We start from the raw sequence: 67,715 nt of genomic DNA on the forward strand, positions 1-67,715 counted from the left end.
CAACCAATCAGAAGCCAGTATTGTAGAGAGTTCATATTTCTTTTCATGCAATTGAATAATTTTGAATGTTTAGGTGAATATTTATATTTAGAGTATTTTCTCGATCAGTGTCTTCAGTCCTGACCCTGAGTGCGTACATTTAAAAATAAAGTGATATAACTTCTTTTACATTACTGTGAACTTCTTGTACAGTTTGACAGCTGATTGTTGTCGTGTTTGTCGTCATATGAAGATCGTTTCCTGAAGAGGACTGAACGCTCCACACCACCATCTCTCACCTGGAAGTGCAGGGCCGTTACGCCAGGCTGCTCTTTGTTGACTTTAGCTCTGCTTTCAATACGATACTCCCGGACAGACTAATAGATAAACTGCTGGAAATTGGACTTCCTTCCACCACCTGCCGCTGGATCAGAGACTTCCTCTCAGACCGTGTACAGAGAGTTAGAGTGGGGCCTCATCTTTCCTCAGCCCTCAGCCTCAACACCGGCTCTCCACAAGGCTGTGTACTGAGTCCCCTACTGTACACTCTGTACACACATGACTATGTTAGTTCCCACCCAGACAACACAGTCATCAAGTTTGCAGATGATACCACTGTGGTGGGGCTCATCTCAGGGGGAGATGAGACTGCATACAGAGCTGAAGTTCAGAGGCTGTCAGATTGGTGTGCAGACAACAACCTGGACCTCAATACCACCAAAACAAAAGAACTGGTAGTTGACTTCAGAAGGAGGAAGTCTGAGCTGCAGCCTGTCAGCATCAACGGGGAGTGCGTGGAAAGGGTCTCCAGTTTCAAGTTTCTGGGTGTGCACATAGACACAGACCTCCAATGGAGCTCTAACACCTCTGCGGTCTTAAAGAAGGCCCAACAGCGTCTCCACTTTCTGAGAATCCTCAGAAAAATGGACCTGAAGAAGGAGCTGCTGACCGTCTTCTACCGCTGCTCCATTGAAAGTGTGCTGACATATTGCATCGGTGTGTGGTTCTCCAGCTGCACCACAGCACACAGAAAGGCACTCCAGAGGGTCATCAACATGGCCCAAAAAATCATTGGACATCCTCTTCCCTCCCTGAAGCACCTGTACAGCACTCGCTGTCTCAAGAGGGCACGCAGCATCCTACGGGACTGCACACACCCAGGACACCGGGTGTTTAAGCTGCTGCCGTCTGGCAGGAGGTTCAGGCTGCTGAGGTCCCGAACAAATAGACTCAAGGACAGCTTTTACAACAGGGCAATAGCCCTGATCAATGTAAATAGCTGACCTGACTGGATACCTCCCTGGACTTTTTAGGGGGAGGTAACAATGTTTAAAACGATAACAATAATATTTATATTTATAACAAGGTGCAATAATAATTAATGTGCAATAATAACAGTGTGCAATACACATACACTTATTCTTCTTTTTTATACTAAGTTAATATACTGTGTTGTGTTGTTTGTTACGTTGTGATGTGTCATATCGTGTCGTGTTGTGTTATATGTAGTGCCGACGTAGGACAGTTTTTCCAATTTCATTGTACTACTGTACTATGTATGACTGTGCAATGACAATAAAGAGTTATCTTATCTTATCTTATCTTAACAGTCATTTAGCCTCTGGCTCCATCCATGAATCTGATGTTTGCTGTATAATCTGTGCTGTTAATAGTGTAATGGAACATATAATTTGTACATATAATTTCATATGTAATTATGATGATCTTTACCCATTAAGATTTCAAATGAAACGATAAACAAAGGCCAAGAAAACTGAGTTAAACTCCTGAGTCTACTATATATTTGCACCATGAAGAAATGAATTCTTTGCACCAGTAATAAATAATCAAATATATCAAATTATCATCAATTATTTAAATAAAAAGAACCATCGCTCCAAACAAAACAACAATTAAACAGAGAGTCCTATAAAACTTCAATTTCAAACATCCACGTAAAGTTAAACTATTAAACTTTAACTGGGTCAGACTTGTTACTGCATGTTGTAACCAAACATACCACACCCTGCATCATGTGATTGGCTCTTGGTCGCTCTGTAAGAATATTTCTTTAGTGCCTCCCTTCACAGATGTGTCTGTATCAGGATGGGTCTAAACAACATGGTGTAAATGCAGTTGCTGGTGAGCCTCATTTCCTGTAGGAGGTGGAAGTGAAACTGTCTGACAGTCACTGAGAGACGGTGAAACGGCACAGCACATGAATCAAATGGATCAAACAAAATTCTGCTGTTCAGTCTGTTTGGATCCACTGAAGGATCCGGTGACTATTCCCTGTGGACACAGCTACTGCATGAACTGTATTAAAAGCTTCTGGGATGAAGAGGAAAAGAAGAAAATCTACAGCTGCCCTCAGTGCCGGAGGACTTTCACACCGAGGCCTGCCCTGGAGAAAAACTTATTAGTGGAAGATTTAGTGGAGGAGCTGAAGAAGACTGGACTCCAAGCTGCTCCTGCTGATCACTGCTATGCTGGACCTGAAGATGTGGCCTGTGATTTCTGCACTGGAAGAAAAATGAAAGCATTCAAGTCCTGTTTATTCTGTCTGGCATCTTACTGTGAGAAACACCTTCAGACTCATTATGATTCACCTACATTCAAGAAACACAAGCTGGTGGAGCCCTCCAAGAAGCTCCAGGAGAACATCTGCTCTCGTCATGATGAGGTGATGAAGATGTTCTGCCGTACTGATCAGCAGAGTATCTGTTATCTCTGCTCTGTGGATGAACATAAAGGCCACGACACAGTCTCAGCTGCAGCAGAAAGGACTGAGAGGCAGAGAGAGCTGGAGGTGAGTCGACAAAACATCCAGCAGAGAATCCAGGACAGAGAGAAAGATGTGAAGCTGCTTCAACAGGAGGTGGAGGCCATCAATCAGTCTGCTGATCAAACAGTGGAGCACAGTGAGAAGATCTTCACTGAGCTGATCCATCTCATCCAGAAAAGAAGCTCTGATGTGAAGCAGCAGATCAGATCCCAGCAGGAAACTGAAGTGAGTCGAGTCAAAGAGCTTGAGGAGAAGCTGGAGCAGGAGATCACTGAGCTGAAGAGGAAAGATGCTGAGCTGAAGCAGCTCTCACACACAGAGGATCACATCCAGTTTCTACACAACTACCCCTCACTGTCAGCACTCAGTGAGTCTACAGACTCATCCAGCATCAATATCCGTCCTCTGAGCTACTTTGAGGATGTGACAGCAGCTGTGTCAGAGGTCAGAGATAAACTACAGGACATTCTGAGAGAGGAATGGACAAACATCTCACTGACAGTCACTGAAGTGGATGTTTTACTGTCAGATCCACCAGAGCCAAAGACCAGAGCTGAATTCTTAAAATATTCATGTGAAATCACACTGGATCCAAACACATCACACACATGGCTGTTATTATCAGAGGGGAACAGAAAAGTAACAGTAGAGTATCAACAACAGTCTTATTCTGATCATCCAGACAGATTCACTGAATCGTGGCAGGTCCTGAGTAGAGAGAGTCTGACTGGACGTTGTTACTGGGAGGTGGAGTGGAGAGGGGGAGTTGATGTAGCAGTCGCTTACAAGAATATCAGCAGAGCAGGGAGTGGATTTGGACGTAATGACAAATCTTGGTCATTAGATTGTAACAACAACAGTTATACATTTTGGTACAACAACATCCAAACTCGTGTCTCAGGTCCTCGTTCCTCCAGAGTAGGAGTGTACCTGGATCACAGAGCAGGTATTTTGTCCTTCTACAGCGTCTCTGAAACCATGACTCTCCTCCACAGAGTCCAGACCGCATTCACTCAGCCGCTCTATGCTGGACTGTTGTTTTACTATAATTATGATTATGGAGCCACTGCTGAGTTGATTAAAGTGAAATAGACTGAAGTCTTTCATATTGTGGGTTTAAATCTGTATTTTAGTTTCATTTTATTTTCTCTCCATCATTTCTGCACAGAGATCAGCTGTCAGTCAAACATTATGGGTGGTACCTCCACATCTTCTAGTTGTTCTCTTGATGTTTCTGAGTTTTTAAAGGAGATCTTTCCTGTGACTGTTTATGGAGGCTATCACTGCTCATCATCATTTTGATTTACTAAAATATTTCTGCACATGAAAATGTAAACTTCTCTATCCTCTAAATGTTTCTGGAATATTTGTATTGAACAATGTCGACATTTCTCTTTATGAGTATGGCAGACCATGTGTGTTTGTGTTTGTTTTTGTTTTTGTCAAAATCATCAAACAAATGAGGAAAAACTGTGATTTTAATGAATGAATTCATATATTGTGTTGATGTTTTATTGTGTGAATAAACTGGAAGGTTTGACTATAAATCAAACTTTGAACAAAGTCTTTTCTTCTGTCTTCATTCCAGGATCTCACTCAAATCTGATGCAGAAAATATGAAACTAATCTGAGAGAATAACTGAAGCAGTTTTCCTCCTGAAGCATCACAAAGTTCAGAGTTCATGTTTCGAGCAGAAGATTCAGCAGTCGCTCTGTGACCTTTCAACTTTCTTCACTAAAACAGCTTCATTACAGAGAAACAAGTCACATTTTCTTCATGTTCTTAAGTCCTTTCAGATGTTTTTAATGGTCCTTGAATGCAGCATCAGTGTCGCAGGTTTAAAAGGTCACTTTCTGTTGTGTTCAAAGATTTCCTTCAGATATGTTCTTTAATCAGTAAAGCCAGTGATACAGCAGTGTCATTAGCTGTGTTATTGGCACCAGGCTGTGTTTATGTATGTGTTTAAATCTGTCTGAGGACGTCTTCAGCATGAAATGATCATTTGCTCAGCTGCTGTGTCTCAAATGACTCCTACAGTCTTTGCTTATGTGACCAACTTTTAAACAACCAAAACAAATTCCCCTTTCCTTGATAAAAGTCAACTTATCCCGATGAATTTTAGCTTTAAACTGCTTACAATTCTCTAGTAAATGATTGCTGTGTGAACAAAACAAACAACTATGCAGAACAGTGGAATTTGTTCTGCTTCCAGTTGATTGAGTTTTGAGGTACGATTACTTGTGATTCAGATGTAGAATTTGTACCAGAGTAATCTCTTTCTGCCGGAACAAATGTATCAGCACAAGGCGCTTCTTGTACGTGCCCTCTTTCAAAATAAGAGTTCATTCCATCAGAACGCTCAGAGCTACAAACTGAGTTTATTTTTAAGACACGAAGCTTTGCCTTAGTTGCTGCCAACTCTGTTTCCAAGGATAATTTCTCCTTTTCTTTTCTCAGTTTTTCCTCTTGCGCTTCAATAGAATGTTTTTCTTTAATGCAGCGAGTCGCTCCATGAGCGCTGCCTTGTCAGCCGCAGCTTTAATGCGTGCGGAAGATGTTGATGAAATTCGACTTTGCTGTGACAATGTTTTCGAAGGTGGCTTTACACTTGAGATATTAGAGACACTGTCTTCAGGATTTATTTCATCCAAACTTTCAACAGCTTGATCATTAAGAGCAGTATTGCTTTGTTCAGTATACGGCTCGCCTGCTTCCTGCAACCAAACATTTACTTTGTCCATAAAAACACAGAATGCTGTCACCTTAGACTGAAAATGTGCGCTTTGCCTTTTCACTTCATCTTCTGGCAGTGGCAAACTTAAAAAGGATTCTTGCAAAGCGTTTGCATCTTGATAGCATTTAATAAACTTCCCAAATTCAGAAGACACTTCCTTAACGTTCTCATGTGAGGTCATTAAAGCAGAAATTTTCCCCATGTACTTAGATGCTTGCTTACACATTGAACTCCGCTTTTCTTGGCATGTCTTTATATACAAATCCAAACCTTTTGGCGTAAATTTGATGCTTCTTTTCTCTGCTTGCATCTGAGTGTCATCCTCTTGTTTACTCTCTTGTTTACTCTTAATATCCAACATTTTTATTGTCCTCTTGGATTATTTCAAACATTATAAAGATGCACAGCACACTGAGAATCCATAGCATAAAGCGCAAACATGATTGCACCGAACAAACATTTCCACGGAGGGCGTTGGCATGTTTCAATTAGTGATCCTATTATGCACAAATTTAGTACATCAAAACTCAGTTCATCAGTCTTTGTAGTGAAATAATGTCTTTAAACTCCAATAGCTTCACCGTTTTCCTTTACGGCTTAAACAATATTGTCACTCACCAGCTTTGATGAACGAGTGACATGTTGATCCAGGCTTCAACATCAAATCCGTCTGGAGTACTTACAGACGATCCAGTAACTTTTATTCGAGTTCGACGGTGATCCTTGAAATCCATATATCCAACATATCCATTAATGAAGGATTATTCCTTTGTCCACGGGCAGGTTTTTTACTTTTTGTAGTGGCAATTCCTTTTGTTTGACAAACCAAACATCCCACAATTAAAAGTCCACAAGCCACTGCTGCACTGAGATAATATTTCGTACGCAGGCAAAAGAAGTCCACTGTCCAAACTTTAAAGTTGCGTTCTTATGGTTTATTTTATCCAGTTTGGCAAGCAATAACAAGATCCATTTTTAGTTACGTCCTGCTGCTTCTCCTGCTCTAGTAAAAAACCATAGGCTCACCCCAGTGCATGCTGGTCCTATACCAGTCTCTTTATTTATAGAAACAAAATGGCCCTACAGCTTTTACTGACTAATTTAACAAGGTAACATCAAACAAACAAAACATTGAAACAAATATTAACCTACAAATAAACTTGTAAATAAACCCCAAAATATAAGTAAACTAACAACAAACTTTAACTAATTTCAAAATAATAAAAAAAATAAGAACAAATAGCTCCAACAGAAGTTATTGCTGCAGACTGAAGGTTCTGTAAACTACTCAGTCATAGAATGATTACGATATTGAACTAAAACAAATGCCTGAATCCTAAATTATGGATATCCTATTGTGGTGATCTAAAATGTAACACTAAATGTGATTAAAACACTAAAACTCTGGACTCCGGGGCTGAACGACCGCGGGGATCACCAGCCCGAGGAAAACACAAAATACACATGACTCCGTGAGAAAGACAATTCATTCTTGAATGAAGACGTTGATCAGACACATTTAAAATGTAGCCAATTGTGTTTATTATTAAATTATTAAGGAAATAGAAAAGCGGGGGAATAGAAAAGGGGGAGGGGTGGGGGTTAAAGAAGAGGGTAAAGGAAAGGGATAGAAAGGAGGAAAGAGAGGAGAGAGAACCCCAACTATGCCCTCTGAGCAAGCACTGGGTGCGACAGTGGATAGGAACAACTCCCTTTAAAGGAAGAAACCTATGACAGAACCAGGCTCTAGAGGGGCCAGTCAACTGTCGGGACTGGTTGGGGGGTGAGGGTGAAAGAGAGAGGGGGGGGGGGGAGATGGGGCAGGTGTTAGGAGTTAAGGTGAAAATTACGATGCAACGGTGGAGGAGGAAGACGGGGTGACATCAGCAGAAGGAAAAGTAGAAAAAGTAGAAAAAGCAGGAGTGCTCTTTCTCCAGAAGAAGCGGAAGCGTTTTTTCTTCTTTTCCGTGATCTTTTCCACGAGCACTCTTTTCTCTAGGATGAGGGTTCGTAACTCATCAATTGTTTGTGTGTTTTCCTTCTCAAGTTTCCTGCATGTTGTCTCCACTTCTTCTAATTTGCCTTGTTTTTCTTCCAGCCTTTCTTTCAGTTCTTTACATTTGGCCTCCTGCATAAGCTTTGCCTCGTGCATCTCTGTATAACTGTGTTGTAATTTGTTGTGTGCGTCTTGTAGCTGCTGACTTCTCTCGAGTTCTTGAAGTGTACACTGCAGGTCTTTGTTTGTTTTCTCTACTTGCTGCTTTAACATCTGCACCTCAGTGTTTTTGCACTTCAAATTGTTGGAAAGTTTCTCCAGTTCTGTGTTTTTTCTCAGCATGTCACTGAGCTTACTCTGCATCTCTGAGCATTGTTTTTGCACTTTTTTCTTTTCCCCCTCCAGCTCAGTTGTTTTGGAGTTCAGTTGGTTATAACAGTCTTGCAGTTGTTGGTTTTTCCTCTCAAAGTCCTGGAGAATTTGTTTATCTTCTTTCTGCTTTATTTCCCATTGTTCTTTGTCTTGTAGGAAATCCTTATTTCTTTGCACTGTTTTATCAAGCTTTATTTTCAGCGCGGTGTATTTTTCCTCCACGCCTTCAAGCTTGGAGTCCGTTTCTTTCTGTTTAATTTCTAGTTGCTTTTTTTCTTGAAGCAACTCTTTATTTTTGTTCAGTGTTTTATCAAGCTTCGCCTGCAGTGCTTTGTACTTTCCCTCCATGCTTTGCAGTTTGCGCTGCTTTATGTCCATTTGTTCTTTTTCTTGGAGGAGTTCTTGATTTTTTTGCAGAGCTTCATCAAGCTTTATTTGCAAGGCTTCCTTGTGTTTCTCGCTGTCCTGAAGCTTGCAATCCATATCTTCCTTTTTCATGGTCTGTTGCGCTTTCTTTCGAAGAAACTCAACCCTTCCTTTCAGCACTTTTTCATTTATCTCAGTGCCTTGGAGTTTTATGACCAGTTGTTTCTTCTCTTGGAGGAGTTCTTGATTTTTTTGCAGAGCTTCATCCAGCTTTACTTGCAGCTCCTGAATCTTTTTTTCCCTCTCTTTCTCGTTTTTCTTCTGTTGGAGGATTTCTTCTGTTGGTTTTTCTTGTACTTTATTAAGCTTTGCTTGGAGCTCAAAGATCCTTCCCCGCATGTCTAGGAGTTCCATTTCTTTCTCCTTTATAATATCTTCCTTATCGAGAAGCTGTCTGAACAGTTTATCTGCTTCAGCGGTCCTTCTCTCACAGTGCTCTCTCAGTAAGATAATCTCCGTTCGTTGTTTAAAAAAACTTTCCCAGATGTAATTGGTGTACTCTGGCAGGGGCGGGTGTCGCGTATTGTGATTGTTCATGAGATTTTCCTCATGCATTTCTTCCAAGCACATCTTCTGCAGTTGCGTATCGTCTTCTCGATTGCAAAGAGGAGCGCTGGGCTTTACGTTTTCTCTTTTTTTCTGCTTTCTTGGAGACATGTTGGAATCTGTTAACAGTGACTCTGAAAAGGATCCAAAAAGGGCTTCTCTGGCGAACGTTCGTTTGAATGCTGCAAACATAAATGCTGCGAATAACGGACTAAAAGTTCTTGCGTCTCACCCCTATTTATAGGTTTTAGGATCAAAGGATCGAAGGATCACAGTGGTGGTAAGATTCTAAATGTGTGTGACATCACAGTTCCGTAAGCCAATGAGGTTGTCACATGACATTTGTGAGAGGGCATTCCTTACTTGGACAAATTATCAATAAGCTTTCAATACCAGTAACAATGGTGACAGTATAATTGACAATTATGTGTCCAGTATGTTGGCTGATTTGCTTTTACTTTTTGCATATGAAAATAAAAGCTGGGCTGATTTTAACACCATTACAAGAAGTGTTGTTAATTATTCTTTTTGAATCCTAATCAGGTTACCACAAATTGTCTTTTAATTTAGTAGAACTTGAAATGTTTGTCAGTGGATAAACAATTCATAATGCAAAGTCAGAAACATCAAGTTATTCTTAGTACTGCATACTTGCAATACATAAGTTGTCCTAACAGTCATGTAGGGCATCTGTAGTTCAGGGGGTCGGGAAGCTCATCTTGTAACTGGATGTAATATTAGCAGACAGAGGGTTTGATGTTGCAGAATCTTTGGAGTTGTACCATGCTGAATTGAAGAGCCCAACTTTCACCAAAGGAAAGAACTAACTGGCCCCTAGATTGCCCAATCAAATCTCTTAATGCCACCAGCCCTCCCCTACCTTCACTGTGTGCTCAGCTTGTAGAAAAGAGTTGAGTGTGGAAGAAATGGCAAAAATGTGGAGCTGAAAAGCTAAGAGAGAAAAAGAAATTATATATAAATCAACGTGTCAAATTAATGGACATGTTAGTTATTGGAGTTCTGGCTGCATTTTATATATCTATATTGTGTCCTTTTTATAATAAATAATAAAAAAAACATTATTTATCCTCACTGTATGAACATTGTTGGAGTCCTTGAAGTCTCGTCATGTTGAAGTTACTCATGTGATGTGATGTTGTTATAATGATCCAGCTGGTGTGCAGCCATCATATTAGAGTTCTCTTTCTTCTTCTGATTTTATTATACCATTTTTCTGTGATGGTGTCACATTTACAGTGGTCGCAACAATTGCACCTATAGGACCCTGAAAAACTGGTGCACAGACTTCAGAGTCTAATAAGTGTCACCACTGTAACCACTGCATAATGCAAACCATGACACGAGTTTAGTCTTGGTGTGAAACTCATTTTGGTTCATAGACACCAATCTGACCTTAAGTGGAACAGACCCATAAAACTAATGCGTAATAAATAAATCGAAATTCTCCCATCATCATTCTTTGGTAGGAAGTCATAAATAGGAGTTAAATTCAGACTCTGCACGGCTGGCTTCTCCTGTAACCCTGCATGTTTCTAAGGTTTGTTTTCTTTCTTTTTTTGTTGTTGTTCTTGTGCTTTTTGTCCTCGGGTGAGGTTTGAAGTGTCTGTGTGGTGCAGCTGGTCTGGTCTGTCCAGGCTGCACCACACAGACACTTCCAATCACCACACATCAAAGTACAAAGCGTATGACGTCATCACATTCTGTGTTAGGAAGTCACATTTAGGAGTTAAATTCATTGTTCATCATACTCAAGAAATCTTTCTGTTATCTTGATTAACTTATCCCAACATTGTCAATCAGACTAAGTGATCACATGACGCTAGTTATCAACTCTATAAGGTAAATCAGGGTTTCCCATTTTAGCTACTAGCCTGTTTACATGAAAGGGGTGGCGTTGGGGGCATTTGACCAATCACATAGAGAGCAGCAGAACAGCTGACTTTACAAAGAAAGATAAAACTATAAACATGAAAAGGTTAAACACTTGTATTAATAAAGTTCAAATAGGAACTAAAAGTTCTTTTGCTGAGCTCTGTTGATGTTTACCAGTCTGGGAGAAAATACAAGCATAAATACAAAAATGGCCGTGGATATACTGGGAAAAGCATGTCGAATGATGAGCAGTGATACAGGAGACCAAGAGGAATTGCTCAGATAAGATTAAATGCTGTCATGGACGAGGACATGCTAGGGACAAGCGTTGCAGACAAAAGAAAAAACGAGATTAATGTTTATAGAGGAATTCAAAATGTTGTGAAATTGTTCTGCAGACAAATGGGAAAAGTCAAAGAATGAAGTCGAATTTAAGAATCTAAACTGATTAGACTACTGATGCTCATCAACAGAGATGGGCAGTGTTGGGGGAAAACTCTGTAAAAGACCCAGGAGAAATAAAGACACAATGAGACAAAGTTACTTTCTTTATCAAACGTGTACACGGGTGAGCTGCGAAGAACAACTCACACCATGCACAGTGGCTTGGTAATTTTTATAGGAAAGACAGTGAGAACAGGATAAGAAAATACAAAACAAATGAAATAAACAACTCCATATGTGGCGCTAGTCTCGTCAGCAGAGAGCTGGGAGAAGGCTGTGAGAGATAAAACAATCTAAAACAATATGTCCCAAAACAGTATGTCTTTGCTGAGAAAGTCTAAAAAGATTATTCTAAACTAATCTAACCATAGGCAAAGGGCAGACAAAAGGCATCTTTGTACATTTAAAAGAAGGTAAAGAAACATAGAATCATTTTTCCTGTAACATTCCCCCCTGTTTAACTTATTTTAAATGTATACAACAATTGTCTATGAAAATTATTTATTAAGTATCTTAGGCAATTTTTAATTTCCAAAAATCTTCAAAATGTCAGCATAGCAGAAATGGCAGTCAGTTGGTCTAAAGAATAAAACAAAAGAAAATAATAAAAAGAAAAACATAATAAAACAAAAGAAAATAAAAAGAAAAACATAGTAAATGAAAATCATAGTAAATGAAAGAACAAGTGGAAAAAACAAGAAAAAAAATAATAAAACTACAAAAAATAAAGGATAAAAACCTTATATTTTAAAACGAAAACTTACAAAAAATAAAAGGATGAAAAGTAAAATGAAAACTTTATATGATGAAAACCTAATATGTAAAATGAGAACTTCAAAAAATACAAGGATGAAAACCTTATATGTAAAATGATGCAAACCTTAAATTGAAAACTTTATATGTAAAATAATGAAAACTTCATGTTTAAAATGAAAACTTCAAAGAAAATAAAAGCATGAAAACGTCATATTTAAAATGAAAAACGTTATGTTTAAAAGTCAAGACTTCAAAAAAATAAAAGCATGAAAACTTGCATAACCTACTAATGTTTTAATCAGTGCATGATCACTTGACAAGTCATTTTTAATCACCACGTCATTTATTAGCAGCTAGTACAAGTTCTCTTCTAACAGAATTGCAACCGGATGTTGCTCTTCTTGAGGCACGGCAATATAAGCAGTCATTGTAGTTGTTATCATCTTTGAAATCATTACTCTTAGGCATGGCAACACACACAACACTAATATGAGCAGTGCTATCATGATGAGACCTAGAAGAAAAAATGGCTTTGCTACAGTAGCCAGCCATGAACCGCTGAACAGCCAGTCAAACCAGCCTTGTGCTGTAGCTGCTCCAGGTGTGTGTTCAGTGACATATTTTTGCAGAGCGGTCAAATTCTGCAAAGCTTCATAAATGTCTCCTCCAGTTTCGTATCCATCAGGGATAAAAGTGCAACATGTTTCCCCGATCAGCTTGCAAACTCCTCCTTGTGATGCTGTTAGCAGGTCTAGTGTCAGTCTGTTCTGCAGCACCATCGTTCTGATGGCCTGCTGTTCTCCTGCTAAGGCAGTTCCCAGGGTCTTAGTCAAGTTGATGTGTCGTAGCAGAGCATATCGGTTGATCTCCACGTGATCCCGCACCTCGGCAACTCCAATGCCGGGGATCAAGCTCTGTAAGAATTTCACTCCTCCTCCCCAGATGCGAAACTCTCCCGGCACTCCAGTGTCCACGGTAATGCCGAAAGAATTGGGGGAGGCGATGTCCACTTCACGTCTCTGCCGGCTGCTTGGGTGATGTGCAACACTTTGCATGAAGAAAACGTGATCTGATAATTCCACCAGGGCGCACAGACCTCCCCAACCTTCAGGGAGTGACAGATAAGCCTTGTTGCCACATAGGAAGTACCAGTCAGCCAAAACTCTGGTTCCTCTGCTGCTGGGTGCCGTCCGTGCACATCCTGTCTGGTACTGAGTCTTTGTTTGTAGTGGCATTCGGTAGCTGTAGTCGGAGCGACAGTTTAGGCCCATCAGCGTCGTGTCACTGGCACAGGTGGCGTTGATTGAACAGGCCATACACTTCCTCTCGTTCCTTGGTGGGCAGAAAGTGTATATGGACTTACATAGGTGAGTAGGCAGCTCCCCCACTGCCCGCGATCCATTGTTCATCACACATACTGGCAGTTGTGATGCGTTCAGTTTGTTCAGTAGAATTACATCAGGCAGTGGGTCTGAGACTTGGGGCCAGGTAAGTAGGTAGGTCTGTCCGGAACAGTTCACATTTGTGAGTGATGATGACCTCCAGGTTGCTTTTGCTGGGATGCTGTAGTTGGCTTTGGACCAAAGAGTACCGTAGCCTGGATGTGTTGCCAGGCCCAACAGACACCAACTGCGATCTTCAGGTATGCTGTACGGCCACAGGCCAGACGTCTGTGAGGATAGGGGCATATGGGTACATGCATAGCAGTCAGTTTTGTTATTCAAGTGAGCTGTAGTGTTCATAAACTGCCACCAGAAGTTAGTGGCGTATCCATGGGGAAACTTGGTGTACTTTCCTTTGTCATACAGTGTCTGCCTTTTTTCCATGTAGCGTGACTTGTTGTCCCTCACGGAAGCAAAGGTGAGGAGCCCGGCCATGGTCAGGGCCGCTGCAGTTGATAAGAGCCACCACCTCATGACGACGGAACACACCCTCCTGTCGCGAGTAGACCCCCCGGCCAGGAAAGCTGACCCCTCCACCGGGCGAGATCACAACAAGCGGGCAAGCCTGCCGTCAGCTGTGTTTAGATGGCTTCACTGACTCGCCTGCAGTGACTCTGATGGACCCAGGATGGTCGTTCCGCAATTTTGCAAGCGGTCGGTGTAGTGAGGAGGACTTGGTATGGCCCCTCCCACCTGGGTGTGCTCCAGTTTTTCCTTTGGAGCACCTTGATCAGAACCCAGTCACCGGGCTTTAGTCTGCAAGACACTGGAGAAACATCATCAGGTTGTTGATTATGTACAACGATCTCTTTGTTTTCTAACAGCTTAGACATCCACTCTGCTAATGTGTGTTCTCTGATTGCTTTGTCTATTGGTTGACTGGTAATGGGCAGTGGAAACGGCCTGCCATGAATGATTTCAAATGGAGTTAGTTTATGGGAGCCTTGCGTTAAGCGCATCCACATTTTCACTAAACCCAAACATTCAGGCCACGGCCTTCCTGTTTCTGCCATGCATTTCCTGAGCCTTTGTTTTATAGTGCCGTTAGTTCTCTCTACAAGGCCTGCGCTCTGAGGGTGATAAGCACAGTGGTGTTTTATGCTGAAACCGAGTGCTTCAGAGACCTTAGTGATGACATCATTTACAAAATGAGTGCCGTTGTCTGACCGTATCAAAGCTGGGATGCCATATGTGGGTATGAAGTGATTGCACAGGCACTTTGCTACTGAAATTGCATCTGCCTTTTTCACTGGATAGATTTCCGGCCACTTTGAGAACACGTCTATAACCACTAAGGCGTATTTTGACCCTTGACATTCGCTTAGTTCAATAAAATCCATATGAATTGTGTGAAAAGGATGAGGCGGAGTTGGAAAACGGCCTCTTTGTGGTCGCAGGTTACCCTGAGCATTATATTTTTGACACGTCATGCACGTTCTGACAAATTGTTTTGCCGAAGTTTCAAAATTTACAGTGTAAAAATGAGTGTTGACAATACAGGTCATTCCCCCCGATGACAAATGCGTACAGCCATGAGTCACTAATGCCGCCATTTTGTGGAGCGATTTTGGCAACACTGGCTTGCCATAACACATCATTAAATCGTTTGTCAGAACTGCACCGTGTTTTAGCCATTTTGCCTGCTCTGCTGTGCTTGCTGCTTTTTGTTCACTTTGCAACACATCCAGTGGAATCTGATGTGTGTTTACTGCCATCAATGTCATGTTTGTTTTTTGTGCCGCCTGTTTTGCGGCTCTGTCAGCAAAATTGTTGCCTGTAGTAATAAAAGAGCCATCAGTTTTGTGTGCTGCACATTTACACAATGCGAGTTGTTGTGGTAAATGTATTACAGTCAGCAGGCGTTGTAAGAGGCTTGCATGCTGGACTGGTTTACCGGTTGATGTAATCATTCCTCTGTTTTGCCAGAGCTTTGCGAAATGATGCACAGCAGAGAAAACATACTGGCTGTCTGTATAAATGTTTATTGGTTTATCTTTGTGGATTTCACATGCACGAATAACAGCTATCAGCTCAGCGCTCTGTGCAGAATATGAAGAAGAAAGTGGTTTTGCTTCTATTATTCTACTGTCTGTGGTTACTGCGTAACCTACACAATTACGGCCTGTGTTGTCTTTAGAGGCCGATCCGTCCACAAAGACATCAGTAAAACCAGCTTGTGGCTCAGCATGAATGTCAGGGCGGGGTTTGGTGTCTTTGTCTAATTCTGCATGGCAGTTGTGCACATCTCCATCAGCTGGTGTGCTCACTAGAGTCCCTGGATTCAGTGTGCCACATTTTTCCAGTGTGATGTGAGACTGTGATAGTAAAATGCCTACATACGATAGCTGTCTGGCATGAGTCAGGTAAGAGAGATTGGCTTGCAGCAGTATAGATGTGACAGCATGCGGGACCTTGACAACTAGTTTGTGGCCTAAGACAATGTCTGCTGACTTCTTTACTGCCTCTGTGGCCGCTGCACAGCTTTGGACGCAAGTCGGCAGGCCCGAAACTACAGCGTCTAACTTACACGAGTAGAATGCTAAAGGGCGCTGTTTGTCACCAAAAGCCTGTGTCAGAACTGCCTTCATGTAGCCTGCCCCCCCATCAACATGCAGCACGAAAGGCTTGTCATAATCAGGCAGGGCCAGGACTACATTTGTTTGTAAAGCCACCTTTAGGTTAGTAAATGCTGTGTCTGCCTCTACCGTCCACGTTATTGTGTCGCGCAAAGCGAGGTTTTTGCCATAAATCATGTCTTGGAGTGGCTGAACTGTTAGTGCATACTCTGGAATCCAAGCTCTACAGAAATTACACAAACCTAAAAAACTCATCATCTGTTGTTTTGTTTTAGGTTTGGGTGTGTTTTGCACTGCCAGCTTTCTGGTTCCCAGCAGTGTTTTGCCCTGGCCTGTGAGTGTGTGTCCGAGATATGTAACGTTATCACTCCACAGCTGCAGTTTGTGTTTTGAGACTTTGTGGCCCTGTTCAGCCAAATGCTGTAGCACAGCAAGTGTGTTGTCTTTGCACGCCTGCTGTGTGTGTCCGGTTATTAGAATGTCATCTACATACAGCAAGTATTGACCTAGCTGTGGGAGCTTACAGCTAGACATTGACTTCTTCAGTGCTTCTGCATAGAGGGTTGGGCTATTCTGGAAACCCTGGGGCAAACGAGTGTATGTGTACCTCTGACCCTCATAGGTGAAGCCAAACAATGGCTGTGAGTCTGGATGTAGTGGAACTGAGAAAAAGGCGTTTGAAAGGTCGATTACTGAGAACCACTGTTCGTTCGGTGTGACCTGATTCAAAATAGTGTGTGGATTAGCAACCACAGGTGAGATTTGTTCAGTCACTTCGTTTATAGCTCTCAGGTCATGTACTAGACGGTATGCACCCGCGGTCGCTTTTTTAACAGGAAAGATAGGAGTGTTACAGGTGGCTGTCTTTGTTTTTATTAAAATTCCTGCCTTCTCCATGTCTGCTATCACTGGGCGAATGCCATGTCTAGCCTCAGCAGTGAGTGGGTATTGAGATATCAGTGGTCTGTGTTTTGAGAGAGGTTTTACTCTTACTTCATCAGCATTTTTTATAAGGCCTACATCAGCAGGGCCGGCAGACCAGAGAGTTTCAGGCAGCTGAGCTAGTGCTGCCTGGTGTCATTCAGTCAGTTGTGCGTGTGTTTCAGCGGCATCGGCTAGGTGTACAGCGGGCCTGACTGTGACCACCCAACCCAGTGTGTATCGGAAACACCCTGTCCGGCGGCCTTGCAGCCAGCCTTCATGAGTGTCTTCCGTTTTTTCATAAGTGTCTGCTTCAACCCTGGCTAACACATTTCCTAAATCTTTCCAGTCTGAATGATAGTCATGCGCTACAGACACGTGTGGCTTAGGCATGCGGTTCAAAGCCTTCACGGCTGCTGATTGGATTACTGAGCACACTGCATTTCCCGACTTTGTGACATACAGGTGTTGTAAAGTCAAACTCTGTGGTCCTAGCTTCCACACTTGCTTATCGTAAAGTGGGTCTGGACCTGGAGTTTGTTTAAATCTCAACGTGTTGTGATAGTCAGTGGGTTTCTGGAAATAGGATGTTGGGGGTGTATATTTGCGGGCCACATCGTGTAGTTTTGTGAGCTCGGGCAACTCAAGAGTCCAGTAGTAATGTGGGACACCGTAGCCTTGAGAGAGACACACATTGCTGCTGTGTGCCGTGTTAATGCTATCTGGCTCTGGTGTGTTGTCATTTAGCATGCATTCAGCAATCATGCCATTCTCTTCCGGTATCACGCCTATCTTGAGTGCTGTCAGAGCGTCTCTTCCTAGTAGGTTTACTGGGCATGACGGGTCATATATGCATTTAATGAAGCACCTGCGGCCACTTTCGGTATGCATTAATTCTAACGGGGCAGTTAGTAGTTGTACGGTGGTGTGGCCTGTGGCTGACTTCACAAGTAATGCATCTCTTGAGTACTGTAAGTTTTTAGGCGGCTGCCTTAGAACCGTTTTACATGCTCCGGTGTCACACAACATTTGGATTGGTTGCCCGTTCACATGAATTAGCAGCATTGGTTTGTATTCTGACCCTAATAGCAATTGTTCTATGTTAAAAACTTCCCCTCCCTCATCAATGTTCATGTCTTGTGTGTTTTCTAGTCACATGTCGCTGTTCTCCATAGATTCGCCACTGTTTTGCCTGTCATTGTTTCTCCTATTATTTTGTGTCTGTGGCTTGCTCCTGCAATCTCGTGCAAAATGACCTTCTCTCCCACAGTTAAAACAGGCATTGTCTTTGAAATATCTGCTGTTTCTGTTAGGGTGTTTGCGGCCTTGCTGCCGATTGCCTTGCTTCCCTCTCTGCCTCTGATAGCCTCCCGAAAATGCAAGGAAACCTGTCTCTGAATCTATGGTGAAGACGTCAGCCTTATTTTTCTGTTTGTGCACTTTTGTGGCGTGTTCAGCATGTAACAGGGCATCCGGCAGGTTGCCAGTGGTCATTGTGACCCAATGTTTCTCTACATGTGCTCTTATTGGTGGGAGTAGGCCATTTAGAAATGCATTTTTTAGCTGCTGCTGGAATGGCGTTGCATCGCCATCGGCATAATCTAAACCTGAATGCTGCCTAAAAACTGGGCGCAGGCGGTCTAAAAAGTCTGATGCAGTTTCATTTTCTTTCTGTTTCACTTCTCCTATTTTATTGTAGTTTGGCTTGGGGGCCAGCTGTAATTTCACACGTTCATAGAAGTTATGTAGTTGGCCTTCTAAATCAGGGTCACCTGCACGCAGGGGTTGTGGTCCGTTGCCGACCACTAAAGAATCTAAAGGATTATTGATTGCCCCCCCAGTGAAAGAGCCTTTCACTGAGCCAAACTTCAAACCTAAAAGATCTTGAAGTACCTGGTACATTTCATGACCGTTTAAATACCACTGAGTCCTAATTGCTTCAACTGCTCTCTTCCATATGTCAAAACCGTCATGCAGGGGCGGGACATCTTTAAGAACATTTTTGCGATCCTCATGTGACCATGGTCTAAACACAAGAATTGTGGGGTGTGCGTCTTGATGCCCCATAGGTCCAATTGGCTGACCATATCTGGGGTTAGGTGAACTTATTAATGGAAATACTCCTGGGGGGCTTGGGGGGTCAGGCCATATTTCCCTGCCTATATGATCTTCCCCTATATCTGCTTCAGGTGCATGTGTTAATGACATTTTAGCTAAATCTGCCTGCACTGAACCGTAAGGGTTATTCACAGCTGCATCTTTGTCTGTTTGCTTGGGAGTTGATGCAGAGGCAGTAACATAGGGGGGAGGGGCTGCAGCCGTTGCTTCAGGCACCTCACAGCTTTGCTTTTGTTTTTTATTCTGTCGCTTTTCTCTATTCTCAGCACGTCTCTGTTGCTCTTTTTTCCATGCATCTAGGAAAGTTAATTCATGTGTGCGTTTTCCTTTCTTTCTAAGATTTGTGGTTGCACTTATTTCCTTTAATAAGCTATCTTTGAGCTGTGTTAAAGCTGCGGGGCTGCACGTACCCTCCCACCCAGGACATGACGTCTTTTTAGGATTACGCCATCTCCTTGCGCTGATTTTTCCTGCACCTGGATATTTATTTTCTATCCACTGTTCGTCATTAATGAACTTTTGTGTATACTGCCCATTATTGGCAACAGGTTTAGAGGTTTTATTCCCCATTTTTCAATTTTTATTATTTAGTGTATCTTACTTATGTATTTATTTATTTAGTTTTATTTATTTATTTATTTATACACTGGCAATACAGCTGCTATCCACCTTCGCTGGTATGAGGAATGAGAGTGGTTGTTCACACGCCCTTCTACTTTCGGACTATTTCCAAAAGCGGTGTGAACTTTACGAGGCGGAACTCGACCGTTCTCCCAAACCACCAGCACTTCAGCGAACAGCAGTGAAAGAAAAACACAGTAGGAGCGGCTCAGTCTCTTATTGGACCGTGAAAATTCAGCTTGCTCCGTTAATTAAAACAATACACACACACACATTCACAGCTTTGACGCGCGCGACCGGAACCCTTATAATAAGGGGAGCTCCCAGAGCTACTTACTCCCTAGACCCAGTCTAGACCCAGCTGGGGGAGCTACCCAGAGCTCCAAAGCTACCAGTCGACGAGCTCCCAGAGCTACCAGCCGACGAGCTACGCTACCAGTCGACGAGCTTCCAAAGCTACCAGTCGACGAGCTACTTCCGCTATTTTAAATTCCCTGAATTCAAAATGCGATTTTACGCAAGATTGTGTCAGTGTGTCTGTATCTACCTGGTCAGTGTCGCCGGGTCTGGTCCACCTCGATCGGGCCCCACCACCGTGGGTCGCTTTCTAAGAACGTTGGCCAAGACTCGAATTTAACGCCCTTGGTCTTTGACCACACACCTAGTATGTGGGCTGTCGACAGACGAGCAACGTGGACTGGTCACGGAGATGGGACACGATGGAGGCGATCCGGCTCGAAGGACCAAGAAATGTTGGGGGAAAACTCTGTAAAAGACCCAGGAGAAATAAAGACACAATGAGACAAAGTTACTTTCTTTATCAAACGTGTACACGGGTGAGCTGCGAAGAACAACTCACACCATGCACAGTGGCTTGGTAATTTTTATAGGAAAGACAGTGAGAACAGGATAAGAAAATACAAAACAAATGAAATAAACAACTCCATATGTGGCGCTAGTCTCGTCAGCAGAGAGCTGGGAGAAGGCTGTGAGAGATAAAACAATCTAAAACAATATGTCCCAAAACAGTATGTCTTTGCTGAGAAAGTCTAAAAAGATTATTCTAAACTAATCTAACCATAGGCAAAGGGCAGACAAAAGGCATCTTTGTACATTTAAAAGAAGGTAAAGAAACATAGAATCATTTTTCCTGTAACAGGCAGTAACGCGTTACTTGTAACGCGTTACTTTAATCTGATTACTTTTTTCAAGTAACGAGTAAAGTAAGGGATTACTATTGCAAAATCGGTAATTAGATTACCGTTACTTTCCCGTAGGAACGCTGCGTTACTGCGTTACTAAAACCGTGATTTTTTTTGCGAGAATGTCTCATGACAGTGACGTAAGCAAGTGCGACGTTGGTGACAGCAGCTGTGTGCAGATCAACAATGGATCATATATCGAGTGCGGAGAGAGTATGAGCGTGCAGCGTTTAAAGTGTGGAAGTACTGACCTTACTTTGAGTTTGATTCCATAAAAAGTGACAAAAACATTAGCGTCCATCGTGCGTGGGAAGAAAACTTCTTTTTACAGCGAAAAAAACCCCTAAACTTCCAACAAGCACCGAGTAGCTACGACGTGATGGGAAACTCACAGAGACACTTGCGCGGATTCTTCAACTGACCGCAGCACACCTGCACCAGGGTAACCCTCCGCCTACCCTGCTCCTGCTTTACAGGTGAAAATAGAGCAAAAGGACCGCTGAGTCTTTGACTTTATTTATTTTCTGCTGTGTTTTACTTGCATCTGTTTGAAAGAGTGAGTGAAAACACAAAAAATATTTTATTTTATGTGCTGGAATGTGTAGAAAATAGGTTTAAATGTTAAACTAATTTATTCAAGTCAGAGAATGTTGCATATAATTAAATGTTTTGCTTGATGCATAAAGTTAAAAGATTAAAACTGATAAAACAAGTTTTAAAAAGAGACTTTTCCATTTGATTACATTTTGTATGATGGATTATGTAGAAAAAGTAGAATTGGGCTGAAAGATCTATCACTTTATCACCTCTTCAGGTTGTAAATCGTGTTTTTAAAAAGTAACTAAGTAACTAAGTAATTAATTACTTTTGAAAATAAGTAATCAGTAAAGTAACGGGATTACTTTTTTGGGGGAGTAATCAGTAATTAGTTACTGATTACTTTTTTCAAGTAACTTGACCAACACTGCTCATCAATGGAAAGATCCTCCCACTATCCATGGCACAGCAGTCCAAAGGGATCTTTCAGGTACTTGTTGTAAAGCAGTTTTCCAGAGAACTGATTGGTAGCTAAGTGGTGATTTCATACTTGTTGATCCGTAATCTCAAACACAACCTGCTCTGAAGCAGGTTTGCTCTACAGTTTAAGTCACTATGGTGATATACTCCAGTAAGAAGTGAGCTACCTTCATAGTACCTCTGTACTCATACCTGTGTGTTTCTTTGGCATTGCTTGTAGATATGTTTTAAAATGCAGCTGCAGTGCATTTTAAAACCTTAAGGAAGCTGTTATTGATATGGTGTAGATTAGCCAACAGATTTCTTTTCTTTTTTTACCTGATGGACACAATGCAGTGTAGTAGCCCTGCCCCTCGTTATGGTTTGTTCTTCATCATTCACTCACTGTGCGTCGATATGCTGGATGTCTCCACAAACAGTTCTCTGCATGCAGATGCAGTTTTTCTTCATTTGGAGCTTTGTGGGAGCTGAGTTCTGTTTACAGAGATGTTAATGGTCCTGTATGTGACCTGTCACATTTTATTTATTAAACAGACCACCTTGCAGTGTAGCTTCCACGTTAGCTGAGGTTTGTTTTATTATTTGTTTTTGCTTGTTTTTTATTATTCTTGCTGATGATTTGTATTATCTAAATGTAAGGTTCATTCATATCAGTTTGCTTATTTAATTTAATACAGGTTTTTTTTGCCTTTATCTTTGTCTCCATAACTGATAGTCTCTTATATCAGTTTCTGCTCATAAGGTTACTTTAACATTTGAGGCCACGTTATGATTGGTTTAGGTGGCAGCACAAGCAGCTTTACTTCCATAAAATATATATTTTTTTTAAATAACATCTGAAGTAATTTAATGAGGAATGAGTCATCCAGTTCAGCTCTGGTATTATGATGATATAATATGTGCTTCAGTCTTAAACAAGCACAGAATTTAATGAGCTGCTTCTTCCCGACTCCCTGATTTCTGCACAGCTGGATTATTGTACCAAAGAAACTGTTTCTGTAATATTTCTGTGAAATATAGTAATCCACTAAAACCCAGTGAGTGTTGGTTAGCTAAGATTTGTTTTTGTTCTTGATGGAATCGAAACACTCAGAAACGTCATTAATATTCGCTTGTCCTGCTGCAGACTTTTCTATCCAATCTAACAGTGAGAGCGAGCATGTGGTGCCCCACCCACTGGCTACAGGCCACATATTTCTGCAGATAAAGGCACCACCGTATTTGCCTTTATTCCGATGAAATGTCCTCTAAAGGACGCCCACACAATTGATGAGAAGTCAGAGACCAGATGCCGATATTGTAATTCCATTAGAAAAAAGGCTGCACTTAAGTAGGGAAGATATGTGTAGGGTTTTTAAGGCCATTGCAGTCCCAAATGGAGGCAGATGGGGTATGTGAAGTTCAATATCTGTGGGCTGAGCACCCTGATACCACAACTCAAGAGTTCTGTTTCTGCGTTATCAAAGGTAGCCGGTCAGAATATTCTGGATAATCCTTCATAATTGATCAGAATTTGCCAAATAGACTTAACATGGTGTTAAGTCTGTCACATCATTTATGAAAGTCAAAGGTTAAAGTGTGATTTTCATCAAGAAGAACTTGAAAAGAGAAACTACATGACTATGACTTGACATTAGGCACAGACAGGAATGCTCAAGCGGTATTAGCTGTTTGAAGGTACATTAGGAAAATGTTGAACGTAATGCACAACAAGCACCTTATTTCCTCCACAGAAGGTTGATAATTAACCTTTAACCTCCGTCACTGTGATGTGTGAATACTTCTGCTACTTTACGAACTATTGTAATCATAAAACACTTTTAAAATCTGTATACTCCAATGATTTAAAAACAATAATACAGCAAACATTTAAAACCAATCTCATGACCAAGGGCGCTGCTGGCTTCAGGACCATGCAATAATCCATGTGTGGTTTGTATTTGTATTATAATACAGTCTGTAAGAAAGCCTTTTGTTATATTATTGAGAATATTGATCAACTAATTGTGATGGTGATGGTGCTCATCCGTCTTTTATCAGTCACTGCATTTTAACACAGTTTGCTCACCGTACATTCCAGTTTCTGGTCACTGAAACCAGTCAGACCTGAGCTCCTGGGGGCCTCCCTCAGGTGAATGGTGGTTTTTAAACTTCGTACCGCTTACGAAACTTCCCCAGCAGAACAATTGGTTTCAGGTTTATTCCTGTTAAGAGTTTGTACATGATAGATAGTTGTTGTTTTTTAAATATCGGACACATAATCGGGAAAACACAAAAGGGAAACATTTGTCTTCTTTCTTTTTCATTTTCCCAGCACTAGTTTATTACATCACAGCTTAAAACACCGATTCCAGTATTCAACTAGTTATACATCATTTCCATCCCTTCTTCTTACTGTGTTGAGCCATCAGAGATGCTTCATATTTGCATGTTTTACAGGATTGTCTGCCTGGAGTCTGTCGTCATTGTGCTTAAATAGTAGTTTTGACTTTTCATATAAATGTCAGGATAGGCAGCATCTTCTTTAACTAGTTCAAGCTGCCAAAATAAATCCAGAATTAAATTTTAATCCTCATAAAAGGCTGAAAATATTTGTTCTGAATCCAAAACAGTTAGATGTAGTTTGTTAATTTCCCTCGTTTTGTTATTACCCTAGAGTAGCGTTGGTGTATCTTTTCTCTCTCAGTTAATATTTATTATAAACATCCATCATAACAGCATATATGCAATTACTGGTCACTTTGTTAGGTACACCTTGTTGCTGACAGAACTGCGTCATGAAGTCATGTTCATTAATTGTTGACTTGAATCTGCCGTTCCACCTCATCCCAAAGATGCTCTATTGGAGTACAGTGAACTCATCTTCATGTTCAAGAAACCAGTTTGAGATGATTTGAGATGATTTTGAGATGGAGTGGTAAAGTCTATGTTTTTAGGGGAAATCACTGAAAAAGAAATCATAGCTAATGTAGCAGAATCTAAAAACAAGACATCCACTGACTGATGGGTTAGACATGGTCATCGTAAAAAAGACCTTGGATTGTATAATCAAACCTCTCTGTTATATTTTTAATCTCTCATTTTATTCGGCTGTATTTCCTTTTTTTTTTTTTTTTTTTTTCCCCTTTGGATCTATAGCCCTCAGAATTGTTGTCTTAAGGCCAAGAAAGATGCCAACCGGATTTATTTTACCAAGTGGATCATCATGGCCTTGCCATATTGGTCCATTTGATTGACCTTTATTGAATTTATTTTATTTTCAGTTGTTACAAACGGGACAGACATGACTGTGGGATAGGACAGGGGGAAAGAATGAAAGAAAGAGAGGGAGAGAAAGAAAACCAAAGGGGAGAAGAGACGGTGAGAAGGGGAGGGGGGGAGAGAGAGAAAGAAAAACAAACAAACAAAAAAAACAAAACACCTGGGTCACCTGTATGGAGAAAAAACAAACAAACAGAAGAGAAAGCAAACAACAAAGAGCAACATAATAAGAAAAAAAAAAAGCTCCATCACAATAAACTAGCTAGCAGTAGATATCAATAGTTACTAAATAATAAACGATATTGTGCAGCACGCAAGATAGACAGCGCACAATGTGCTTTGAGGCAGCAGCCAAGAAAGCTGTAGTCCGCGTCTGTGAATACCCGTGTGTACACCTGTGTGCATACCTGTGTAGATCAGCATGCTTGCATTCCAAAGGTTTCTCCATGTAATGATCTGCTAGGGAGCGTGGGGAGCCACAGCCCTGTCCTCTATGGTATGAAGCAGGTATGGAGGAGATCAAAACTCCAGACATCCAGAGGCCCCCAGAACACAAGAGACAAGAGATTCGGGTGTATTTCCTGACCGAATGAAAGTGGCAAAAGTTATCCCTCTTTATAAATCGGGAGACAGACATAGTTTTAATAATTATAGACCAGTATCATTGCTATCACAGTTTTCTAAAGTGCTTGAAAAATCTCTTTGCACAAAGATTTGATAGTTTCATTGAAAAACATCAACTGTTAAGCGAAAGTCAGTACGGATTTCGACGGAACAGATCAACAGCAATAGCATTAATGAGTACTATTGAAGACATTTCATCAGCAACACATCATAATAAATATACTATTCATTGATTTAAGAAAAGCTTTTGACACTCTGCAACACTCCATCTTGATTTCTAAGTTAAGAACTTATGGTGTGAGAGGAATAGTATTGAACTGGTTAAGCAGCTATTTACATAATAGGTTTCAGTATGTGCAGTGTTTAGGCAATTCATCTGATAGAATGAAAATAGAATGTGGGGTCCCTCAAGGTTCTGTTTTAGGACCAAAACTTTTTAATTTATATATAAATGACATTTGTGATGTGTCAAAAATGTTGAATTTTGTTTTGTTTGCAGACGATACAAATTTTTATTGTTCCGGAGAGAACTTGAAAGAATTGGCTAAAATTATGGTTATTGAAATGAAAAAAATGAAAAAATGGTTTGATGTAAATGAGTTATCACTGAATTTGGAACAAACGAAGTTTATGATATTCGGAAACCGTGTAAAGGAGGAAGAGATAGTATTATCTATAGAGGGAGTATTAATTGAAAGAGTGACATAATTCCGTTTTCTGGGTGTAATAGTGGATGACAAGTTAACATGGAAATCACATATTGAACATGTTAAAAAAAAGTTGGCTAAAAGTATTTATATCCTGGGTAATGTTAGATATATATTAGATTACCACTTAGAGCCCCCGAGAGCAGCCAGTTGGCTTTTCTACCTTTAAAACCTAGGGTAGAAAGGTAGAAGCCTGGCCGGCTGGTGGTAATGAGAATATTATATTTTTCATTGTTTCTACCCTATCTGAGCTATTGTGTTGAAGTATGGGGGAATACATACGTGACTAATATGAAACCATTATATTTATTACAAAAGAGAGCGCTTCGAATTATGCATAATGTTAAATATAGAGAACACACTAATAATTTGTTTATAAAATCGAAATTGTTAAAACTAGAAGACATAGTGAAATTACAGACTTTAACTATTATGTTTAGGGCAAAAAATAAAACACTACCTCTTAAGTTACAAAGTTTATTTGTATTGTGTTCAGAAAATGGGGACGGCAAAAGGAAGTTTTATTTTAGAATAGAATAGAATTCAACTTTATTGTCATTGCACATGCACAGGTACAGGGCAACGAAATGCAGTTTGCATCCATCCAGAAGTGCTTTAGTGATATAGATATATTACTATATATATTAGCAATAGTATAGATATGTAAGTATATTACAGAAATGGGTCTATTATGGTATGTTATAATGTACACGGTATGAAGTATGTTGTGAATATTCTATAACTAAGTATGTACAGGCTGTAGTGAGTACAAGCTATGTACAGGCTATGAACAGGATATAAATATGAAAAACTATACAGAATATGAAATAAATAACTTTACAGAAATCTGAGATATACAGCTATACAGAAATGGGAACTATGCAAGTTGTAAACAGTTGTAGGATTAAAGATTATTGAATGTACAGAATGATTATTTACACAGAGCTATACAGTAGTGCAGTTAAGATAAGTGAGGGTGTAGATAGTTTCTACAGAGGCTATATAAAGTGCTAGTGGTTGTGAGTGGTGGTTCTGTCCTAAGCACCGGTTTGCTCGAACCACACAAAGGCAAATGTGTCCAACAGTCATCGGCATAAGAAACTGGAATTCTCTCAGTGATCATCTTAAGTGTTGTATAAATGTTTCTCAATTTAAAATCTGCTATAAGAATAAAATGATAAACCAATATGAAGAAGTTGAAAAGAATAGAATTTAATTGCAGAAAAATGATCTTTTAGTTTGATATTTAGTGGTATTGCTCATTGTTGAGTATATTGTTCTGTTTGCTTTGTTTTGTTTTGTTATGTGCAGAAAATTGTCATTGTGTAATTTTGGTTGCCTACTTGTATTACCACAGATAGGGGGCAGGTATCAATAAGAATTTATTCTTCTTCCTGCTCCTTTTCATGCATGGAAACAGTGTTACTTTAATTGAAAGGAAGGTTGTGTATGGGAATGCATTACTGCTGTGTGAAACAAAAAAAGACTTTTCCCCCCATTCCATGCAAGGCCACCTGGGTTGGCTGGAAGACTGTTTACTTAGCCTAGCAGGGCGAAGGACACTGTCTCAGCTGAACTCTGGACACACACACACACACACACACTTACACTGATATGCACACACTGATCCCCCCTCCGTTTCCAAACGCCTTCGATGCTTGTGCCCTACCGGGGCAGATGGCAGTCGACTGGACCAGCGCAGACATGCTGCAGGACCGGATGCGCTGTCTACACCGGCTCTCTCTTACCCTTTACCCGCCCCTGTTGCTTGTCTTGTGTTTCTATGGTGTATTGATAGTCATGTGCTTTTTGTGCTGAGGTGTTTTTTCTGTTATCAAACTGTTCTCCCACTAGGAGCTCAGTCTGAGTGGAGTTTTTTTTCTCCTCCTCTTACCTCATGTTATGTATTTTTGTTGTTTTTTTCCTATCAGCCTACCTTTCTGACATGTCTCCCCAATGTGATGTTTGTGTAAAGTTGGTCAGAAGGTTTCTTTGTAAGTGTGCATGCGCCATTAGCGTGCTGCCTGCTGTAACCCTAATTTCCTTTGGGATTAATGAAGTATTCTGATTCTGATTTACCCATTAAGATTTTAAATGAAACGATAAACAAAGGCCAAGAAAACTGAGTTAAACTCCTGAGTCTACTATATATTTGCACCATGAAGAAATGAATTCTTTGCACCAGTAATAAATAATCAAATATATCAAATTATCATCAATATTTAAATGAAAGCAAGCATTGCACCAAACAAAACAACAATTCAACAGACAGTTCTATAAACCTGTGGATGATTCAAAGTGCTGCTATAACTGCACAACAAAACTGCAGTGAGAAAAGCTTTGGATGTTCAGTTTAGTTATAATGACAGTTAAACAACTAAAATACTCGATTAAGTAGGTGAGAAAAAGTTACATTTACTGGATCAGTTTAAGACCAAAATACATTTGAATGAATTACTGACATGGACACTTTGTGAAAAATTACTAAACAGTTCAGGTTTTTTAAATCCACTGTGACTGTGTACACAGGAAAGACTACAAAATAATGTTTGTTTGTTTGTTTGTTTTTGTAAACACTGTGGACTGATCTGCATTTGTTGTTGCTAAATTTAAATATTTGTTACTATTTAATGATCATAATCTCATTTGAACATAGGTTTGATTTAGTGGAGTCAGTTGTTCCCATGCATCATTCTGTAAGTGTGAGAATGAACTAAGATTAGAAAATGTCAAAATATAAAGTGTAATTTATTTTTATTCATCACAGCATCCTAAACTTTGCTGAACTTTTTGAAATATAAAATAAACTCGCTGAGTGTTGACTGTCACATTTCAAACATCCAAGTAAAGATAAACTATTAAACTTTAACTGGGTTAGACTTGTTACTGCATGATGTAATCACACATAACACACACTGCATCATGTGATTGGCTCTTGGTTGCTCTGTAAGAATATATCTCCCTTCACAGATGTGTCTGTATCAGGATGGGTCTAAAGGTGAACAAGAGCAGAGATCTGTTTCCCTTCAGAGCACAGAGGTTGTTTCTGTTCAGAGAAAGTCAAACTATCTGACAGTCACTGAGAGACGCTGAAACGGCACAGCACATGAATCAAATGGACCAAACAAAATTCTGCTGTTCAGTCTGTTTGGATCTACTGAAGGATCCGGTGGCTATTCCCTGTGGACACAGCTACTGCATGAACTGTATTAAAAGCTTCTGGGATGGAGAGGAAGAGAAGAAAATCTACAGCTGCCCTCAGTGCCGGAGGACTTTCACAGCGAGGCCTGTCCTGGAGAAAAACACCATGTTAGCAGATTTAGTGGAGGAGCTGAAGAAGACTGGACTCCAAGCTGCTCCTGCTGATCACTGCTATGCTGGACCTGAAGATGTGGCCTGTGATGTCTGCAATGGGAGAAAAATGAAAGCCTTCAGGTCCTGTTTAGTCTGTCTGGCATCTTACTGTGAGAAACACCTTCAGACTCATAATATTGTTGCAGCTTCATTCAAGAAACACAAGCTGGTGGAGCCCTCCAAGAAGCTTCAGGAGAACATCTGCTCTCGTCATGATGAGGTGATGAAGATGTTCTGCCGTACTGATCAGCAGAGTATCTGTTATCTCTGCCCTGTGGATGAACATAAAGGCCACGACACAGTCTCAGCTGCAGCAGAAAGGACTGAGAGGCAGAGAGAGCTGGAGGTGAGTCGACAAAACATCCAGCAGAGAATCCAGGACAGAGAGAAAGATGTGAAGCTGCTTCAACAGGAGGTGGAGGCCATCAATCAGTCTGCTGATCAAACAGTGGAGCACAGTGAGAAGATCTTCACTGAGCTGATCCATCTCATCCAGAAAAGAAGCTCTGATGTGAAGCAGCAGATCAGATCCCAGCAGGAAACTGAAGTGAGTCGAGTCAAAGAGCTTCAGGAGAAGCTGGAGCAGGAGATCACTGAGCTGAAGAGGAAAGATGCTGAGCTGAAGCAGCTCTCACACACAGAGGATCACATCCAGTTTCTACACAACTACCCCTTACTGTCAGCACTCAGTGAGTCTACAGACTCATCCAGCATCAATATCCGTCCTCTGAGCTACTTTGAGGATGTGACAGCAGCTGTGTCAGAGGTCAGAGATAAACTACAGGACGTTCTGAGAGAGCAATGGACAAACATCTCACTGACAGTCACTGAAGTGGATGTTTTACTGTCACAACCAGAGCCAAAGACCAGAGCTGGATTCTTAAAATATTCATGTGAAATCACACTGGATCCAAACACAGCACACAAACAGCTGTTATTATCAGAGGAGAACAGAAAAACAACAGTAATGGAAGAACAACAGTCTTATTCTGATCATCCAGACAGATTTACTTGGCAGCAGGTCCTGAGCAGAGAGAGTCTGACTGGACGTTGTTACTGGGAGGTGGAGTGGAGAGGGGGAGGAGTTCGAGTAGCAGTCGCATACAAGAATATCAGCAGAAAAGGATGGGGTAATGAATGTGTACTTGGACGTAATGACAAATCTTGGGCATTAGATTGTAACAACTACAGTTATACATTTTTGTACAACAACATCCAAACTCCTGTCTCAGGTCCTCGTTCCTCCAGAGTAGGAGTGTACCTGGATCACAGAGCAGGTTTTTTGTCCTTCTACAGCGTCTCTGAAACCATGACTCTCCTCCACAGAGTCCAGACCACATTCACTCAGCCGCTCTATGCTGGACTGTTGTTTTATGATTATGGAGCCACTGCTGAGTTGATTAAGCTCAAATAGACTGAAGTCTTTCATATTGTGTGTTTAAATCTGTATTTTAGTTTCATTTTATTTTCTCTCCATCATTTCTGCACAGAGATCAGCTGTCAGTCAAACATTATGGGTGGTACCTCCACATCTTCTAGTTGTTCTCTTGATGTTTCTGAGTTTTTAAAGGAGATCTTTCCTGTGACTGTTTATGGAGGCTATCACTGCTCATCATCATTTTGATTTACTAAAATATTTCTCCACATGAAAATGTAAACTTCTCTATCCTCTAAATGTTTCTGGAATATTTGTCTTGAAAAATGTCGACATTTCTCTTTATGAGTATGGCAGACCATGTGTGTGTGTTTGTTTTTGTCAAAATCATCAAACAAATGAGGAAAAACTGTGATTTTAATGAATGAATTCATATATTGTGTTGATGTTTTATTGTGTGAATAAACTGGAAGGTTTGACTATAAATCAAACTTTGAACAAAGTCTTTTCTTCTGTCTTCATTCCAGGATCTCACTCAAATCTGATGCAGAAAATATGAAACTAATCTGAGAGAATAACTGAAGCAGTTTTCCTCCTGAAGCATCACAAAGTTCAGAGTTCATGTTTAGAGCAGAAGATTCAGCAGTCGCTCTGTGACCTTTCAACTATCTTCACTACAGTATTAGTCAATGTCAAGTCAAAAGAAACTTTATTGTAATCTCTACTATATCTGGTGCAGCATACAGGGAGACAAGACTATGGGGCTCTGGTTAGATCAGTGCAAAAAAGGCAATAAATAGATAAAGAAAGGAGAAGAAAATAAATAAAAGCTTAAGTCTAAGGTGATCAAGAAACTTCTCAATTAGAATTTACAGTTTGGAGTTTAAAGTGACCAGTGTAGCAGCTTGTAAACCTGGAGTAAATAAATGTCCATAGAGCAGCATGTCTTACAGAGGCAGTGGTGTGTAAAGTGCAAAAGAGTCGGTTAGCAGTTTGTGTGGGGGAGAGAGGGAGTTCACGAGTCTGAGGGCTTGTGGGAAAAAGCTATTCTGCAGTCTGGGGGATCGGGCCCCGATGCTGCAGTAGTGTCTGCAGGATGGAAGGAGAGAAAAGAGTATATGTGAGGGGTGAGAGGGGTCAAGCACGATGCTGGAGGCTTTACTGATGCAGCGGTTTTGTAGCAGAGGGAGAGATGTTCCGATGATCTTGGCAGCTGCTTTAACAATGCATTGTAGTTTGCTAAGATCACCAGCATTGCAGTTGCCAAACCACACGGAGATGCAGCTGGTCAGAACACTCTCAATGGTGCTCTGTAGAACGTGGTGAGGATGGGAGGAGTGAGGTTGGCCCGCTTCAGGCGTCTCAGGAAGTGGAAGCGCTGCTGGGCCTTTTTTTGGTGATGGGGGTGGTGTTGGTGGTCCAGGTGAGGTTGTCTGAGATGTGAACTCCCAGGAACGTGATGCTGGTAACAGTCTCTACCGTGGAACCACGGATGCTGAGTGATGTGTGAGTGGAGTCTTCCTGAAGTCGACAATCATCTCCTTACACTTGTTAACAACAAATCATTTCAAATGAAGTCTATTACAGTTTAACAACTAGTTGATGTGTACAGTGAAACAGTCATGTGACCACAGAACAGCTGAAGACTTAACTGAGGTGAGGATGACACTCAGTGTTTAAAAGGTCACTTTCTGTTGTGTTCAAAGATTTCCTTCAGATATGGTCTTTAATCAGTAAAGCCAGTGATACAGCAGTGTCATTAGCTGTGTTATTGGCACCAGGCTGTGTTTATGTATGTGTTTAATTCTGTCTGAGGATGTCTTCAGCATGAAATGATCATTTGGACACAAATGCACAGACGGAGTTGAGCTGTTTACTGCTGATGAGGAAGGAAAATAGTCTGTTGGATATTAATACAAATTCATAAGCATGAAAAGGCAAGGCAAGGCAAATTTATTTGTATAGCACAATTCAACAACAAGGTGATTCAAAGTGCTTTACAGAGACATTAGAAACAAAAACAAATAAAAAGCATGATTTAAAATTGATTAAAACAAGCAAACAAACAAACTAACTAAACACACACATTTCACACCTGTTCGCGCGATCTGAACCCTTATCGTAAGGGGAGCTACCAGTCCTTCTGTGGACGAGCTACTTTCTATTTTAAATTCCCTGAATTTAAAATACTCTCTAGACCCAGTTGGGGAGCTACCCAGAAAACAATGTAAATACACTGCGAAATTGTTTTAAATTGGTTATTTTTCATGTTGCATTAATGGTTGTCATTTGATTCAAGAGAACTGCGATCTGTACATCAGTAATCGGCTAGTAAGTCTTTTCTGGGATCGATTGGTAATGGCTTCTTTCTCTACCAGGGGGCTTTCGTGCTCTCTCTCCTCATTACAAAACTAATGCAGAAGAGAAGCATCTCAAAATCACCCTCGTCATTCTTTCCTCCGTGTTTTAAGGTAATGGTGGTCAAAACAGGATATTTTATACTCTGTACGTTGTTGAGATATTTTATAGGTAGTCTTTCGTTATTTTGTGAGCTTCAGAAACATTTTACTATAGATTTTTAGTGGGTAGACCGCGGTTTTGAGCCTCAGTTGCACAATGGCCATTAAGCTAACGGCAGGAGCTACAAACGTTTCTATTGTTATCTATTTTGTACAGAAACATGTTCAGATACAAATAGTAAGCACTCAATTGTTATTTTTGGGTTATTAATTAGCTCTTTCTTCCACTGTGTGACATTGAGCAGTACGCAATGTGAATTACTTATGTTCATTTTTCATTGCATTAAACTACTGCATGAGAGAATCACTTGAAAATCACTCGTAATTTCCCCTCTGCTTTCAGGGGTGTAACATAACTGCGCAATACAGCTGCAGTGAGCAAAGCTTTGGATGTCCAGTTAAGAAATTAAAATACTAAAGCTAAGTAGGTGAAGCAATCATGCAGTTAATGACTTTTTTACACCACAGTACACTTGGCATTAGGGCTGCCAAGATTAGTCGACTAGTCATTATTACGTCGTTTATCAAAATCGTAAACCACTAATTTAATAGTCGACGCGTCGTTTGAAGCTTTGTAAGATCCTGAAAGACAGGAATAAGCAGTAGGATTTAAGAGTGTAATAACGGACTGAAACAGAAGATGGCAGCAATGCATGTTCAAGCATGCCAGCTGCCGTTAAAGGCAAAAGAAGAAGAAGCAGTCTCCGGCATCGTAGCTCTGTCCAAATTCAGGGCCGGCATCCTTCGGAGGCCGCATTTGTAGGCCAAATGCGTTACAGCGACGCGACGAAGACTCCGACAAATGCGTCGTCCTTTTCCCCGGATTTGGAGGATGGGTCATGCTAGTGCAGTAAGCTGTGCGTCCAATGGATGCATGGTCTGATCAGTCAACTAATCGCAAAAATAATCGGTGACTAGTCGACGATCAAAATGATCAAGCCCTACTTGGCACTGGTCATTTGTATAATAATTCTTACATAATGAGTGAAACATATGTTTGATTTATTGTAGACAGTTGTTCCCATGCTTATTTTGAGAAAAAGTCAACACGTGAGATTAGTTGTTTCAAGAAAAACTGCCATGGCTGCTGTACCCTCTACAAAATGCCTTGTTTAGATGAGTTAAGAGTGTAACAAATTCATCCTGTTTAATCCACAAGGGCAGGGGTGTCAAAGTCCTGAAACTTTTACATGTGTCCCTGCTGCAACACACCTGAATAAAATGAGTAGGTCATTAGCAAGAGTCTTGACTACATGCTGAGGTGGGAACCCCTAAACCTCAACATTTTTAACTTAACATTCAGCAATTATTTCAACTCAAAACGTTCAGTTATCAGCATTCACACTGCAGTTTCTTCAGAAAATGCATTTTCTAGTTTGAAATAAATGAAAGTGTTGGGAAAAAATGTACTTCAACAATAAAAATGCTTATATTGTGCCACGTTCATTCATGAGCTGCTATAACATGAATCTAATGGCTGAATTGTCACCTCAGTATGCAGTCAGGGCTCTTGCTAATTAATCTAATTTTATTGAGGTGTGTTGGAGCAGCGACACGTGTAAAAGTTTCAGGACCTCAAGGACTGGAGTTTTGACACCTGTGCACAAGGGTGTAACCAGCGTTATCATGGAGCGCTTTATTATCTCAAAAGGTACTATACCAATAAAGTTTTACCTTACTTAAATCATCGCCACAAGGCATTTCGTATAGGCTAAGTTACTAGTTAACAAGGTTAGCTAGGTCACAGTTTTAACTGCATATTGTAAATCAAACATAACAAACCCTGGCACTGATGAAATAAGCATTTATGACTTGTTGTTGCCTCCCTTCACAGATGTGTCTGTATCAGGATGGGTCTAAACAACATGGTGTAAATGCAGTTGCTGGTGAGCCTCATTTCCTGTAGGAGGTGAACAAGAGCAGAGATCTGTTTCCCTTCAGAGCACAGAGGTTGTTTCTGTTCAGAGGAAGTGAAACTGTCTGACAGTCACTGAGAGACGGTGAAACGGCACAGCACATGAATCAAATGGATCAAACAAAATTCTGCTGTTCAGTCTGTTTGGATCTACTGAAGGATCCGGTGACTATTCCCTGTGGACACAGCTACTGCATGAACTGTATTAAAAGCTTCTGGGATGGAGAGGAAAAGAAGAAAATCTACAGCTGCCCTCAGTGCCGGAGGACTTTCACACCGAGGCCTGTCCTGATGAAAAACACCATGTTAGCAGATTTAGTGGAGGAGCTGAAGAAGACTGGACTCCAAGCTGCTCCTGCTGATCACTGCTATGCTGAACCTGAAGATGTGGCCTGTGATGTCTGCACTGGAAGAAAAATGAAAGCCTTCAGGTCCTGTTTATTCTGTCTGGCATCTTACTGTGAGAAACACCTTCAGCCACATTATGAAGTAGCTCCATTAAAGAAACACAAGCTGGTGGAGCCCTCCAAGAAGCTCCAAGAGAACATCTGCTCTCGTCATGATGAGGTGATGAAGATGTTCTGCCGTACTGATCAGCAGAGTATCTGTTATCTCTGCTCTGTGGATGAACATAAAGGCCACGACACAGTCTCAGCTGCAGCAGAAAGGACTGAGAGGCAGGGAGAGCTGGAGGTGAGTCGACAAAACATCCAGCAGAGAATCCAGGACAGAGAGAAAGATGTGAAGCTGCTTCAACAGGAGGTGGAGGCCATCAATCAGTCTGCTGATCAAACAGTGGAGCACAGTGAGAAGATCTTCACTGAGCTGATCCATCTCATCCAGAAAAGAAGCTCTGATGTGAAGCAGCAGATCAGATCCCAGCAGGAAACTGAAGTGAGTCGAGTCAAAGAGCTTCAGGAGAAGCTGGAGCAGGAGATCACTGAGCTGAAGAGGAAAGATGCTGAGCTGAAGCAGCTCTCACACACAGAGGATCACATCCAGTTTCTACACAACTACCCCTCACTGTCAGCACTCAGTGAGTCTACAGACTCATCCAGCATCAATATCCGTCCTCTGAGCTACTTTGAGGATGTGACAGCAGCTGTGTCAGAGGTCAGAGATAAACTACAGGACATTCTGAGAGAGGAATGGACAAACATCTCACTGACAGTCACTGAAGTGGATGTTTTACTGTCAGATCCACCAGAGCCAAAGACCAGAGCTGGATTCTTAAAATATTCATGTGAAATCACACTGGATCCAAACACAGCAAACAAATGTCTGTTATTGTCAGAGGGGAACAGAAAAGTAACATTAATGAATCAACAACAGTCTTATTCTGATCATCCAGACAGATTCACTAACAGGCGTCAGGTCCTGAGTAGAGAGAGTCTGACTGGACGTTGTTACTGGGAGGTGGAGTGGAGAGGGGAAGGAGGTTATGTAGCAGTCGCATACAAGAATATCAGCAGAAAAGGAGGTGAATGTGTTTTTGGACGTAATGACAAATCTTGGTCATTAGATTGTTACAACAACAGTTTTACATTTCGGTACAACAACATCCAAACTCCTGTCTCAGGTCCTTGTTCCTCCAGAGTAGGAGTGTACCTGGATCACAGAGCAGGTATTTTGTCCTTCTACAGCGTCTCTGAAACCATGACTCTCCTCCACAGAGTCCAGACCACATTCACTCAGCCGCTCTATGCTGGACTGACATTTTACTACAATGCATGTGGAGCCACAGCTGAGTTGATTAAAGCTCAAATAGACTGACGTCTTTCATATTGTGGGTTTAAGTCTGTGTTTTAGTTTCATTTTATTTTCTCTCCATCATTTCTGCACAGAGATCAGCTGTCAGTCAAACATTATGGGTGGTACCTCCACATCTTCTAGTTGTTCTCTTGATGTTTCTGAGTTTTTAAAGGAGATCTTTCCTGTGACTGTTTATGGAGGCTATCACTGCTCATCATCATTTTGATTTACTAAAATATTTCTCCACATGAAAATGTAAACTTCTCTATCCTCTAAATGTTTCTGGAATATTTGTATTGAACAATGTCGACATTTCTCTTTATGAGTATGGCAGACCATGTGTGTGTGTTTGTGTTTGTTTTTGTCAAAATCATCAAACAAATGAGGAAAAACTGATTCTAATGAATGAATTCATATATTGTGTTGATGTTTTGTGTGAATAAACTGGAAGGTTTGACTATAAATCAAACTTTGAACAAAGTCTTTTCTTCTGTCTTCATTCCAGGATCTCACTCAAATCTGATGCAGAAAATATGAAACTAATCTGAGAGAATAACTGAAGCAGTTTTCCTCCTGAAGCATCACAAAGTTCAGAGTTCATGTTTAGAGCAGAAGATTCAGCAGTCGCTCTGTGACCTTTCAACTTTCTTCACTAAAACAGCTTCATTACAGAGAAACAAGTCACATTTTCTTCATGTTCTTAAGTCCTTTCAAATGTTTTTAATGGTCCTTGAATGCAGCATCAGTGTCTCAGGTTTAAAAGGTCACTTTCTGTTGTGTTCAAAGATTTCCTTCAGATATGGTCTTTAATCAGTAAAGCCAGTGATACAGCAGTGTCATTAGCTGTGTTATTGGCACCAGGCTGTGTTTATGTATGTATTTAATTCTGTCTGAGGATGTCTTCAGCATGAAATGATCATTTGCTCAGCTGCTGTGTCTCATCTCTTATCAGACATTGGTTGGAACAGAGTTTTGTTGCTGACCATCTGACAAGAGGGTGAAGAAAAGCTTCAGGCTTCATTTGGACACTACGTTGCACAGAAGTCTCCACAAAAATGACTCAGAAACACAAATATTATTAATGAAAGTCCAAATGTCAAAAAGGGGTCATACATGATCCTGAGAAATGTCCTTGAACATTTGAACATGAGTCAGAGGGTTGTCAGGTTTCTACACTGCATCGTGGCATCAAGCCTGAGATGTCTGTGGAAACAAGTATGGAGGACACAAATGCACAGACGCAGTCGAGCTGTTTACTGCTGATGAGGAAGGAAAATAGTCTGTTGGATATTAAAGCAGCATTTATTAGAGTAAGAACAGATACTTGTGTCCTTCATTTGATCCCCGTCAATTTACAGAAGACTTAAGGACCCTTTGACTTCTAACATACAGCTGCATGTTTACAATTTTATTATTTATTTATTTATTTATTTATTTCTAGCAAAGCGAGACTTTACTGATTAAAGACATATAATCAGACATGTTACTGTTACTCTCTGAAAAAGACTCACATAAAGCAGATTTATCACAAGCAAACATCAAGACACATCCTTCATGGCTTAAAGTTGCAGTGGGACTCTTTCGCCATCTGGTGGTTGTAACAGTTATGACAACTGTTCCTGCATATATGTCCCTCCTCAGTGTGAAGAAGACTGGACTCCAAGCTGCTCCTGCTGATCACTGCGTGTTCCTCCTGTGTCTAAAATCTATTTCCATTATGAATCAGGAAACTGTTTGCACCAATCATAAAGCCAATAAAATACGTCACACACTAAGAAATAACAAAAAGGAATTGTGCATTTCAAGGAGATTTTTCCCTCGTTTTTTGAAATCATAAGAATACAAACTAATGCAAGACTGTCATGTTTTCATAAGTTTGTAGAGACACTGTTCTGTTGTATTCTAGGACATCAGTCACTTTTTAAATGCATGCTACTCCTCCTCCTCATCATCATCAGCACCCATGACCTCCTTTTAGTCTTTGTTTTGTTATTTTTCAGAGTTCAGGAGACGTTCTTATGGGATTTCCACAGTGTACAAGTACTGTTTAGAGCCTTTACCTAAAAGAAAAGAGTAAAGTACAAAGTAGATTTACTCACTGCAGGAAAATAATGCCTCAATCTGATATATTGTCTTATATGACAAACTGAAAGTGATGCATCAAAGTGTAAGCAGCATTTTCCTGTTACAGCTGGTCTAGATGGAACTGATCTGATCTCCTTTATGTGCAGGTAGATATCCAGTGGGTTTGCTAAGGGTCACAGATGAGGGGCTGTGTGAGATGTTTAATGGGAAAGGAAATAAAACCATTGTTCCAGACCTGCAGCTAAGATACTCGAGTATCTTCAAATATGAAGCTGAGTATTACTTCCATACTTTCCTCCACTGCTGATGACCTTGTTACCTGCTGCTCCCTGTTAATGATCAGCCTCAGTTCTGATAGTAAACTGTTGGCTCTCTGGGGGGAAGAAAGAAGTTTGTATTTGTTTAAGATACAATGAAATCATATTTTGACATATTGGAAGATGACATGGAGCTGAAAAAATACTACAGGTATAAATGGAAACTACAGTTTATTTCTGTTATTTCCTGTGATAGTGTTTGTACACTCGCTCATGATAACTGTTCATTCAGCTGCTGTTTTTGTCTGCTGGACATCTTTAGCTTTCAGTAAGGATGCATTCATAGATCAGCACATCTTTTTGAACCACATTTCTTATGAGACTCAGAGTTTACATTTTGGAAATGTGGTGAGACCTGGGGTAGAAAGAGACTGAAGCCAGCTTCAACCTCGGCAGTTTTGTGTGTGTCTGAAGCAGAAAGATAAGAACTGTGTGGCCAACTCATTACACACATAATCCTGAATCAGAAAAACAGCATCAAGTGTTGTAATTGTTAAACACAGAAGTGTGATTTATATCAAAGTCAAAGTCAGCTTTATTGTCAAGGACCATATACATACAGTCATACACAAGAATTTGAAATTGCAATCCTCCCATGGCCCCCAGTGTACACTAAAACAATATAAAGATAAAAGGATAAAAATAAAATAAAAGTTTTATGCACAACACAATACAATACTATACAATTATTTAAACAGCAGTGTCCAACACAATCATAGTGATTGTGGACAAGTTTGTGTGCAAGTGGGGGTGGGGCGGTCAGTGAAAAAGTAATAGTGTTGGGTCACAGTTCATATGTTTGGGGGGTGGGGGGTTCAGAGGAAAGAGGTTAATGCAGGTCTGGAGTTCGTGTGTGAGAGCAGGGAGTGAATTCAGCATCCTGACAGCCTGGTGGATGAAGCTGTCGCTCAGTCTGCTGGTTCTGGCCCGAAGGCTGTTCAGTCTCCTTCCTGATGGCAGCAAACTGAAGAAGGTGTTGGACGGATGAGTGGAGTCACCTGTGATGCAGATAGGGTTGCCAACCGTCCCTTAAAAAACGGAATGGTCCCGTATTTCGAAACAAAAGTACACGTCCCGTATTGAGCTAATAAGGGACGCACTTTGTCCCGCAATACAGTGAGAATCAAAAGTAGTCTATAAATGTTAATGGAATTAACGCTTTGTTTGAAAACATAATTCCCAGCCCCTCTCCTGCTTTGTGACCAATGAGCTGACAGCAAACTTATGACAATTCAGATTACCGCTCATCTCATTGGTCGAGGAAAGGTCGCTTACGGAGAAAATACCGGAAGACAACAGATGACCACAACAACAAGCATGGCCAACAGGGAAACAAACGCCGACACTGCGGTGCAAGTCTCGGACGACAGTACACCTGGGCAGTAAAGCTGGGCAGACACTGTGCGATTTTTTCAGTCACGTTATTCAGCACCTGCTCAAACTGCACGATTGACGCGCAGGGGTTAGAAGTTGGTAGGTCACGATGCAGGGTCTCACACTATACCGCCCGATGCTCTGATGCGACCTGAGCGCTCACACTGTGCGTCCATAAAATGAAGGTTATAACAGAAAATCTGTCGCTCTCTCTCTCTCTCTGTCTTTCACTCACACAGACACACCACCAACATCAACTTTGCTAAATTGCTAATGAAAAACATGATCAGGCAGCTGTGATTGAGCAGCAATGTAAATCCAACTATATTCACGGTTGTTGTGGTCGTGATAATTTTGTGATGCCACATCGAAAAGGCTCGGATGAGCTTTCCAAAGTTCTACAAGTTGTGCCTCCATCGCTTGTGTCCAGTTCACACGCCGCACTGCCGTGCTGCTCCGTCTTTTTCACCGACGTTTACGTGTTTGCGCGTGAGCAGTGTTAGCCGAGCGATTGATATCGGGAGCTGGTCGTGAGGTGTTAATCGCTTCTCGTTACCCCACGTATACTACACGATGCACGATGAAGGCCCAAATCGGGCCGATCACCAAATCGGTCGCACGACTCAAAAATCGGCTCAAAATGGGCCAAAAATCGCACAGTGTAAGCCCAGCATTAGAGCAGCAATGTTTGTTTGTTCAGACAAAGAAAAAAAAGGCTGCAAAAGTACAGGGAGGAATGGGAAAAGGAAAACACCTGGCTGGGAAAATGCACGATAACACCTATAAAGCGCACTGCACTGTGTGCCGGCGCACTTTTTCCATAGGCATGCTTCTAGTGGTGGGCACATGAAGAACATTAGGGGCGTGAAAGCTCGGAGAACCCTTAACCAACTTTTTGTCCACCAGGCCACGGCAGAAGCAGATATGGTATGTAAACACTGGTTTGTTTGTTTTTTCAAACCCTCTGGTTAAGGTTAATATGGGCATGTGCAGTGAATATCAGCGCTATGTGGCCAGAAGTGTGATAATATAATTTATTTTGTGTAATAAACAACTGCAAGGATAGATGATTACAACAAATAGATGACTAATACATAAAAGTAATACATAGATTAATGATGATGATGAGTTATGATGCGTAATCATGGGAACAAGTGGGTTTACAAACAGGAGCAGCTGATTAGCATTAGAAAAGCTGAAATAATACCTCAACTGAAGCCAATTGTACTAAATGCACTATATGTGCACTGTTACAAGAATATTTTTCGTTCTATTGTTTTCTATTAATTTATATAATTTTAAGTTAAGCAGGACAGAGTTCTTTTAAAGAAAGATTTACTTATATTCTCAAAAGTTAAGCATGACAGGCTTCTGTTTAAGAAAGAGACCTGTTTTACTGTGTTAATGTTGTCATTTTGAGCTAAAAATAAATGGCTAAATGATCATTTGTTTCCCATATGGTCATATCACAAAGAATATGCATCTGCTTAAATCAAATTCAAGTCAAATGGTTAAAAAATAATTTCACACACAAAAAAAGAGCTACAAAATTCACCACACTGGGAAGGGTGAACTGGGTTGCCCGGCCCTGGCCACGAGGTGTCTCTTATTTATTTTTCAGGGAGTTGGCAACCCTACATAGCAGCCACCCAGCCCAGCTCTAGAATTTTCTTTTCCTCCCTTGATCTGATGAGGAGTGTTGTTCTTGTGCCCACTGCCAGCTGGAAACTTGGGTACATTTAATATGAGCCGCTGTAGATAAGTTTATGAAACATTTGTACTTGAAACTGATGTTTTAATGTGTTGTTAGACAGAGAAGTCATGAGCCGAATCCGACAGGCATTGGCCATTGCATGAACTCCTCTGGGGAGTTAGCTTGCAGCACATGTTCAAATTGAATGTTCTGGGTCTTATTATGCTGCAGCGAGATTCAAATCCACAACTGCGATGTTTTTGTTAAGGAAGAAAGCTAAATGTTCTAAAATATGTGAATGAAGTTATTACCGGGCTGGATAGCAGACTGTTAGCAAGCTAGCAGCTAAGGAAACCTGGCTACCTTTCCAATATGGCGGCTGATACAAGGTCAAATATCAAGATTATGTGCTTTTGCCTAAGAAAATTTGGTTAACAGCATTTATTTTTTCTGTTAATATTTTTTATATGGACCAGCCTGTACCTTTATGATGTTAAGACTGCTAGATGAGCTGTTAGTGACACTGAGTTAGTCATGACTATGCTTTCTGTGTTTTTTCCCTCCCCTTTTGGTATCCTGTTCCTGCTGGATGAACCACTTCATGATCATCCTCATCTGATGACTCCGCTGCGCTATCCTGCCTGGTAGATTCTCCTTGCTGCAGGTGTATGCTTCTGCCAGCTGGATGCTGTTACTGGATAGTACACTGTTCCAATGGAGCGGTAGGAACAAATTGAAACACACTAAAAGAAAAGGGTTATTGTTTAAAATTGTGTTTTAATAAATGTGTTAATGTTAATTAAGTGTTCATTGTGTGCTGGAGGTCCTACTGGTCCTATGGTGGAGCAGCTACTACCTCTCCTTTAAGAAACTTGCCTCTGATGGGATACAGATATTTGGGACACATTTCAATTCTTGTAAGGGTTTAAAAAATACACAAACTTGGAAGAGTTGACGGGATTTGTACAAAATGAGATGGCTGGCAATGGAAAGATGCAATTCGATTGTTACATGTTTAACTCTTTAAAGCCGGTCGGAGCGGGCACGCTCTGTTTTGCGTAACTATTTTTAAATCCCTGTTGAACTGGGAACCGCGTAAGCTAGCGCAATAATTTTTTTGCATATGAAACCAGAGGAGTTGTACTTACATCTTATGCCATCAGCTTGTCCTAGGTCACAGTTTCCTTCCGCATATAGCTTTGCAAAAATTGCATAAAAAGCGCTTGCAGTAACAAAAACATAATATTCCAGAAACACGCTTTGCCGATCCGATCAGCTGTTTGTATTCCAGATGTATTTAATTTTCAATCAAGATGGCAGAGCTGTAATCATGCTCTAAAATTATATATTGTAATATGACAATTGTAAAGTTACTTAACCTGTGAGTCCTTGGTAAAGACATTCTCTTCAAAGTGAACGCTTCAAAGATGAGATGCAAGTTTCAAGTACAGTACATTTCAAGTACATCCTTCTTATGTTAGCTAGCCACTAGTTCAGTCTCTGTGCTACACCATCACCTACAGGACAACTGCAAAACAACAACAACAACAACAAAGAACAAAAAAACAAAACATGTAGTTAAGATGATGGTTTTTAATTAGCTGCTGTAAAACAATGTAATAACAATAAATAAATGCAACATGACATTAACTGCTTTTTAGGTAAGTACTTTATGTACTTTTGGAGAACTGTTAGATCATCCATGTTTTCTACAGTCATTGGTTTGCTGGACAAAGTGGCCCACCCGAGGGGTTCCCTGCCATTGACCAGCAAGCCACCCTGGCTGAGGATCATCTGATTGCCAGGGCAGAAGGAGCAGAGCATGCCAGGCAGTCATGGAGGTACAGCATCCTAATAAGGTGTCAAGGGGGTATACACCAGGCTTTGGTGGACACGGGCTGCGCACAGCTCCTGGTTCACCAAACCCCGCTTTGCCCCGGGACATTATTGGTGTTGCAGTGGGTGGAGGTTACATGTGTACATGGGGGCATTCACAGACAAAACACATGGAATAAAGGCTGCAGTCAGTTATATTTTATCTCAGATAAACTAGTCAGTGTTTATTAGTGTTTGCTCAACTAGAAGTCTTCATAGTAGCATCCACACATCAAGTCTTTAAACAAATAATGAAAGGATAATGAAAGAAAGTTTAATGTGAAATTACTGAATTATATGAAATATTATGGCTTTGTCTGCCAGAGTGTTTTTCTTTAAACTACTTGGAACACTTTTACTGGCAGTCAGTGATGTCACTAAAAGGCAAGCTTCTTATGTTGTGTTGCCATAGTCTCCGGAGTTTACTTTTAAAGCTCACTTACAGAACTGACTTATACAGCTTAGTTAGAAAAGTCAAGCATCCAGACATTTGAAGGACTATTCACTCATTAAGGTGACATTTTCTATTTTAAAAGTTCTCAAAAAATGAAAATGAAAAAGGAAACAAGAAAAGTTACGACTGAGGCAGATAAGAAAGATCCAGGAGATCAAAGTAAGTAAAATAATAAAATCAAATCCTGGTAAAATCCAAATCCTAGAAACGTTGACACTGTGTGAATCATTTTTAGAGCAATTGAATCATATGTTTGATTGAAAATAGCTTTAATACAAGATGTCTAATCAAAGAAAGGTTACCGGTCTTTTGGTAAAATAATGTAATAATTCTTGGACTCAACAGTAAAAACAGAGCAACAAGTGTCATCAAGATGTAAGACTTAGTAAACCTAGTATCAATTCGCACTGGTCAGTTTTTTTATCCCAAGAATAAACTTGTGATAATTTAAGCAAAAGCAATTTCAAATTCTTTGCCAAACTGCTTCCAGTCCTGATGTCGGGGACTCTTTTTCACCACTGTGTTGTTGTCGTTTATAGATTGTAAGAGCAGGACTGCTAAAAGAAAGGCCAGTCCTGAAAAGAAGACCCCAATAAAAAGGAGGAGGGTCGCTGAGCAGGCTGGTCCTTCCACCAGCTCAGATGTGGTCAAAGGAGTGAAGCGCAAGGTTGTGCAAGATGAAGAGGGCACAACAAAGAAAGCAAAGAAGGCTAAACTTCTCCACCATATGAGCGGTGACAAGGAGCAAGCATCCTCCTTGTTGGACTCTGGTAAAGGTAGGCTAATTAGTTGAATAAGGGGGTAGATTAAGTGTGGTTGCTAGGTTTAAGATATTAGTGTTTAGTGTTTGTGTCTATCATCCAGTGAGCTGATGTGCTTTTGGTGTTTTCCACATCTCCAGACTTGAACAACAAACAGGTGTGCGCAACAAATGGCAAAAGAAAGGCCACGGGAGACAACAGAGAGCCACCCAAGAAAAAAAAAAGGAATGTGGACCAGGACAAAAAATCAGTGGCAGACCAAAAACGTAAGTAGCAAGCAGCTTGGGTTTTATATTCAGGGGAAGGGCAAAAGGAACATTTATGCTACAGAGGAGAGTAATTTGTGTCACAGCTGTAATAAAACAAGATTTGTTGTTTTGTCTGTTCAGGTGAATTCCAAGCCAGATATGTGGAGGAGCACCAGCTCGGAGAAGGAGGCTGCGGAGCAGTGTTTGCTGGCTACCGGATAGAAGATCGTTTTCCAGTAAGTGTTCAGATGATGGTAGTAAGACAGGCAGTAACGCAGATAATGGATAATATCGTAAACTGAGACGTCTGCTGTGTTTCCACCTTTCATTATGTCATACTGAGGAAATGCTCACCAATGCTCTGTGTCTTCTAGGTTGCCATCAAACACATTCCCAAAAATAAAGTCTACTGCAAAGTGGCGGTAAGCGTCCAACACTTGAATCAGTTTTACATTACTGGATTGAATGCGGCGTTCCTCATCATCCACTTTGTTGTAATATTTCAGGATGAAAGCGGGAAGAAGCTCTCAGTGGAAGTGGCCATTATGGTTAAACTTGCAGGTGAAGCAGAAGGGTCAGTGGGAATATCTGCACCTGTGTCCTTGCTGGAGTGGTTCGACCTTGGCAAAGAGCTGATCCTGGTGCTGGAGAGACCTGTCCCCGCTGTGGACCTGCAAAAATACAAAGCAGAACATGGAAGAACTTTAACAGAGGACAAGGCCAAGGTAGGTTGACTGGGAGAGCCTTAGACTGTACAGCATTCAATCAAGGCAGAAAAGCATTAACTCATTATTGTGTTTTTCATCTTTTCCAGGTCATTCTGAAGCAACTAGTTGATGCTGTAAAGGAACTTGAGGATAAACACATCTTTCATCGGGACATCAAGGGACCAAACATTCTGATTGAGACCGGCTCAGATGTGCCTCGAGTTCGCATCATTGACTTTGGACTGAGCTGCTTTGTTAAGCAGCGATCTCTGTATCGCATCTTCTATGGTAACATATTCTGCTCCTGCTTTTCACAGATGTAACAATTTGTGTCTTTTGTTTTAGAAGAAATTGCAATTGTGTCTGTTTGTTAGGCACTCCTCTTCACATCCCTCCCGAGTGGTACATTAGGAGCTGCTACAGGTGTGGACCCACCACGGTGTGGCAAATGGGAGTGGTGTTGTATGAAGCGCTTCATGCACAATACTTTAGTACCGCGAGGTTCCTCACAAAGAAACTGAGCATCAAAAAGCGTCTGTCCACAGGTAAGAAAACTTCACACTTCCAGATTCACTGATGCCTTGGATCACTAGAACTATCATCTTCATCTTTTTGATCTTTTCTTTCTTTCAAGAATGCCGGAATTTCTTGGACGCATGTTTAGCTTTAGTCCCGGAGAAGCGCCCAACACTGGAGGAGCTCCAGCTTCACCCCTGGCTAAGATAACACACACAAACACACAATTCACACCTCATCATATAAGTATGATACGTTGTAGTAACTTCCTTCCTTTTTTCTGTTGGACAGGAGTAGATAGAATGGGTCAATCTTAAAAAATAAATAAATAAAAATTTAGCTTTTTTGGAGTTCCTGTAACCCCCCCAGCCATCCCAGGAAAGGGGATCTCTCTTTGAATGGGCTTTCCCGAGGTTTCTTCCCATCGATCTGGCCCCCTGGGGAGTTTTTCCTCGTCTTCATAGAGAGCTTGGGCTGGGTCAGGAGCTCCATCAAAACTGTCTTTATTTGATGACATTAAAGTCATCAAATAAAGATGTGTTTTACTTAAAGTAAAATTGGATCAGAATAAAACTTGTTTAATTCATCTTTGCTGAGGATTCTCCTTCATTACTATTTTGTTTTGTTTTGTTTTTACCCATGGTGCATTTTGACAAATAAGAAAACTGAATGAGGTTAAAGTGTGCACAAAGACAGTCACACTGCAAATGATCTGAAGACTTGCATCTGTTGCTCTAACCCCCAACTAGTTTAGACAGATTTCCTGGTTCTACCAGAGGTTTTTTCCTTCAAGAAGGGAGTTCTTCCTTCCCACTGTTGCTGAGTGTTTGCTCATAGTGGGTTGTAAAAGCATAAAAGTTAATAAGAGGCATTCATAGCAGAGTTATCACAGCGGGAACTATATAGCTTAAATGTACAATTTCTACAGGACGAATTATAACTTCATTATGTATAAAAGCTCCTGTGGATAATTACTCCTATTTGTAACTTTACACAAGAGAAAGTTTGCTGTCACACTATTTATAACAGGTTGGATTTTGTCCTCTGAGTTGAGCCTTTGGTTGCAGTTTATTGAAGAATTTCCTCTAAAGTAGCTGTTGATAAAGATTTAAAGTCCTGTTTATATACAGAAATATGCTTTAGTTCATGTTTTTTACATGTCTGCCTCAGTGGATCAGTAGAAGATCTGGCACAGGAAACTAGATGATGAAAAAAGGGTACGAATACACATATATATCTATATAGATACAGATATATATACACACACAGGTTGCAACGTAGTATTTTCATTTTTTCTTAGCACTTCTTTAACGTCTTGGTGCAAAAGAATACCTGCATTTGTGTGTAAAGAAATGTTACATATATACTCAAAACAGTTGGAAAAAAGAACTACAAATTTGGAAAGGAATTTATTCATGTTCTTACTCATAGATGGAGTACATGGTTTAAAAAACACTGAGGAAACAGATATGAGGCGGCTGTATCAACATAAAAACATTAATACAGTTAAAAATGAATAAAAAGTTGCACGCTTAAACTTATTTCTCTACAGTTTGTACAATTAATCCATGTGACAATAGGTTCTCTCTTAATATAGTAGTTAATTAAAATATCTTTACATAAAATACATTTTTAAGTATTCTCTGGTGGAAGTCTGTTGTGGCTTATGTTTCTAAATGACACAACCATAAAGCAGCCCACAGAATATACAAATATGTCTTTGATAAGTGAATGTTGGCTCCCACAATGGCCTGTTAAGTTATTGCAAAAATAATTTACTGCATAATATGTCAGATTAGAACATGTTATGAGCACAAAACTGAAGGGGAAACAATAAAAACAAAAATGAAAAAACAAATACTAAATGAAGTTAAAGGATATTTCTTACTATACTATATAATTGTATAATGTTGCGTTTGATTGCAAATGAAAACCCACCAAGAAAAAAAGAAAGAAAGAAAAAGAGAGAATAGAGTTTAATTTATTCCAAACACATTCTTTTCTTTTATTTAAGCTGTAGCGAGATTCAAATGGACAAAAGAGAAAGAAAAATATTACAGATTTGTTTTATTAATCATGAATAAACTTTATTATACACAACTCTAAATTTCAGTTGGTCTTAGTCAGATGTGTTTTTAATTAAATCCTGCAACACTGTGCTCGCTGCCATCACTTTATATCTTAGTGTGCAATTATTACAATATTTTTCCCCCTTAACTCTCAACTCGCGTGTTTAAAATGTCTGTGATCATATTTGTCCGTTGACTTCTGTCTGGGCCTCGAACGATTCATCAGACAGGTTGGCAGCCTCCAACTGATGCTCCAGACTTTCATCATCGCCTCTATTCTGATCAACTCTTATCTTAAACTTAGTGATGAACTCATTACTGGCCAGCGCGCCCTCCTTTTTAGGGCATGTGGGCTTTGATAACAGCCGGCTTTCCAGTCGCTCTGCAAAGAAAATTCACAAAACATTTCTTATTTGGTAAGCTTGTTAACACATTTTAGTTCAGTTTTGCTGAAAGTTATAGCATGCATCAGGTAAGAAGCAATTGGTTTTTAAAAAGCATATACATTCCCCAAAACATTTTTATTATGTGCATTCTGGAGAATAAAAGATTTTACACAATTTCCCTTTTTAAAGTAAAAAGATTATTAAGTCTAATTCTTACTTATTCAGTAGATTAAAGTACTGAAACATCATTATTCATAAAATATGCACATTACAAAATTAAAGTTATTCAAAAATTACTCAAGTACTTACTCCAATACTCACATTACTCAAGTAAATTTAATTTTTGCCAATGTAATGTCACATAAAATCTTAATCTGAATAAGGGATTTGAACCCCACTGTCACGGCCAGGGGATCAGCAGGCCGCTGACTAGTAGTGTTCTCTCTCTCGCTCTCTCGCCAGGGCGGAACTCATGGTGGGTTCACGCCCTCGGCCCACGCCCCTCTGAAGAGGAAACACCTGGGCCTCATCAGTGCAGCCAGCATTTAAGCCAGGGAGTGGCTTCTACTCATCGCTGGATCGTTGTGTGTGACTCGCGTCAGTGCAGCCCGGCTCTGAGCAAGTTCTCTTTTGCTTCCCTGTGCAAAACCTCTAACGTGTGTTTCCTTCTGTACATAGATCCCCTGGACCCGACTCTGCATTCCCCGAGCGGATTCCCTTTTTGTGTGAGTGTTTGGAGAGGAGCAAGTGTCTTTTCCCTACCTGGATTTCCCCGGAGCCTTTTCCCTGTCACCGCTTTGTATATAGCACTATCCCCTGCACTGTTTGTATATACACCTGGTGGAACTGTAATAAATACTGACTGTGCCTCTGAGTCCTGCGTGTGAGTCCTCAAGCGAACCGTGACACCCACACAGATGAGAGCTTAGCAGTGAAGCTCTCTCTTAAAATTTGAGTTATAAAGTCAGAAGTTATCACTGACAGAGATCCATGTTCTTTTAACATAAGAAAGAATATTTGCTGAAATTGACATTAATCCAAGCCCTTAAAACGCCATTTTGGATTAAGCATTTCCTTTTAGAAAAGTCTTCAATGAGCAGGAAGCTCCAGTACTGAAAAAGAAGCCAACATCAACTGCTAAACGTGCTAAAAGTAAGTAAGTCCCTGTAGACTCCTATGATCAAAACACATACAGTATAAAAGTTATAGGTTACAGATCTGAGAAGTAAAACAAATGTCAAAGTGCAAAAAGACTTATGGTCCCATAGAAGTCTATTCCATTTGCCTGGAATTAGGTGAACACCTTTGTGACAAATTTAATGGCTCAGTCATTTGTTTCATGTCATATTTAATAAAAGACTGACATGGTGGCATGTTGAATTGTCCATTTTGCACATATTTGGTCATTCTAAGCGTCAGAAGGGGAAAGATCATTCTGGGAATGCCCACTGGCGAAGGATGTGTGACTGACAAGTCCAGTGTGTGAAGTTTAACTACAGTCTAAGGAGCTTGGAAAGAAAATCATCTGGACTTCTTTAAGTTTCTTGAAGATGTTTCACCTCTCATCTGAGAAGCTTCTTCAGTTCAGAATTTCTTCAGAGAACTGAAGAAGCTTCTTGAATTTTGAATCTTCTTCTTGGGCAGTTATTTTGCGCCTTGGTTTTTCCACACGCTTCTTGCAACCCTGTTGACTATTTTGAATGAAACGCTTGATTGTTCGATGATCACGCTTCAGAAGCTTTGCAATTTTGAGACTGCTGTATCCCTCTGCAAGATATCTCACTATTTTTGACTTTTCTGAGCCTGTCAAGTCCTTCTTTTGACCCATTTTGCCAAAGGAAAGGACATTGCCTAATAATTATGCACACCTGATATAGGGTGTTGATGTCATTAGACCACACCCCTTCTCATTACAGAGATGCACATCACCTAATATGCTTAATTGGTAGTAGGCTTTCGAGCCTATACAGCTTGGAGTAGGACAACATGCATGAAGAGGATGATGTGGACAAAATACTCATTTGCCTAATAATTCTGCACTCCCTGTATTAACAGAACATGGTTCATAAAACTGCTCCTACAACTGTTTTTGAATCAGTTTTAAAGACACTTTATTGTTCTGTTTTTGTCTTTTGGCATTTCTGTGCTAATTTCTTGTATTAATGGTGCTCTAATTTAAACTGATTTTTCCTATTTTAATACCTAAATAAATAATCATTTATTTTTTGTTCATTTGTCTAAATTCTGGGAAAAGAAAGAAGTTTGTATTTGTTTAAGATACAATGAAATCATATTTTGACATATTGGAAGATGACATGGAGCTGAAAAAATACTACAGGTATAAATGGAAACTACAGTTTATTTCTGTTATTTCCTGTGATAGTGTTTGTACACTCGCTCATGATAACTGTTCATTCAGCTGCTGTTTCTGTCTGCTGGACATCTTTAGCTTTCAGTAAGGATGCATTCATAGATCAGCACATCTTTTTGAACCACATTTCTTATGAGACTCAGAGTTTACATTTTGGAAATGTGGTGAGACCTGGGGTAGAAAGAGACTGAAGCCAGCTTCAACCTCGGCAGTTTTGTGTGTGTCTGAAGCAGAACGATAAGAACTGTGTGGCCAACTCATCACACACATAATCCTGAATCAGAAAAACAGCATCAAGTGTTGTAATTGTTAAACACAGAAGTGTGATTTATATGTGGTTTTACTGATGGTTAACACAGTCGCACAAACACCTGAAACTGATCAAAATATAAAACAACATATTAAACATAAATATGTGCCAGTTACCAGAACTTATATGTGGTTTCACTGAGGTTTAATTCTGCTCAGTTTATCAATACTCACTCATACAAAAGTTTGTTATGTTTTATTGATTATTTGGCTTTAGGTTTTCCAGTTTTCCAGCTGCTGCTGTTTAATGTTTGCCTGGGAAAAGAAATTTCAGTTAGTGTGGGAAGTTTGGTTAAGCTGGTGGAAAACAATACTGTTACACTGACCTTTTGGATAAGATTGTCTTACCTGTGGTTTCTCTGATGTGCACGACAAAACAGTCTCCAGGCAGCTTGAGTGCCCATTTAAAGGTTCCTGGTGGTACCAAGTGATTGAAGAGAGGATTGAAAAGCCATATTAGTTTATTGTAGATTGTAGTCAGTTGGCCAAGCTTGTAATGAAAAACGGTTCATTACTCGAAGCTTTCATCACAGTCCTCTTTGGTGACATCTGATGGACAAATATATGAAGAGCAGCTTGAGTCTGCAGCTTATAATGAACTGCTTCATTATGATTGCCCACTCTGCAGAGCTGACAGCTTGTGTTTGATGTCATGTGACAGTTCTGTGTGATATCGGGCTGATATGTTGCTTTGAACATGAATTTTTGGGGGGTGAAAAAATTATGTTATCATCAATCAATCATGTGGTCAGAAGAATCTGTGCTTACCTTGCAGGAATGTTTTCAATTTACAGATTGGGAAGTTTTTATTCAGTCTTGATGCTTTGGTGGATGTTAGCTCATATGCAGTTTTTGTAAAGACATGATTATACCCCTTAAGCGTGCTAAAGTGTACCCTAACAATAAGCCATGGGTCACCAAATGCATCAAATCCTGTTTAAGGAAAAAGAGACAGGCTTTTAAAGAGGGGGCTGTTCCTGACTTTCAGGCAGTCACCAAAGACTTGAAAATCCAGCTCTTGAAAGCAAAACAGATCTACAAAAACCTTCTTGAAAGAAAATTTGCTGCAAAACGTTTTGGGTCTGCCTGGACTTGTATGAAAACCATATCAGGGTTTCAAAATCCCCAGAGCAGCAGTCAGATCATTGTAGACGGTTTTAAGCCAGACAGAGATTTGAATATGCTTGATGCTCGTTTTAGTTCTTCTGAACTGAAACAGAAACTGAAAGATACTCAACACTTCATCACTGAACTCAGCGATGTCCAAAAGGCCTTTCATACAGTTAATGTGAACAAGAGCCAGGGCCCTGATAACATTAGTGCCGCCTAATTAAATCTTGTGCTAAAGAGCTCAGTCCTAAATTTCAGCTTATTTTCAATAAATCCTTTCAAATACAAAATGTGCCCTCGCTTTGGAAGGAAGCTGTCGTCGTTCATGTCCCTAAATCTAGTCGTCCAAACGTCCTGAATGACTTCAGGCCTGTTGCCTCACCTGAGTTGTCATGAAAGTCTTTGAAAAAATCATCAGAAATGTGATTATGGAAGAGATTGAATATCAGCTGGATCCAATGCAGTTTGCATACAGGCCCAACAGAGGAGTGCAGGACGCGCTTTTGACTCGACTAAATCTGATTCTTAAACATGTAGAGAGTAAAGGGACTTTTGCAAGACTTCTTTTCATTGATTTTTCTTCTGCTTTTAATACAATACAGCCCCATATTTTAATGAAAAGACTTTTAGAAGAGTTTGAAATCAGGAAAAACCTGGTTTGCTGGATTTTAGATCTTTTAACTGACAGGTCACAAAGAGTGAGAATAAATGGGGTTCTGTCTGACCCAGTGTTCTCCTCCACAGCTTCTCCTCCAGGGTCTCTTATCGCCCTTATTATTCATTCTCTTTACAAACACGTGTCAGAGCAGATATGAAAACAGGGCCATCATTAAATTTACAGATGACTTTGTTATTGTCAGCTTACTGAAAGAGGGTGAAACTCACCACGGTCCAATCATTGATTAGTTTGTTCAGTGGTGGGAGGAGTCTTATCTCCAATTGAACATATCTAAAACAAAAGATATGGATATTGATTTTAGGAAACAACTAAATGGGCACAGAGTCACTTTAATTAAAGGTCAGAAAATAGAGCAAGTGCAATCATATAAATATCTTGGGACCATAATCAATGAAAAACTGAACTTTTATTGCAAATCGGTCTGTAAAAAGGGTCACCAGTGCCTTTACTGCCTCAGGAAACTTGCTCATTTCCACATTGAGCGAAAGATTTTAACTTTGTTTTCTTGTTCTTTTATTGAGTCTGTTTTATCTTTTTGTTTGGTGCCATGGTTCAGTCAGACCTCTGTCACAGGGAAAAATTGACTGAATTAGTGAGTGAGATGGTCCAGTCGTCTGATAGATGAGTCACAGGCCTGTTTAGACTCCCTGTACTCTAAACAGGTACCACAGATGGCTTAATCAATCCTTAAAAATGGTTCCCATCCTCTACGGGGTGGATTTAGCTTCTTTCTTCAGGGCGGAGGTTTCTAGTTCCAAGATGCAGGACAAAGCATTATAAAAACAGCTTTGTCCCTGCTGCTGTCACTGAACTCTATAAGAATTGTTTTTGATTTGATTCACTTTGTTTAATTAAAATATGTGTTTTGTCAGGTTTCATTAGGTGTGTGTGTTTGTGAAGGGAGGCCAAATGCTATCATTGTTCTGTAAAGCAAATTTACCTGTGGGTATAAATAAAGTAACCTTAACTTAAAGCTTATAGGAGGTTGTGAGGTCACTGCCTCCACCTGATTATGTAATTAACCAGCAGACTGGTACGTTTATATATAATATACTATAAGTTATATCATTATAATTATGTGTACATCATATTTCTTATGTACATTTTAGACCTGGGAGCAGAAATGCTGATGAACTGGTTTTTATTCAGGAACAGGCAGAGCGTCCTCTCTTCCTGGCTCCATGTCTATAATTATGTCACACACTGATTCGCTCACACAAAACCACCAAAACACAGCACAAATCCCACCAATGGTTCAATTCCTTATAAATCATTGAATCAGGTACTGAAGCAGTGACGTGCTGAATGAAGCTTCAGACGTCATTGATCACGTGACTCTGTTCAGTCAAACCAAGCCTCAGCACAGCGTTTCTGAAGCAGTGTGTTGATTTTTTGACACACGTGCCGGAGCTTCAGCTTCAAACGGGCCGTCACCATCAGAGTTGCTGGAACCATGTCCCACTACTGGCTACTCTGTTTTATTCTGTGTTAAGTTTTTGAATGTGAATTTTCTGTGTTAAGAATAACAAAGAAAATGTAATGAAGTGATTTTAAAGTTTAAACTTTGTGTTAAATCTTGTGAGTCAGAGAGAGAGAGAGAGAGAGATGAGGTGTGGGTGGACATCAGATGATCAAATGTCAACAACCTGATTGGCCCAAGTGTGAAGATGTGACGTCCAGTGAGGGAAGGGGGGAGAAAGGGTGAGCAGGTATAAAAGTGAGGTGAAGAAGAGATTCGGGGTTCTTCCCTTTTGTCCTCTGTGAGATGAGCAGTTCAGAAGTTTGGATCTAAGAGGTTCACAGTTAAAATTCCAGCAGAGACGCTAAAAGGAGAACCACAGTCCAACCTGTGAATGTTTTTAACCCTTTGTGAAACAACAAAGGCATAAATATGATCATATCAATATCATCTACTGGCTCAGACTCATAGGATCAGGGATTAGAACTCCTTTTATCAGAGAGATGAAATCTACTTCCTGTACAGGGTTTTTTTGTGGGCCTAGCGATCGACAGAAACTAGAGTCAATAAAAAAACTAGACATTGGCTCAATGTGTGTGTGGCACAGGCAAACAAGGACTGAGCGCTGTGTAGTCCCACATAAAGTCAGACACCTGGTCACCCTAGGTGGACCATGGCATGGTCTATATGGAGGATACAGACACTGCTGAAAACATGACTCTGTCTGGTTTAGATGATCAAATGTCTTTACTTTAGGAGGCTGTGGCTCAGAGTACATTCACATAATGCCTTTGAATAAATGTAAAAAGCTTGTTTTGCTCCTGCTTTGATTTCTTTGTCCAGGTAGAAATTCTGCTTTTTGCCTCTAAAATCTGAAACAGTTTGAAACAAAGTTTGGCGCTCTAATCCTCTCTGTGTTTGTCCTTTGGTCAGATGGTGATATTGAATGAAATATTCCAGTATTCAGTAGCTCAGCAGCTTTGTAACATGTGGTTTTGCACACTGTTCAAACCTCAGATGTTTGTGTAAACAAGTGTGGAGGACACAAACTGACGGGGGGAGGAACGACATTTACTGTTGATGTGTCTGACATTTAGTCTCCATGAGTTCTCATAAGACTGAAGAACTCTGTGATCTCGAACATGCAGCTGTATGTTTTGAAATCATGTGTCTCATTCTCTGGCTCCATCCATGAATCTGATGTTTGCTGTATAATCTGTGCTGTTAAAAGTGTAATGGAACATATAATTTGTACATATAATTTCATATGTAATTATGATGATCTTTACCCATTAAGATTTTAAATGAAACGATAAACAAAGGCCAAGAAAACTGAGTTAAACTCCTGAGTCTACTATATATTTGCACCATGAAGAAATGAATTCTTTGCACCAGTAATAAATAATCAAATATATCAAATTATCATCAATTATTTAAATAAAAAGAACCATCGCTCCAAACAAAACAACAATTAAACAGAGAGTCCTATAAAACTTCAATTTCAAACATCCACGTAAAGTTAAACTATTAAACTTTAACTGGGTCAGACTTGTTACTGCATGTTGTAACCAAACATACCACACCCAGCATCATGTGATTGGCTCTTGGTCGCTCTGTAAGAATATTTCTTTAGTGCCTCCCTTCACAGATGTGTCTGTATCAGGATGGGTCTAAACAACATGGTGTAAATGCAGTTGCTGGTGAGCCTCATTTCCTGTAGGAGGTGAACGAGAGCAGAGATCTGTTTCCCTTCAGAGCACAGAGGTTGTTTCTGTTCAGAGGAAGTGAAACTGTCTGACAGTCACTGAGAGACGGTGAAACGGCACAGCACATGAATCAAATGGATCAAACAAAATTCTGCTGTTCAGTCTGTTTGGATCTACTGAAGGATCCGGTGACTATTCCCTGTGGACACAGCTACTGCATGAACTGTATTAAAAGCTTCTGGGATGAAGAGGAAAAGAAGAAAATCTACAGCTGCCCTCAGTGCCGGAGGACTTTCACACCGAGGCCTGTCCTGGAGAAAAACACCATGTTAGCAGATTTAGTGGAGGAGCTGAAGAAGACTGGACTCCAAGCTGCTCCTGCTGATCACTGCTATGCTGGACCTGAAGATGTGGCCTGTGATTTCTGCACTGGAAGAAAAATGAAAGCATTCAAGTCCTGTTTATTCTGTCTGGCATCTTACTGTGAGAAACACCTTCAGCCTCATTATGATGTGGCTGCATTTAAGAAACACAAGCTGGTGGAGCCCTCCAAGAAGCTCCAGGAGAACATCTGCTCTCGTCATGATGAGGTGATGAAGATGTTCTGCCGTACTGATCAGCAGAGTATCTGTTATCTCTGCTCTGTGGATGAACATAAAGGCCACGACACAGTCTCAGCTGCAGCAGAAAGGACTGAGAGGCAGAGAGAGCTGGAGGTGAGTCGACAAAACATCCAGCAGAGAATCCAGGACAGAGAGAAAGATGTGAAGCTGCTTCAACAGGAGGTGGAGGCCATCAAGCAGTCTGCTGATCAAACAGTGGAGCACAGTGAGAAGATCTTCACTGAGCTGATCCATCTCATCCAGAACAGAAGCTCTGATGTGAAGCAGCAGATCAGATCCCAGCAGGAAACTGAAGTGAGTCGAGTCAAAGAGCTTGAGGAGAAGCTGGAGCAGGAGATCACTGAGCTGAAGAGGAAAGATGCTGAGCTGAAGCAGCTCTCACACACAGAGGATCACATCCAGTTTCTACACAACTACCCCTCACTGTCAGCACTCAGTGAGTCTACAGACTCATCCAGCATCAATATCCGTCCTCTGAGCTACTTTGAGGATGTGACAGCAGCTGTGTCAGAGGTCAGAGATAAACTACAGGACATTCTGAGAGAGGAACGGACAAACATCTCACTGACAGTCACTGAAGTGGATGTTTTACTGTCAGATCCACCAGCAGAGCCAAAGACCAGAGCTGGATTCTTAAAATATTCATGTGAAATCACACTGGATCCAAACACAGCAAACAAACAGCTGTTATTATCAGAGGGGAACAGAAAAGCAACATTCAGTTTTTTTGGACAGTCTTATTCTGATCATCCAGACAGATTCACTGGATGTTGTCAGGTCCTGAGTAGAGAGAGTCTGACTGGACGTTGTTACTGGGAGGTGGAGTGGAGAGGGAGAGTTGATGTAGCAGTCGCATACAAGAATATCAGCAGAGCAGGGAATAGTAATGAATCTAAATTTGGACATAATGACAAATCTTGGTCATTAGATTGTGACAACTACAGTTATACATTTTGGTACAACAACATCCAAACTCCTGTCTCAGGTCCTCAGTCCTCCAGAGTAGGAGTGTACCTGGATCACAGAGCAGGTATTTTGTCCTTCTACAGCGTCTCTGAAACCATGACTCTCCTCCACAGAGTCCAGACCACATTCACTCAGCCGCTCTATGCTGGACTGACGTTTTACTATGTAGCCACAGCTGAGTTGATTAAAGTGAAATAGACTGAAGTCTTTCATATTGTGGGTTTAAATCTGTGTTTTAGTTTCATTTTATTTTCTCTCCATCATTTCTGCACAGAGATCAGCTGTCAGTCAAACATTATGGGTGGTACCTCCACATCTTCTAGTTGTTCTCTTGATGTTTCTGAGTTTTTAAAGGAGATCTTTCCTGTGACTGTTTATGGAGGCTATCACTGCTCATCATCATTTTGATTTACTAAAATATTTCTCCACATGAAAATGTAAACTTCTCTATCCTCTAAATGTTTCTGGAATATTTGTATTGAAAAATGTCGACATTTCTCTTCATGAGTATGGCAGACCATGTGTGTGTGTTTGTGTTTGTTTTTGTCAAAATCATCAAACAAATGAGGAAAAACTGTGATTTTAATGAATGAATTCATATATTGTGTTGATGTTTTATTGTGTGAATAAACTGGAAGGTTTGACTATAAATCAAACTTTGAACAAAGTCTTTTCTTCTGTCTTCATTGCAGGATCTCACTCAAATCTGATGCAGAAAATATGAAACTAATCTGAGAGAATAACTGAAGCAGTTTTCCTCCTGAAGCATCACAAAGTTCAGAGTTCATGTTTAGAGCAGAAGATTCAGCAGTCGCTCTGTGACCTTTCAACTTTCTTCACTAAAACAGCTTCATTACAGAGAAACAAGTCACATTTTCTTGATGTTCTGAAGTCCTTTCAAATGTTTTTAATGGTCCTTGAATGCAGCATCAGTGTCGCAGGTTTAAAAGGTCACTTTCTGTTGTGTTCAAAGATTTCCTTCAGATATGGTCTTTAATCAGTAAAGCCAGTGATACAGCAGTGTCATTAGCTGTGTTATTGGCACCAGGCTGTGTTTATGTATGTGTTTAAATCTGTCTGAGGATGTCTTCAGCATGAAATGATCATTTGCTCAGCTGCTGTGTCTCAAATGACTCCTACAGTCTTTGCTTATGTGACCAACTTTTAAACAACCAAAACAAATTCCCCTTTCCTTGATAAAAGTCAGCTTATCCCGATGAATTTTAGCTTTAAACTGCTTACAATTCTCTAGTAAATGATTGCTGTGTGAACAAAACAAACAACTATGCAGAACAGTGGAATTTGTTCTGCTTCCAGTTGATTGAGTTTTGAGGTACGATTACTTGTGATTCAGATGTAGAATTTGTACCAGAGTAATCTCTTTCTGCCGGAACAAATGTATCAGCACAAGGCGCTTCTTGTACGTGCCCTCTTTCAAAATAAGAGTTCATTCCATCAGAACGCTCAGAGCTACAAACTGAGTTTATTTTTAAGACACGAAGCTTTGCCTTAGTTGCTGCCAACTCTGTTTCCAAGGATAATTTCTCCTTTTCTTTTCTCAGTTTTTCCTCTTGCGCTTCAATAGAATGTTTTTCTTTAATGCAGCGAGTCGCTCCATGAGCGCTGCCTTGTCAGCCGCAGCTTTAATGCGTGCGGAAGATGTTGATGAAATTCGACTTTGCTGTGACAATGTTTTCGAAGGTGGCTTTACACTTGAGATATTAGAGACACTGTCTTCAGGATTTATTTCATCCAAACTTTCAACAGCTTGATCATTAAGAGCAGTATTGCTTTGTTCAGTATACGGCTCGCCTGCTTCCTGCAAACAAACCTTTACTTTGTCCATAAAAACAGAGAATGCTGTCACCTTAGACTGAAAATGTGCGCTTTGCCTTTTCACTTCATCTTCTGGCAGTGGCAAACTTAAAAAGGATTCTTGCAAAGCGTTTGCATCTTGATAGCATTTAATAAACTTCCCAAATTCAGAAGACACTTCCTTAACGCTCTCATGTGAGGTCATTAAAGCAGAAATTTTCCCCATGTACTTAGATGCTTGCTTACACATTGAACTCCGCTTTTCTTGGCATGTCTTTATATACAAATCCAAACCTTTTGGCGTAAATTTGATGCTTCTTTTCTCTGCTTGCATCTGAGTGTCATCCTCTTGTTTACTCTCTTGTTTACTCTTAATATCCGACATTTTTATTGTCCTCTTGGATTATTTCAAACATTATAAAGATGCACAGCACACTGAGAATCCATAGCATAAAGCGCAAACATGATTGCACCGAACAAACATTTCCACGGAGGGCGTTGGCATGTTTCAATTAGTGATCCTATTATGCACAAATTTAGTACATCAAAACTCAGTTCATCAGTCTTTGTAGTGAAATAATGTCTTTAAACTCCAATAGCTTCACCGTTTTCCTTTACGGCTTAAACAATATTGTCACTCACCAGCTTTGATGAACGAGTGACATGTTGATCCAGGCTTCAACATCAAATCCGTCTGGAGTACTTACAGACGATCCAGTAACTTTTATTCGAGTTCGACGGTGATCCTTGAAATCCATATATCCAACATATCCATTAATGAAGGATTATTCCTTTGTCCACGGGCAGGTTTTTTACTTTTTGTAGTGGCAATTCCTTTTGTTTGACAAACCAAACATCCCACAATTAAAAGTCCACAAGCCACTGCTGCACTGAGATAATATTTCGTACGCAGGCAAAAGAAGTCCACTGTCCAAACTTTAAAGTTGCGTTCTTATGGTTTATTTTATCCAGTTTGGCAAGCAATAACAAGATCCATTTTTAGTTACGTCCTGCTGCTTCTCCTGCTCTAGTAAAAAACCATAGGCTCACCCCAGTGCATGCTGGTCCTATACCAGTCTCTTTATTTATAGAAACAAAATGGCCCTACAGCTTTTACTGACTAATTTAACAAGGTAACATCAAACAAACAAAACATTGAAACAAATATTAACCTACAAATAAACTTGTAAATAAACCCCAAAATATAAGTAAACTAACAACAAACTTTAACTAATTTCAAAATAATAAAAAAATAAGAACAAATAGCTCCAACAGAAGTTATTGGTGCAGACTGAAGGTTCTGTAAACTACTCAGTCATAGAATGATTACGATATTGAACTAAAACAAATGCCTGAATCCTAAATTATGGATATCCTATTGTGGTGATCTAAAATGTAACACTAAATGTGATTAAAACACTAAAACTCTGGACTCCGGGGCTGAACGACCGCGGGGATCACCAGCCCGAGGAAAACACAAAATACACATGACTCCGTGAGAAAGACAATTCATTCTTGAATGAAGACGTTGATCAGACACATTTAAAATGTAGCCAATTGTGTTTATTATTAAATTATTAAGGAAATAGAAAAGCGGGGGAATAGAAAAGGGGGAGGGGTGGGGGTAAAGAAGAGGGTAAAGGAAAGGGATAGAAAGGAGGAAAGAGAGGAGAGAGAACCCCAACTATGCCCTCTGAGCAAGCACTGGGTGCGACAGTGGATAGGAACAACTCCCTTTAAAGGAAGAAACCTATGACAGAACCAGGCTCTAGAGGGGCCAGTCAACTGTCGGGACTGGTTGGGGGGTGAGGGTGAAAGAGAGAGGGGGGGGGGAGATGGGGCAGGTGTTAGGAGTTAAGGTGAAAATTACGATGCAACGGTGGAGGAGGAAGACGGGGTGACATCAGCAGAAGGAAAAGTAGAAAAAGTAGAAAAAGCAGGAGTGCTCTTTCTCCAGAAGAAGCGGAAGCGTTTTTTCTTCTTTTCCGTGATCTTTTCCACGAGCACTATTTTCTCTAGGATGAGGGTTCGTAACTCATCAATTGTTTGTGTGTTTTCCTTCTCAAGTTTCCTGCATGTTGTCTCCACTTCTTCTAATTTGGCTTGTTTTTCTTCCAGCCTTTCTTTCAGTTCTTTACATTTGGCCTCCTGCATAAGCTTTGCCTCGTGCATCTCTGTATAACTGTGTTGTAATTTGTTGTGTGCGTCTTGTAGCTGCTGACTTCTCTCGAGTTCTTGAAGTGTACACTGCAGGTCTTTGTTTGTTTTCTCTACTTGCTGCTTTAACATCTGCACCTCAGTGTTTTTGCACTTCAAATTGTTGGAAAGTTTCTCCAGTTCTGTGTTTTTTCTCAGCATGTCACTGAGCTTACTCTGCATCTCTGAGCATTGTTTTTGCACTTTTTTCTTTTCCCCCTCCAGCTCAGTTGTTTTGGAGTTCAGTTGGTTATAACAGTCTTGCAGTTGTTGGTTTTTCCTCTCAAAGTCCTGGAGAATTTGTTTATCTTCTTTCTGCTTTATTTCCCATTGTTCTTTGTCTTGTAGGAAATCCTTATTTCTTTGCACTGTTTTATCAAGCTTTATTTTCAGCGCGGTGTATTTTTCCTCCACGCCTTCAAGCTTGGAGTCCGTTTCTTTCTGTTTAATTTCTAGTTGCTTTTTTTCTTGAAGCAACTCTTTATTTTTGTTCAGTGTTTTATCAAGCTTCGCCTGCAGTGCTTTGTACTTTCCCTCCATGCCTTGCAGTTTGCGCTGCTTTATGTCCATTTGTTCTTTTTCTTGGAGGAGTTCTTGATTTTTTTGCAGAGCTTCATCAAGCTTTATTTGCAAGGCTTCCTTGTGTTTCTCGCTGTCCTGAAGCTTGCAATCCATATCTTCCTTTTTCATGGTCTGTTGCGCTTTCTTTCGAAGAAACTCAACCCTTCCTTTCAGCACTTTTTCATTTATCTCAGTGCCTTGGAGTTTTATGACCAGTTGTTTCTTCTCTTGGAGGAGTTCTTGATTTTTTTGCAGAGCTTCATCCAGCTTTACTTGCAGCTCCTGAATCTTTTTTTCCCTCTCTTTCTCGTTTTTCTTCTGTTGGAGGATTTCTTCTGTTGGTTTTTCTTGTACTTTATTAAGCTTTGCTTGGAGCTCAAAGATCCTTCCCCGCATGTCTAGGAGTTCCATTTCTTTCTCCTTTATAATATCTTCCTTATCGAGAAGCTGTCTGAACAGTTTATCTGCTTCAGCGGTCCTTCTCTCACAGTGCTCTCTCAGTAAGATAATCTCCGTTCGTTGTTTAAAAAAACTTTCCCAGATGTAATTGGTGTACTCTGGCTGGGGCGGGTGTCGCGTATTGTGATTGTTCATGAGATTTTCCTCATGCATTTCTTCCAAGCACATCTTCTGCAGTTGCGTATCGTCTTCTCGATTGCAAAGAGGAGCGCTGGGCTTTACGTTTTCTCTTTTTTTCTGCTTTCTTGGAGACATGTTGGAATCTGTTAACAGTGACTCTGAAAAGGATCCAAAAAGGGCTTCTCTGGCGAACGTTCGTTTGAATGCTGCAAACATAAATGCTGCGAATAACGGACTAAAAGTTCTTGCGTCTCACCCCTATTTATAGGTTTTAGGATCAAAGGATCGAAGGATCACAGTGGTGGTAAGATTCTAAATGTGTGTGACATCACAGTTCCGTAAGCCAATGAGGTTGTCACATGACATTTGTGAGAGGGCATTCCTTACTTGGACAAATTATCAATAAGCTTTCAATACCAGTAACAATGGTGACAGTATAATTGACAATTATGTGTCCAGTATGTTGGCTGATTTGCTTTTACTTTTTGCATATGAAAATAAAAGCTGGGCTGATTCTAACACCATTACAAGAAGTGTTGTTAATTATTCTTTTTGAATCCTAATCAGGTTACCACAAATTGTCTTTTAATTTAGTAGAACTTGAAATGTTTGTCAGTGGATAAACAATTCATAATGCAAAGTCAGAAACATCAAGTTATTCTTAGTACTGCATACTTGCAATACATAAGTTGTCCTAACAGTCATGTAGGGCATCCGTAGTTCAGGGGGTCGGGAAGCTCATCTTGTAACTGGATGTAATATTAGCAGACAGAGGGTTTGATGTTGCAGAATCTTTGGAGTTGTACCATGCTGAATTGAAGAGCCCAACTTTCACCAAAGGAAAGAACTAACTGGCCCCTAGATTGCCCAATCAAATCTCTTAATGCCACCAGCCCTCCCCTACCTTCACTGTGTGCTCAGCTTGTAGAAAAGAGTTGAGTGTGGAAGAAATGGCAAAAATGTGGAGCTGAAAAGCTAAGAGAGAAAAAGAAATTATATATAAATCAACGTGTCAAATTAATGGACATGTTAGTTATTGGAGTTCTGGCTGCATTTTATATATCTATATTGTGTCCTTTTTATAATAAATAATAAAAAAAAACATTATTTATCTCCTCACTGTATGAACATTGTTGGAGTCCTTGAAGTCTCGTCATGTTGAAGTTACTCATGTGATGTGATGTTGTTATAATGATCCAGCTGGTGTGCAGCCATCATATTAGAGTTCTCTTTCTTCTTCTGATTTTATACAATTTTTCTGTGATGGTGTCACATTTACAGTGGTCGCAACAATTGCACCTATAGGACCCTGAAAAACTGGTGCACAGACTTCAGAGTCTAATAAGTGTCACCACTGTAACCACTGCATAATGCAAACCATGACACGAGTTTAGTCTTGGTGTGAAACTCATTTTGGTTCATAGACACCAATCTGACCTTAAGTGGAACAGACCCATAAAACTAATGCGTAATAAATAAATCGAAATTCTCCCATCATCATTCTTTGGTAGGAAGTCATAAATAGGAGTTAAATTCATTGTTCATCATACTCAAGAAATCTTTCTGTTATCTTGATTAACTTATCCCAACATTGTCAATCAGACTAAGTGATCACATGACGCTAGTTATCAATCTATGAGGTAAACCAGGGTTTCCCATTTTAGCTACTAGCCTGTTTACATGAAAGGGGTGGCGTTGGGGGCATCTGACCAATCACATAGAGAGCAGCAGAACAGCTGACTTTACAAAGAAAGATAAAACTATAAACATGAAAAGGTTAAACACTTGTATTAATAAAGTTCAAATAGGAACTAAAAGTTCTTTTGCTGAGCTCTGTTGATGTTTACCAGTCTGGGAGAAAATACAAGCATAAATACAAAAATGGCCGTGGATATACTGGGAAAAGCATGTCGAATGATGAGCAGTGATACAGGAGACCAAGAGGAATTGCTCAGATAAGATTAAATGCTGTCATGGACGAGGACATGCTAGGGACAAGCGTTGCAGACAAAAGAAAAAATGAGATTAATGTTTATAGAGGAATTCAAAATGTTGTGAAATTGTTCTGCAGACAAATGGGAAAAGTCAAAGAACGAAGTTGAATTTAAGAATCTAAACTGATTAGACTACTGATGCTCATCAATGGAAAGATCCTCCCACTATCCATGGCACAGCAGTCCAAAGGGATCTTTCAGGTACTTGTTGTAAAGCAGTTTTCCAGAGAACTGATTGGTAGCTAAGTGGTGATTTCATACTTGTTGATCCGTAATCTCAAACACAACCTGCTCTGAAGCAGGTTTGCTCTACAGTTTAAGTCACTATGGTGATATACTCCAGTAAGAAGTGAGCTACCTTCATAGTACCTCTGTACTCATACCTGTGTGTTTCTTTGGCATTGCTTGTAGATATGTTTTAAAATGCAGCTGCAGTGCATTTTAAAACCTTAAGGAAGCTGTTATTGATATGGTGTAGATTAGCCAACAGATTTCTTTTCTTTTTTTACCTGATGGACACAATGCAGTGTAGTAGCCCTGCCCCTCGCTATGGTTTGTTCTTCATCATTCACTCACTGTGCGTCGATATGCTGGATGTCTCCACAAACAGTTCTCTGCATGCAGATGCAGTTTTTCTTCATTTGGAGCTTTGTGGGAGCTGAGTTCTGTTTACAGAGATGTTAATGGTCCTGTATGTGACCTGTCACATTTTATTTATTAAACAGACCACCTTGCAGTGTAGCTTCCACGTTAGCTGAGGTTTGTTTTATTATTTGTTTTTGCTTGTTTTTTATTATTCTTGCTGATGATTTGTATTATCTAAATGTAAGGTTCATTCATATCAGTTTGCTTATTTAATTTAATACAGTTGTTTTTTTGTTTTTTTTGTCTTTATCTTTGTCTCCATAACTGATAGTCTCTTATATCAGATTCTGCTCATAAGGTTACTTTAACATTTGAGGCCACGTTATGATTGGTTTAGGTGGCAGCACAAGCAGCTTTACTTCCATAAAATATATATATATATTTTTAAATAACATCTGAAGTAATTTAATGAGGAATGAGTCATCCAGTTCAGCTCTGGTATTATGATGATATAATATGTGCTTCAGTCTTAAACAAGCACAGAATTTAATGAGCTGCTTCTTCCCGACTCCCTGATTTCTGCACAGCTGGATTATTGTACCAAAGAAACTGTTTCTGTAATATTTCTGTGAAATATAGTAATCCACTAAAACCCAGTGAGTGTTGGTTAGCTAAGATTTGTTTTTGTTCTTGATGGAATCGAAACACTCAGAAACGTCATTAATATTCGCTTGTCCTGCTGCAGACTTTTCTATCCAATCTAACAGTGAGAGCGAGCATGTGGTGCCCCACCCACTGGCTACAGGCCACATATTTCTGCAGATAAAGGCACCACCGTATTTGCCTTTATTCTGATGAAATGTCCTCTAAAGGACGCCCACACAATTGATGAGAAGTCAGAGACCAGATGCCGATATTGTAATTCCATTAGAAAAAAGGCT

The 67,715-nt window shown here is 40.3% G+C and overlaps 5 protein-coding genes across 9 annotated transcripts; 4 read left to right on the forward strand and 1 right to left on the reverse strand.

Moving 5' to 3' along the window:
- Window positions 1-2,085: 2,085 nt before the first annotated feature.
- Window positions 2,086-4,076, forward strand: LOC308412394 (tripartite motif-containing protein 16-like). Its single transcript, XM_080906711.1, has one exon. It carries the CDS (start codon window positions 2,198-2,200, stop codon window positions 3,854-3,856), a length of 1,659 nt encoding a protein of 552 aa, XP_080762837.1. The 5' UTR covers window positions 2,086-2,197; the 3' UTR covers window positions 3,857-4,076.
- Window positions 4,077-11,746: 7,670 nt separating this feature from the next.
- Window positions 11,747-20,466, reverse strand: LOC308383589 (uncharacterized protein; the record flags this gene model as incomplete). The annotated part of the gene is made up of 3 exons (XM_080861632.1): window positions 20,158-20,466; window positions 12,472-14,140; window positions 11,747-11,755 (listed from the first exon to the last, which is right to left on the reverse strand). The coding sequence occupies exons 2-3, from the start codon at window positions 13,846-13,848 to the stop codon at window positions 11,747-11,749; spliced, it is 1,386 nt and encodes a 461-aa protein (XP_080717758.1). The 5' UTR covers window positions 13,849-14,140; window positions 20,158-20,466.
- Window positions 20,467-28,558: 8,092 nt separating this feature from the next.
- On the forward strand, window positions 28,559-37,782 carry LOC308383590 (uncharacterized protein). Its single transcript, XM_080861633.1, has 3 exons — window positions 28,559-31,179; window positions 35,504-35,507; window positions 35,657-37,782. The coding sequence occupies exons 1-3, from the start codon at window positions 29,528-29,530 to the stop codon at window positions 37,355-37,357; spliced, it is 3,357 nt and encodes a 1,118-aa protein (XP_080717759.1). The 5' UTR covers window positions 28,559-29,527; the 3' UTR covers window positions 37,358-37,782.
- A 3,237-nt stretch (window positions 37,783-41,019) lies between these two features.
- On the forward strand, window positions 41,020-48,163 carry LOC308412401 (serine/threonine-protein kinase pim-2-like). Of its 5 annotated transcripts, none has more exons than XM_080906729.1 (11): window positions 41,020-42,039; window positions 43,454-43,527; window positions 44,467-44,646; window positions 45,674-45,910; window positions 46,036-46,161; window positions 46,285-46,379; window positions 46,518-46,565; window positions 46,650-46,868; window positions 46,958-47,138; window positions 47,225-47,395; window positions 47,485-48,163. In XM_080906729.1, the coding sequence occupies exons 3-11, from the start codon at window positions 44,628-44,630 to the stop codon at window positions 47,574-47,576; spliced, it is 1,188 nt and encodes a 395-aa protein (XP_080762855.1). In that variant the 5' UTR covers window positions 41,020-42,039; window positions 43,454-43,527; window positions 44,467-44,627; the 3' UTR covers window positions 47,577-48,163. The 5 variants fall into 5 exon arrangements, with proteins under 5 accessions (XP_080762855.1, XP_080762854.1, XP_080762858.1 ...); XM_080906728.1 differs by having other exon boundaries at window positions 44,521-44,646; XM_080906732.1 differs by having other exon boundaries at window positions 41,020-41,211.
- Window positions 48,164-57,431: 9,268 nt separating this feature from the next.
- LOC308412388 (tripartite motif-containing protein 16-like) lies at window positions 57,432-59,711 on the forward strand. Its single transcript, XM_080906705.1, has one exon. It carries the CDS (start codon window positions 57,581-57,583, stop codon window positions 59,240-59,242), a length of 1,662 nt encoding a protein of 553 aa, XP_080762831.1. The 5' UTR covers window positions 57,432-57,580; the 3' UTR covers window positions 59,243-59,711.
- Window positions 59,712-67,715: the final 8,004 nt, after the last annotated feature.

This window comes from Rhamphochromis sp. 'chilingali' (genome assembly GCF_963969265.1).
Source record: "Rhamphochromis sp. 'chilingali' genome assembly, chromosome: 16".
NCBI lineage: Eukaryota > Metazoa > Chordata > Actinopteri > Cichliformes > Cichlidae > Rhamphochromis > Rhamphochromis sp. 'chilingali'.

What these genes read in the sequence shown, in the direction of transcription:
- LOC308412401 (XM_080906729.1), top strand. An exon ending in GGATAGAAGATCGTTTTCCA is followed by an intron (nt 46,380 to 46,517) that starts GTAAGTGTTCAG and finishes TGTGTCTTCTAG; the next exon opens with GTTGCCATCAAACACATTCC. An exon ending in TAACAGAGGACAAGGCCAAG is followed by an intron (nt 46,869 to 46,957) that starts GTAGGTTGACTG and finishes CATCTTTTCCAG; the next exon opens with GTCATTCTGAAGCAACTAGT.
- LOC308412388 (XM_080906705.1), top strand. Translation starts at nt 57,581, where the DNA reads ATGAATCAAATGGATCAAACAAAATTCTGCTGTTCAGTCTGTTTGGAT.
- LOC308383590 (XM_080861633.1), top strand. Translation starts at nt 29,528, where the DNA reads ATGAATCAAATGGACCAAACAAAATTCTGCTGTTCAGTCTGTTTGGAT.
- LOC308412394 (XM_080906711.1), top strand. Translation starts at nt 2,198, where the DNA reads ATGAATCAAATGGATCAAACAAAATTCTGCTGTTCAGTCTGTTTGGAT.